This window comes from Abrus precatorius, unplaced genomic scaffold (genome assembly GCF_003935025.1).
Source record: "Abrus precatorius isolate BTA unplaced genomic scaffold, Abrus_2018 Scaffold10, whole genome shotgun sequence".
Lineage (NCBI taxonomy): Eukaryota > Viridiplantae > Streptophyta > Magnoliopsida > Fabales > Fabaceae > Abrus > Abrus precatorius.
In genome coordinates, this window is record NW_020874292.1 from 7,674,002 (window position 1) to 7,745,089 (window position 71,088).

General features: G+C 31.5%; 7 protein-coding genes, 1 non-coding gene and 1 pseudogene across 19 annotated transcripts; 4 read left to right on the forward strand and 5 right to left on the reverse strand.

Annotated features, from left to right (window-relative positions):
* Nucleotides 1–3,500: 3,500 nt before the first annotated feature.
* Nucleotides 3,501–9,291, forward strand: LOC113872035 (U-box domain-containing protein 43-like). 8 transcript variants are annotated; one of them, XM_027509256.1, is made up of 7 exons: nt 3,501–3,665; nt 3,833–3,867; nt 3,982–4,082; nt 4,218–5,513; nt 5,632–5,935; nt 6,586–7,076; nt 7,749–9,003. In XM_027509256.1, exons 4-7 carry the CDS (start codon nt 4,281–4,283, stop codon nt 8,745–8,747), a joined length of 3,027 nt encoding a protein of 1,008 aa, XP_027365057.1. In that variant the 5' UTR covers nt 3,501–3,665; nt 3,833–3,867; nt 3,982–4,082; nt 4,218–4,280; the 3' UTR covers nt 8,748–9,003. The 8 variants fall into 8 exon arrangements, with proteins under 8 accessions (XP_027365057.1, XP_027365067.1, XP_027365047.1 ...); XM_027509266.1 differs by having other exon boundaries at nt 4,000–4,082; XM_027509246.1 differs by lacking the exon at nt 3,982–4,082.
* A 409-nt stretch (nt 9,292–9,700) lies between these two features.
* LOC113850041 (malignant T-cell-amplified sequence 1 homolog) lies at nt 9,701–14,871 on the forward strand. The gene is made up of 8 exons (XM_027480363.1): nt 9,701–9,886; nt 10,230–10,311; nt 10,407–10,474; nt 10,563–10,660; nt 11,896–12,032; nt 12,134–12,201; nt 14,125–14,188; nt 14,487–14,871. The coding sequence occupies exons 1-8, from the start codon at nt 9,876–9,878 to the stop codon at nt 14,502–14,504; spliced, it is 546 nt and encodes a 181-aa protein (XP_027336164.1). The 5' UTR covers nt 9,701–9,875; the 3' UTR covers nt 14,505–14,871.
* A 1,039-nt stretch (nt 14,872–15,910) lies between these two features.
* On the reverse strand, nt 15,911–19,557 carry LOC113850784 (oligopeptide transporter 6-like). Its single transcript, XM_027481328.1, has 6 exons — nt 19,069–19,557; nt 18,263–18,360; nt 17,615–18,184; nt 16,875–17,133; nt 16,602–16,784; nt 15,911–16,510 (listed from the first exon to the last, which is right to left on the reverse strand). Exons 1-6 carry the CDS (start codon nt 19,555–19,557, stop codon nt 15,911–15,913), a joined length of 2,199 nt encoding a protein of 732 aa, XP_027337129.1.
* On the reverse strand, nt 17,328–39,746 carry LOC113865272 (RNA-binding protein 2-like). Of its 4 annotated transcripts, XM_027499726.1 has the most exons (7): nt 39,454–39,746; nt 37,449–37,570; nt 36,706–36,943; nt 36,570–36,631; nt 36,418–36,499; nt 35,043–35,162; nt 34,571–34,923 (listed from the first exon to the last, which is right to left on the reverse strand). In XM_027499726.1, the coding sequence occupies exons 1-6, from the start codon at nt 39,533–39,535 to the stop codon at nt 35,059–35,061; spliced, it is 690 nt and encodes a 229-aa protein (XP_027355527.1). In that variant the 5' UTR covers nt 39,536–39,746; the 3' UTR covers nt 34,571–34,923; nt 35,043–35,058. The 4 variants fall into 4 exon arrangements, 3 of the variants coding, with proteins under 3 accessions (XP_027355537.1, XP_027355527.1, XP_027355515.1); XR_003504979.1 differs by lacking the exons at nt 34,571–34,923; nt 35,043–35,162 and adding an exon at nt 17,328–17,338 and having other exon boundaries at nt 35,386–36,499; nt 39,454–39,683; XM_027499736.1 differs by lacking the exons at nt 34,571–34,923; nt 35,043–35,162 and adding an exon at nt 33,601–34,067 and having other exon boundaries at nt 39,454–39,683.
* LOC113850793 lies at nt 21,193–24,420 on the reverse strand (annotated as a pseudogene).
* On the reverse strand, nt 26,135–30,248 carry LOC113865263 (oligopeptide transporter 6-like). Its single transcript, XM_027499701.1, has 6 exons — nt 29,635–30,248; nt 28,742–28,839; nt 28,091–28,660; nt 27,431–27,689; nt 27,159–27,341; nt 26,135–27,052 (listed from the first exon to the last, which is right to left on the reverse strand). The coding sequence occupies exons 1-6, from the start codon at nt 30,127–30,129 to the stop codon at nt 26,438–26,440; spliced, it is 2,220 nt and encodes a 739-aa protein (XP_027355502.1). The 5' UTR covers nt 30,130–30,248; the 3' UTR covers nt 26,135–26,437.
* Nucleotides 39,747–42,502: 2,756 nt separating the features above from the next.
* On the forward strand, nt 42,503–45,079 carry LOC113848321 (protein yippee-like At4g27745). 2 transcript variants are annotated; one of them, XM_027477786.1, is made up of 4 exons: nt 42,503–42,622; nt 42,929–42,958; nt 43,068–43,197; nt 44,595–45,079. In XM_027477786.1, the coding sequence occupies exons 3-4, from the start codon at nt 43,105–43,107 to the stop codon at nt 44,820–44,822; spliced, it is 321 nt and encodes a 106-aa protein (XP_027333587.1). In that variant the 5' UTR covers nt 42,503–42,622; nt 42,929–42,958; nt 43,068–43,104; the 3' UTR covers nt 44,823–45,079. The 2 variants fall into 2 exon arrangements, with proteins under 2 accessions (XP_027333587.1, XP_027333592.1); XM_027477791.1 differs by lacking the exon at nt 42,503–42,622 and adding an exon at nt 42,732–42,810.
* An 8,069-nt stretch (nt 45,080–53,148) lies between these two features.
* Nucleotides 53,149–54,740, reverse strand: LOC113852581 (dof zinc finger protein DOF4.6-like). Its single transcript, XM_027482894.1, has 2 exons — nt 54,604–54,740; nt 53,149–54,094 (listed from the first exon to the last, which is right to left on the reverse strand). The coding sequence occupies exons 1-2, from the start codon at nt 54,625–54,627 to the stop codon at nt 53,252–53,254; spliced, it is 867 nt and encodes a 288-aa protein (XP_027338695.1). The 5' UTR covers nt 54,628–54,740; the 3' UTR covers nt 53,149–53,251.
* A 7,508-nt stretch (nt 54,741–62,248) lies between these two features.
* TRNAW-CCA lies at nt 62,249–62,320 on the forward strand. Its single transcript has one exon. It is a non-coding gene; the product is annotated as a tRNA-Trp (tRNA).
* Nucleotides 62,321–71,088: the final 8,768 nt, after the last annotated feature.

Consider the following 71,088-nt stretch of genomic DNA (forward strand, 5'->3'; position numbering starts at 1 on the left):
CCTGTGTTGCCGGAACGGTTGGGGCCAGTAGCTCCTCAATTTCTATAATCCCTTCAGGGGTACTATGCGACTCCTTCTTAGCCGAAGGGGTTCATGTTGGACGAGTGGCGGCCCCTGACATATTTTCTGATGCGGAGAAAGACATTATCAATAACCTGGATCACAAGTCTTTGTGGCTATGTTATGTAGAGCTGCAAGCTCGATCCATAGGGATGCTCTGAAGGTTAGCTTTGGAACCTTTACTAGAGTTGGAGAAGGTTCAAAAAGCTAAGCAAGAGAGTGAGGCGGCCATATCTGCCCTTGCCGAGACCATCAAGGCTCTGGAGACCGAGGTTGTCCAAATTAAAGAAAGTTACAGCATGACGGAGCATCGGTTACAGAACACTGAGGAGGCTCTAAGGGCCAAGAATGTAGAAGTAGAAGTTTTAAGGGCAAAGTCTTTGGAGACGGAGGAGTGCTTAAAAAACAAATCTCTTGAAATGGAGGAGGCCCTAACTCGGGAAAGCCAAAAAGTTAAGGCCGAGATGAAGGCATTTTCAGACCATTGTTCTGACAAGATTTTTGTCTAGCATGAAGCTGGCTTTAATCATGTCGTGCGCCAATGCTACGAATTTTGCCAAGTACCAACCGATTTCTATTTTGATTTAACCAAAGACTTTTTCGGTAAAAAGTTTCTACCATATAATGACGTGGACGATGATGTAGAACCTGATGCTGAAGCCCCCAGCCGAGCTCCAACAACTGACAATGCCCCTAGTCCTGATGCCAGGGTTGAGGGAAATTATTCTTCATTTTGTAATTTTTCTTTCTTTGTTCTTGGGCCAATAATGCCTAGATTTTTGTAATGTCTTGGTAAATGAATACTAAATTTTTCCTTTTATGCTTTGTCTCGCTCTTAACTGATTACTATTGTATCCTTCTATAAAATGATGGCTTCACTTTTAACAAGTGCATCGTTCTTGACTGAGTAGGGGTACTCAGAAGGAATTAGTTCAACCTTGACCAAGTTAGGAGACTTGGGAGGGAATTTAATAGTAGTCATTCTTGACCGAGTAGAGGATACTCGGGAGGGAATTAATTCAACCTTAGCCTAGTACTTGGGAGGAAATTTTTAATAAATCATCTTTGACCAAGTAGGGGGGTACTTGGGAGGAAATTAATTAATTCAACCTTAGCCAAGTACTTAGGAGGGAATTGTAATAATGATTCATCCTTGGCCAAGTAGGGGTACTTGGGAGGGAATTAATTAATTCAACCTTAGCCAAGTAAAAGTACTTGGGAGGGAATTGTAAATGATTTGTCCTTGGCCGAGTAGGGGTACTCGGGAGGAAATTAATTAATTCAACCTTAGCCAAGTAAAAGTACTTGGGAGGAAATTGTAAATGATTCATCCTTGGCCGAGTAGGGGTACTCCGGAGGGAATTAATTAATTTAACCTTAGCCAAGTAAAAGTACTTAGGAGGGAATTGTAAATGATTCATCCTTGGCCGAGTAGGGGTACTCGAAAGGAGTTAATTAATTCAACCTTAGTCAAGTAAAAGTACTTGGGAGGGAATTGTAAATGATTCGTCCTTGGCCAAGTAGGAGTACTCGAGAGAGAGTTAATTAATTCAACCTTAGCCAAGTAAAAGTACTTGAGAGAGAATTGTAAATGATTCGTCCTTGGCTGAGTAGAGGTACTTGGGAGGGAATTAGATTTAAAATCCAGATAAACCAAATAGCTGCAAAATGTGCTTTATTGATAATGTGTCTCATTAAAAACTTTCCAGGAAAACCTCTTTTCACTTTCTTTTAAGAGGACAAAACCTGGGTAAAGAAACATGTACACTGATTACATATTACATGTATTTAACTGAAATAATGCTTTAAATGTGTACAATTCCATGTTCTCAGTATTGTCTTCCCTCCGAGTGTGTCTAGCTTGTATGCCCCATTGTCTAGTCGAGCCGTTATCCGAAAGGCAGTTCGATGTTCCTGTTAGGGAAACATTAGTCTTCAAGTCTCTGCTCTGAAGCAGTGATGTCCCTCTTACTATCGCTAACATGAGAAGGGTACCTGCAAAAGGCATTCCGATGCTGAAGTCAGGATTCGGTTCTAAACAATAAATGCTATTTAATAATAAAAAATTAACTCTTTACTTGTATTTCCTACCTTTCTTTTATAGGCATTGTTATGGGCTAATGAGCTTGCTGAGTTAGCCTTGCTTTGGCCCTTTACTTTAAAGTAGATAATGTCTTGATTATTATCCTTAATTGAGTTAATTACCTTCTAATCCTGACAAAAAATATTTGACCAAACTGAGCCGAATAAGTATTTAGTTTTCTTTTTCTATATGTGGGACCAAACAGTTCCCTGTCCAGTAAAATAATATATGTTCATTTTCTATATCAATAAAATTATATCTATTAGTATGATATGTGATAATATTATTATAACTAAGACTGGTAAATAAAAATAGCACGATTGAAAATACTCGTTCCACGTACATCATATACATCGATCAATTGATGCAGAGCGAGATTTTACTATTACATTATGCGATATACTTATATAAATTTAAAATTTATTGATTAAAATGGATTTAATTATTTATTATATAAGACAATCGTTTGCTGAATATTTTTTAAAAGAATATTGGAAGTTAAAAAGAACGTCATATTTTCACATATTCTTGACATATGTATTACAAAATTTTATATTTTTCAAAGATTTTATATTAATAATAACTAATTCATCGTTAAAGTGTTAATAAACGACAAATTTGTCTTCAATAGGAATTTCTTTGCCTCGTTTTGTATTAGCTTGATGGGGCTTAGACCCCCTTTTAAATTAAAAAAAAAAAAAAAACAATTTTCAAACTATATAGTTGATTCCAAGTTAGGACCTTATAACAACAAATTCTACATAACTTGATGAAAAGGGCAACTCAGTGTTTACCAATTGGTGCTAGAAATTGATATCAGCTTGAATTGAGAGTGCATGATCTGATGTTTGGATATCATTAAACTTAAATAATCTTTTGAGTTGCTCAAGGTTGAGTCAAATTGCTTGGATATCATTAAGTTGGACATCATGTTCGCAATGAGTTTATAAACTTATTGCCTAGATGCCGAAATATTTTTTAATTTATATGTTGATAAATTACTTTAATTTTTACTTCACTAAGCCGGCATGAAGAAAAGAAAAAGTGGGGTTTCACCGTTACATTTGGCGCCACTGTCACAGAAGGCCACGTAACTTTAAAGTAATCTCCACTGCAACGATGTATGGTCACTTCTCACCATCCAAAACTAGCCACGACACCACATCTTATATCAACAAACCATGTCGTACGATGTGGCAAAACCTTATAGGTTGGTCTTAGATACGACGAATAAAAGGTTTTGACTGGTTGGGTTGAAATTAGAGCCCACGAATTAGACCTGTTCAACCCACACGACCCAAATTTTAAATTTTAAGTTAAAAGTAAATTTAGACATTTTTAATTCGAAGGAATTGAACTTTATTGAATTTGGACATTTTTTACAAAGCCAAATTAGACTTGTGTTTTCTACTCGTAATGAGCCGATTCGAATACGTCAGCTTCTAGTTTAAAGTTGAAACTTGTAAGAATGAAGCACTACAGCACAAGTCAACCAAAACCGAGTGAAGACCCAACGATACAGGTCTCTCTCTCAAGAACCAAACAGAAAAGAAACACAACTGTTTCAACTTTCTACTTTCCTTTCTCTTTTCCGATAACATGCTTGTCCGATGACAAATGAGTAGAATCTTATATGATCTCACCCAATTGTTATTTTACTTTTCTCTTCTATTCCATCTAATTTTCCAGGGAATTCTGCTAACACTTGATTCTTGAACACTCAGGTTGGTTCTTGCATTTCTCTGCTATAGCATGTATATTATATTATAGTATTATTTGAATTTATTAAATTAAATGGTTGAAGGAAATATTTATTTTCTTGTTTTTGGACTTGTGAGTTCTGTTCTGCTATTCAGCTCACCCCAGTACAGCAGTTTGTGTCAATTGAGCATATTTCTCAGCTCACCAATGTCTTTGTTTCACTCATACATGGGTCAAGGTAGTTGTGAACTTGAGCTCCTTTAGATCTGAATCATTATATCAGATGAAAATTTATTTCATTATGCTTATATTGTGATACAAATATTAGAATAATTAATTAGATATTTGTTAATTTCACCACTGTTCTGGTCAGGTTTCTAGTTTTTATGCTTGATGGGAAAATGAGTTTTGGTTTTGAACAAACCTGAGTAATGAAATGGCGAGTGAATTATTAGTTCCTGCCTCAATTACCCCAGCATCTGAGTTACTTTCCCAGCCCATCTTAACTTTAGTTGATACTGTCAAAGCGGCCAATGAGGTTGTGATTCATAAGGAAAATTTTAAGAGATTTTCTATTCACTTGGACAATATCTCTTTTCTATTGAGGTCTTTATCAAAGGAAGATATACACAATCCCAAGAGCTTGGAAAATGCTACGGATGTTCTCAACCGTGAGGTTGGAGTTGCTAAGCACCTTGTTTTTGAGTGCAACAGTAGAAATAAACTTTATCTTTTAATCAATTCAAGAAAGATAGTTACACGCTTGAACTGTTGTACCAAAGATATAAGCCGAGCAGTGAGTCTCATCCCTTTGGCCTCATTGGACATTAACTCTGGTTTAAATCAACAGATAAGTGAGTTATGCCAGAAAATGTTAGGTGCTGATTATCAAATAGCAGAATTAGATGAGGAAATCTTGGAAAAAATTGAGATAGCAATACAAGAGGGAAATGTTGATAGGTCATATGCAAATCAGTTGCTAGCTTGTGTTGCAGATGCTATAGGGGTCCCTATGGAGCATGGTGCTTTGAAGAGAGAGTTTGAAGAGCTGAAAAATGAAATGGAAAATGCTAAGTCAAGGATAGATGTGGCTGAAGCTCTACATATGGAGCAGGTTATTGCAGTGTTTGGAAAGGCTGATTTAATAACTTCAGCACAAGAGAAGGAAAGCCAATATTTTGAAAAGAGAAATTCCTTGGGAAGGAGACCCTTGATGGCTCTTCAGTCTTTTTACTGTCCAATCTCTCTTGATATTATGGTGGACCCTGTGGAGACATCCTCTGGGAAGACATTTGAGAGAAGTGCAATAGAGAAGTGGATTGCTGAAGGGAAAAATCACTGTCCCTTGACCATGTTGCCTCTGGATACTTCAATCCTGAGGCCAAACAAAACTTTAAAACAGTCTATTCAAGAATGGAAGGACAGGAACACAATAATTACCATTTCTACCATCAAATCTGAACTTGAAACAAATGAAGACGAGGGAGTGCTTCAATCATTAGACAAATTGCAGGACCTATTCTTAGAAAGAGAGGTGCACCGAGAATGGTTTAAAATGGAGAATTACATTGCTGTTCTTATTGGACTTCTTGCTTCTAAAAATAGAGAAATAAGGAAGCGTGTTTTACTCATCCTCTCTTTATTTGCAATTGATAATGCAGAGAACAAGGTACCTCATAAATCCTTCTCATTTTTAACTATGCACAAGTTTGAATAGCTCTATGCAAAACTAAGAGAACAATATTGAGTTTGCATAATAAAGATACTGATATACTACTTTCTGGCAGGAGGATATTGCTAAAGTGGATAATGCACTTGGATCAATAGTTCGCTCACTTGCGCGTCAAATTGAGGAAAGCAAGTTAGCATTGGAGTTGCTGTTGGAGTTATCTAAATGTAAGATGGTGTGCAATCTCATAGGAAACATTCAAGGAAGCATACTTCTCCTGGTAACAATGTTAAAGAGTGATGATGTTGAAGCAACCAAAAATGCACATGAGCTGCTGGAGAACCTCTCTTTCCTTGATCAGAATGTTATAGAGATGGCAAAAGCAAATTATCTTAAGCCTTTACTGCTAAAACTTTCTACAGGTATTCCATAAATGAGACACACCCTCTGAATTTACAGTGATTTATGTCTTGATCACCAAAATTGTGTTTACTGCTTTTTTCCTTTTTCGGAGAAGGGGAAAGAGACTTGAATTTTAGTAGTTGACATTGATCTCGATACGGCTCTATGAAGTAAGATATAAATACAACATTTTTGGAACATACTTTAGAAAAAATGTTTTGTAACAAATATGAATTCACCCATCTCATTTATAGAATTATATATGCTTAATTGCTTGTGCTTATAGACAAAACTCTCTGAAATTGACAATGGTTACAAATGAAACTAAGTTTCCTATTATATTTCTTGTTTTGCTTCCTTTCTTAATGTGTATAAATTATCACGTCTGTTAAAAAAAGAAACTAGTGTGTGTAGAAATGTGCATTTGTCTACTGCACATAGATGTACAAAAAGAAGCGAAGACACATAAAAGCCAATGAAGTAAAGGTGGAAATACAACGGAGGTTTAACCTTTTGGTATAACTTTGATGCTGAAAATTGAACTATAAAACATGGAATTTATTCCTAAAATGAACAAAATTTGATTTTTCATTGAAAGGGAACTTTTCTGAAGTATGAATCTGACATGCAACCATAGTACTCACTGATTGTTAATAATTCTTTGATGTAGGACCCGAAAATATGAAGATAGTCATGACTAAAACTTTGTCAGAAATTACGTTGACTGATCAGAATAAATTGTTCTTGGTCAAAGATGGGGCACTGCAGCCTCTTCTTCAGCTGCTCTTAAACAATGATGTGGAAATGAAGAAAGTGGCTGTTAAAGCTCTACTACAGCTCTCAAGCTTGCCAGAGAATGGCCTGCAGATGATAAAGGAAGGTGTTGCTCAACCATTATTTGAACTGCTATACTATCACAGTTTACAGACACCGACTTTACTTGAACATGTTGTTGCTACAATAATGCATCTTGCCATATCAACCACTCATCAACAAGCTGAAGCAGACCAAGTTTCATTGTTAGATTCTGAGGAAGACATATTCAAATTCTTCTCTCTAATTTCTTTGACTGAACCTGATATACAAAACAAGATTCTCAAAGCTTTTCAGTCATTGTGCCAATCTTTCTCTGGCTTCCGAATCAGAAAGAGGTTGAGACAGGTCTGCATTTTTCTACAAGTTTCAAAATTTAAGAAGTAAAAATTACATTTGAAGAAAATTGTTTAAGGCGACAAAGAGCTATATTTCTAGTCCTTGTTGGATATATATACTGAATATTTAGAACAAAATGAAGCTGTAATGTTAGATGATTAGGAAATTAGAGAGGAAAAGCAAGTGGAAAGAGATGAGAGGAGGAGAATAAAATAGGAAATATTTTAGTCCTCGAGTACATTAAAAATTCCTCTGTACTGAATTTCACTTATTAACTATGCTCATAATTTCAATGACTGTAACTATCTGAATTCTATCCCCTAAAAATATATAGTTAAGGTTAACAGTTAAGCATAACCCAAACATCCGTGTCTAAGATTTATTATTGCATTATTATAACAGATTATTTCATTCAAGGAAAATACTAAGGCACTAGTTAAGGAATAAAAATAAAAAATATTTTGTTGGAAAAGATATAAATGCACCTACCTCCATGTTTGGTAATGCATTTGAACATGAAATCCAAGAAAAATTAACTATTTATTGATTCATTAACTAGTGCCCTTAGGACACTGGTTAGCAAGACCCCACTTTCAAAATAGCAATCTCAAATAATAACAATAATATATGTATTATTATCATCCAATACATACAAATGATTTCATTGTTATAATTTTGCAGATCTCAGCTGCTAAAGTATTGGTCCACTACTTGGAGCTTAATACCCAAACACTGCGGGTCAATGCCTTGAAGCTTTTCTATTGCTTAACAGAAGATAGTGATTATGACAACATCTCATCGCACATAACTGAAAGATTCATTAAAGTATTGCTTACGATCATTGAGGTTTCGGATGATGCAGAAGAGATGGTTACGGCTATGGGTATCATCTCTAAACTACCGCAGGAGTCTTACATGACTCAATGGCTTCTAGATTCAGGAGCACTTAAAATTATTTTAACATGTCTTACTGATCAACATAAGCATGCCTTACACAAAAAGCAAGTCATAGAGAATTCTGTTCAAGCTCTTTGTCGTTTCACTGTCTCAACCAATCTGGAGTGGCAAAAGAGAGTAGCTGAAGAAGGGATAATTCCAGTGCTGGTGCAATTGCTGTCTTCTGGAACACCCTTTTCAAAACAAAATGCAGCCATTTCAATCAAACAGTTTTCAGAAAATTCATATGGCTTGAGCAAGCCAATAAAGAAGAAACCAAGTATTTTCAAATGCTGCCTTATAACCCAAGAAACTGGCTGCCCAGCACACCTAGGAACGTGCACAGTTGAGTCTTCATTCTGCATTGTACAAGCTAATGCCTTGGAGCCCCTTGTAAGAATGCTAGCAGAGCAAGATGTTGGAACATGTGAAGCTTCCTTAGATGCACTATTAACTTTGCTTGACAATGAAGCACCACAGAGTGGAAGTAAGGTACTTGCAGATGCAAATGCTATTACACCAATGATAAAACAACTGATTCTTCCAGCTCCCAGGTTGCAGGAAAAGATTCTAATAGCTATAGAACGAATTTTTCAACTAGATGAAGTGAGAAATAAGTATAAAGCTTTCGCCACAATGCCTTTGGTAGAAATAACTCAAGGAAAAGATGGCCGTTTGAGAAGTCTTGCTGCCAAAGGTCTTGCTCAATTGGGTGTACTTGATAAACAGTCTTCTTATTTTTAGTCACTGTCCCACAATTATTTGGTTGTTTGTGTTTTTTGGAGTCACTGTGGTCCTAATATGTGAAAGGCTTGTAAGAACTGAACTTAGTCATAAGATTTCTTCCTCTATACGGTTTCTAAACATTGATTCGTGACCAGCACCATGCATTAGATTGAAGAGAGTCAATTGGCTTTCGGAGTTACGTCACAACAATAGGATGTCAATCCTTGATCTAAAAATATTGCATCCAATGCAATAATTTAACATAAGAATTTATTTAAAATTTTTATTAGATATTGTAACACATCAACACATTAAATTTCATTGAATTTTATAATTTTTAATAAAAAATGATTATATAAAAAAAATATTATCATGTGATTTTTTTTTTTTGTTCACTAATGTAAGAAATTTTGTTTTTATTTATTTTTATATTTAAAATATTAAAATAATATTGATTATGATAATTTTATTTTTGTTTTATTAAAATATTAATATTTTACACACTTATCATAAATAAATAAAAATGAATGTCATATTAGAAAGTCAAAGATATTTTAATGTAAACATTGTATATTATTCTGCAAAATATACAAAATAAAAAGGGAATAAATCTTATTTCATATTTAATGAGTCACATTAATTTTTTAGTGAACCTTGCACGAATTTTTTTCAATAATAAAAAAATAATAAATATCAAAATATGTATTGTTTATTACGTTGTTGCTAATTGAATACAAATAACTAATATAACGGGAGATTGAATCTAGGAGAGAAGGTAGATTCTATTCTATAAAGTGATGAATCAGAGTTTATCCTATACCCTACTTAATGATTACAAGTAATAACATCATTAATACTATTTTATGTATATATATTTAAGAATTTTAAAAAATAAACCACAGCGGTATATACAGAAATCGTAGGTCTTAGCTCACACACTCTTTTTTTGTCATTAGCCCACAAAAGCTAATTGTCTTGAAAATGTATATTGGGCCAAGCGTGGATGGTCCATATGCAGAAACACCTGCGAGAGCTGTGCTACTCCTTTGCGTATGCATCTTTCATCTCTCTCTCTCTCTCTCTCTCTCTCTCTACAATTTCACTGTCACACACACAGATTTACTCCGAAGCTGAACGCTGCAGAAAATGTTCAAAAAGTAAGCTCACTCACTCTAAATACACATCTGCAAAATCTCACTTTCGTAGATTATGATGTGATTCACCAGTTACTTTTTTTTTTTGTTTAAATATATTGTCAGAATTTTGTTAACAATTGCACCATTGCTGGTGTTGACGATGCTGAAACCCTAAAACATTCATTTCATTTCGTATCGGATTCCCATGCCCTCTTTTTCTTGCACTACTTTCCCTAACTACTCGATATTTCTATGAACAAATGTGTTGCATGCTCTATTTCATTGATACGAATATGATATTATTGATAATGTTGTTTTTTCAATATGTATGTTTAGATTTACAATGTTAATTTTTTTTCGCCAGATTTTCATCTGAAGATGTGTCTGCACAGAACCAAGTGAAGGCTTCTGTTCAACGAAAAATACGGCAAAGTATTGCAGAAGAGGTGACTTCACTTTTGGGTTTGGCTAAATTTCAAAGCTTAAATTACAAAATTGATTTTTGATGCGTGTGACACTAACCTCACTCACTCTGTTGCAGTATCCAGGTCTTGAGCCAGTGTTGGATGATATACTTCCTAAGAAGTCCCCTCTTATAGTTGCTAAATGGTTTGATTGTGATCCTTTTTGCTGTGCTTTTTGTCGCGTCATGACTCTTATGGTTGCTAACTGGTTGCTTTTTCCCTTGTTCTTGTAGTCAGAACCATCTCAATCTGGTTCTAGTGAACAACGTGCCTTTGTTTTTTAGTGTCCGTGATGGACCATACATGCCCACTTTGCGGCTTCTCCATCAATGTAAAGTTTATGTTTGTTGCAGTTTTTAACTTGTCTAATGAATTATAACTGTTTCACCGGATTTTTGGCTGTAATTTGAACACATACCTTTAATAGTCCAATGATGCATATGTACCGAATAAACTGCTATACGATGCAGCTGATTTGGGGTTCAACTTATGATAATAAGGATATCTAAATGCATTATAAGGAAAAATTATAGTTGAAATACATTTTGCTTGGTGCAACCAATGATTGGATGAGATAGATGAACTTTTCTAGATACTGGTGCACAGAGCTTAAATAAACATTTTGATTAATTGGATTATAATTCTTCATCTATATAGTTTCCTTCCAAAGGCTATGAAGTGGGGGGGAACCAAAGTTTTGATTGCTATGATTATCATGACTCATAGGCAATTGACCTTGGAATTTTTCTTTCCATCTTTCTCTCGAGCTTGGTGATGGATATTTGATGGTGAGGTCAGTGGTGGACGTTCTATTACAACAATAAGTCAGGAACTTATTCATTGATGTGGTTTATTGACTCATTTAATGCTTATGATGTTGTATTGTTCCACAATTCAGATCATGTTGAGTGGTAGGGGCTGTAGGATGCTTAGAATTACACTAACAGTTTAGCTAGTTATCTTGGACAAGAGAATGTAAAGAATAAATGGTTCTTCATCTTTTGATGATCTGATAATCACTTGTTATATTCTACTGATCCCTTGAGAATTGAGAAAAATTTCCTTGAACTTGTCCTCCTATTTTTACCTACAGTATGGAGGTTATTGATATGGAATAGAATAGATGAAGGAGAAAAAGTGTAAATTTGGAGAAAGGGAGTGATGGAACTTAGAGGGAGGGTTGTAACCCGTCTCTCGCTTTTCTCACATCTCTCCTCATATTGAAATGCAGGGAGTGATTAATAATTTATTAATGATTTTTCTAATGTGTATTCAACGGCACAAAATGAGAAATCAATAAATAATAATTTTTGTTTGAAAATTGTAGATTTAATGTATCAATGCATTGGATCCTATGATTTCGAATAAAAACTTACTATATATAAGTTCTTAGTATGTGCCTAAGGCATACATTAGAAAAAAAAAGTTATCAATTATCACTCACTCCTAATACTTTGACCAACAAAAAATAAAGCTTATTTGGAGTTTCTAACAAGACAACATGCAAATTGCAATTGGTTGTTTTTTATATTGCATGTGAAACATATTGTTTTTTTAATTTTACAGATCCAAATATAATGAAGAAGTTACAAGTTGACCGTGGTGCAATAAAGTTTGTCTTGGCGGGTGCAAACATAATGTGTCCTGGTCTTACATCTCCTGGGGGTGCTTTAGATGAGGAAGTAGGAGCAGAAAGTCCTGTGGTACTGCCATTATATTCTGTATATTGATTGTAATGCACAATGTTAGCGATTTTAGTGAAGTTATAATAACTTTCATCACATCATTATTTATCTGATTTCAGGCCATCATGGCTGAAGGAAAACAGCACGCCCTTGCTATTGGCTTTACAAAAATGTCAGCAAAAGACATGTAAGAAACTTATCTTATTGTTTGACTGGACAAAGAATGTTGAATGAAATAAATATGAATTCTTTCACTTTCATATAGAGACTCTGTCTGATATTCCCTTTTTTATTATTTAATTCTCTGCTTACATTCAAGTAGGGATGTGATTGGGTTTGGTTGGGTTGAGGGGAAAATAGGACAAACTGATTAAAAAGCTTTAGTTTGAGTCAGTTCAGACTTGATAAAATTTTTAGGAGAACCCAACTCAAACCAACCAGATCAAATTCAGGTTAGTTTGTGTCTGGACATTGGGTTGGAATATTTTAGTATTTATAAATTTCAGAAATATAAGAAAAGAAGAAAGAAACAAGATCTGCAGATTGGAAAATACAGCAAACTCACCCTCACATGAACACAATACCCCATCGTCCCATCGGCTGTACTCTGATACCAGTTCACATTGCTTCACCCCTTGCACTGTGCCAAACAAGACAGGTGCACTCCATTGCAAGCCTAAGACAGGTGCTTCTAAAGCTCCCCACACCTAGCACCATCAAGCCAGTAACTTTGCAAAACAACTCAGCAATGCTGCTCCCTTGTCTAATAGCAATCACTCATTTTAACATACTACTCAAACCCCTTCTATTTGCTACCTCTGCAGCTGACCATATAGCCACCAACATCAGCTCATTCATATGAACTGCTTATCATCAATGTGAGGTGTGAGCTACGGTGGTTGATTGGCAAAGGCAATCAGATCATCAATGAGAAAGTAGAATAATCAGATTGGGAATACATTCAATTTGAGTGAGACAGGCATATTTAGATATCAGGCTTTACAAGTTTCAAGTTGATTAATTAACCTGACCTAAGTGGGGTTTATATTCTTGTTAATGTTAACAAACTGAATACCCAATCTAGTCTGACTTTTTAATATAGGTTTGGTTTGGGTCCCCTGAGTTCACAGGTCAACGGGAACCTGCTCATACCATCCTCTTAAGAGAAAAATTGATATAAATCATTTGTCTTTGTCATATCTCTCATTATCAGCCCACAACCTCTCATGTGCAATCCGGAGGAGACCTACATGTTAAAGTGGGGGTGCTACCACATCCCCAAACAATTTTTTAGTTGGTTGCTATGTATAAATTTTAGCAGGCCCCCTCAAATAATGTTTACGTGAGAATGTATTTAGCACCTCCCACATTTAGTTCTGCCCATGTGCAATAGTGGATATAGCATTAGCATGTCAACTAGTGAGTACATAATGAATTCCTTTTTACTTACCAAAATTGATGAGTCTTCTATTTGTTGGCACATGATAAAACTTCCTCTTGTTATTAGAATTAAGCAAATTACAGGGATGATCCCCAAGTACAAGTAGCGAAAAGAAAACAATAGCAAGCAATCAACACAAATGATGATCCTATCCTGTGACAGCAGCCACCCTGATTACTTCCAAAAATCCTCCTATCCCCTCTCCTCCTTTCAGCCCCTCTAATATCCCTTCCCGGGCTAGATTCTCGAATCTTTCTCCTCTCTCTTTTCTTGACACGTATGCAGTTTGTTAAGGCCCTGCTTAACCGTTTTCATTCCAACATTCCCTGTTTTGCTTCCTTTGCTGATATGTCTTCAGTGGAGGCCCTTTTTGTCCAGGCCCATCAGCACGTTACACAACTTTCCCATTAATGATATTTAGAATTAGGACAGAATGTTACGACATGAAGGACAAACTTATATATATATACGGTGTGTAACTAGCCCTAGCTCAACTAAAAATTACTGCCTCTAATATCAATGCTGCTTGCATCAATGCTATAGCCTGTTTTTCTATCAAAGGATAAAATTTAAGACTATTGCTAAATAAGAAAAGTCATCACTTGCCTAGTTTAATTTTCTTTGGTTGATTCTTGTACTCATGAAGTTCAATTACTTTTGTGGTTTCAGAAAAGCAATCAACAAGGGAATTGGAGTTGACAACTTACATTATCTCAATGATGGTCTTTGGAAGGTATTGTTGATAGATGCTTTCCTTATTATTCATATCATTGTTAGTAAATAAATATATATGGTGCTCATAGAATCATATGTACGTTCTTTGATGTAGTACCTGCGACATTACTTTGACATTTCTTCTTTCTTTCTTTTGTTGATACTATATCACATGTTGGTCTTTAACTTAGAAGACCAAATCTAGTTTCTAAGGCAAAACTTTTTTCCACCTGAATTCTGCACCCTTCACCGACTGCTTGATATATTTTCCACTGATTTCTAGTATATTACCATTATCTTTCTATACCTCATTGCAGATGGAGCGACTTGATTGAAGATATTGCAAGAGTTGCAACCTGATAATGATTGATGAATTCCTGTTTTCTGGACCTTGATCCAGATTTTAGAGATCATATTCGAACTTGCTGATCTATTATACCCATGTAAACAGTAAAGAAATGAATTTTCTTGCACAGAGTGCTCTCTTTTAGTAACTATGTAGATTTCATGTAACTTGTGGAATACATTGTGCGTGTCAACAAATACAAAGTTTTGTTTATTTCCGGACTCCAATTGAATGTTGGAACCATGCACGTTAGTTTATTCAAACTTTGGTGTGCCATTTGATCATTTTGGCCTATTACAGAATTGTCTGAAGACCCTCAAACGATTGGAACTGATTTAAAGTACCTGTTTGATTGGATTAAAAATTGGCCGGTTGGAAAATTATAGACTTAATTGCATTTATGCAGAGTCATTTTCAATTTCTTGTTTTCCGCTTTTTTCACTCCAATCTAGCGTTTCCTACATGGCTCTGTCTAGAAGCAACCGTAATCTTCCATGATTGTTCAAAGGGTATAGAAAACACATCAGTCTTATCATCCTACGCTTTTGATAGTGCTATAATTAGGTTTAAATATATTTTTAATTTCCCTAAGTTTTGTAATTGTTTTGGTCCCTCTTTTTCAGAATTGTATCAGTTCGTAAAAATTTTATTTTATCATCACGAATGATCCTGGAGTTACACTATCGTTAGATGTTGCTGTTAACTACTTGAGTTGATGTTGACATGGAGCAAAATTTTCTGTATGCCATTGAAGGTGGCCAGTCCAACAGGTCCACTTGGATCATTAACATGATGTGGAATTTTTGTTAGTGACGAGTCAGCATTTCTCACATGCCAGCCATATTACGGTTTGTCACACTTTTTATCACAATAGTGTTGATGCCAGCCACTAACCCCATCCATCCTTAATTAAATCCCCATCTACGACCCATTGCAACTCCAATTTTATTCCCATTCTAATAATGCCATATCAATTTCAGCTATGATAAGGCCACCTAATTGACAAAAGGCAAGATCAAATTACAATACAAGAGAAGAATCTGGGAAGAATAAAATATTGGAAGGTTGATTCATAAAATGTCAAAAATGCTACTCAAACAAGGAAATCCTGAAAGGAAACATTCTCCTATTGACAATATACAGCATCGATGACAATGCAATAACTGAAAAACCAGCAGTTGAAAAACCTCTCCATTGATCTCATTGCCGCAGAGATGGCAAAGGCCAATTATCTGAAAACAAGGCTTTTCCACAAATTCTAAACCTCCATTCCAAGCCTAGCAATTACTTATCATCATGAGCATATAATTACAGTAATGGATGCATTTGGTTGTCTTAAAACCACGTACACAAAACAAAATACTTAATGTAGCTAAATGAAGAATCTTTTGGTGATTATTGAACAGGGCAACCCTTAGCAGTAGGGCAAGAAGCCAAGGGGCACCCTTCAATATTATTTCCCCACCAGTTGAGACTAATGTTGTTGGCACCCAAAGTAAGAAAGAGTAAGATTGTCATGAAGGCAGTTCCAGCATCAAGACCACCAGACAATACATAATTGTACCGTTTCCACCATTCTTGTCTATATCTATATACAACAAACCCTGAGACAAAACCAACAGTTATACAACTGGTGAAGTTTACTGCTGTTGCTGGGGGCATAGTTGCCGTAGCACCCAACAAGATAGGCATGTGAATTAGAGCTATCCATTTTTGGCCTGGGAATGCCTTGTGAGCAAGCCAAACCAGAATGGGTGCAATGGCTCCACAAAGGAAGAACAAATTCACATTGGCATATTCACCAAGGTCTCCAAAGATTCTGCGTGGTCCAAGAAGACCCCATATTACAGATGCATCATAGAACACATTGTCCATTGGGCAAGTCCAAGGGCTATCAGATGCAAGTTTGGTAGTATCACAAAGGTGAGGGATAGTCCCCATCAACCACCATGCAGTTAATGTGTATACAAGTACTGATATGATTGTTCCTACCACCTACATATAATGCAGCCACATTTAGTTTCATTATAAATAACTGCTAATATGTGTTCTAATCTTATAGTTCAATAAAGGAATCATAACTGACCTGTGCCATGAACATTGTTCTTGGTGGAATTTTCATGTAGTGTCCAAGTTTAAAGTCTTGCAAAAAGGTTAGTGCTTGAGTTATGCTGATGTATCCATACACTTTAAAGCACATATTAGCCACAGGGCGCTCTGGATACATGTAACCAATTATGTATTCTGTTATAATGTTTAAACCGGGTGGCTGTTACAAAGAAATAGATGAGATCTTAGAGAATTCTCCTCAGCACCAATGTAAAATTAGAAAACTCTTTTAAGTGAATTGTTAGTATACCTGATTTGTAGTGGCTGCTATTATACCAATAGGAAGAGTGAAAGAAATGGAAATTGCACTAGCTAGCAATACACCCCACCATGGTAACTGAAGCGATTCCTTGTAGTACTCACAAATAAATATAACAAGAGCAAGGTTCAGCACGAGAATAATGTGAAACCACCACATGGGGACTGATCTGTACCTCTGCATTAGTCTTGTGTGTATGTCAGTTTTTTTACCGTCTCCAAAGGCCCTTTTACTTTGATTCCATATTTCACTGCAAAGTGCATTAGTGTAAACAAAAATAAAAATTTGAAGGACATAACAAATTTTCAAAAATAAAATTTGGAATATTATGACGACTATGCTAGACATCCATGTTACATAATAAGAATAACATTTTCCCATAGTTGAATATAAGAAGTTGTAGTTGCAGGATGTAAGAGTATGGCAATTTAATGCAATCTTCAATAAAAGAAGAACTGAATAAGGTCACTGATAATATGAGTATATGGAAATTCAGTTTAGAGCAGAACAAGTTTCTGCTGGAAAGAGAATACAGCTTGTACAAGTTCAACCATGTATCTGAACGAAAAAATGCTTGAAGTTGAAAATGTTCGAGAAATTCAGAATGAAGTTTATTCAAGGGCCACAGAAAATAAAACTTAAAAAGGGGAAGGGGGGAAATATAATATTTAATTTCCTAAAACATGTCACATTGATGACAAAATCAGATGATTCACATAGTGGCTAGCTACCTTCCATGAAAAAGCACAACATGCACAATAGTAGCAGACAATGTTGCAAATCCGAGGCCATAAGTCATTGCAAAGAATGTACTGAGATGTACAGGCCCGTTCTTATTGTAAGCATTCCGATCAAGATGAAAATTAGAGTCAACAATGGTTGAAATGTCATAAAGTGAACCATTTCCCATAAACAGCTTACTTGAAAATATGGGAAAATTCTTGGCACCATAGACATTTAACCAGTAAGCAGTTGGTGTCATCACATACATAACAAGAACAAATCCAACAGCAACATTAGCAGTTGCAAACCATGGACTGGCTAGTGGACTGCCGAGGTATGAAGAAATTGTAGACCAATCAAATCCAAATGCAGCAATGCCAAGACCCTTCATGCCAGAACCAAGTTGTTGAACTAGGATAGACTTGGGGGCAATCCAACATAGCGAAGAAAAAGATGTCAACATTGAAAACAGGTAGCTTGGAAAGACATGGTAAGCCAACCCAGTGATCAAGACAAGGAGAAAAAATTGAGCACGTGTTGTGCCTCCTTTAGGCTTTTTGTCTTTCTCATGTAAAGCACTGCATTAATATATTTACTTAGCATAGTTACAATCTTGAAGAAGCTACTAATTAACAAATCAAAAAAATAGAAATGACCTGAATAATGAGACCTGGACCAGATTAGATGGCCACCACATTTCCCCTGGCTCAACCAGAAATTTCCTGAACATTCCTGCCCATCCAAATCCCAGCACCTAAAATTGAATAATGAAGCACAACTTAAGATAATATTCTACATTTTACTTAAGCTATTTATGATAGTCATTTCTGAATAGTCTTTGGGGAGTTGAAATAAATGACTCTATCAAAATTTAGACGGATAAGAATAAAGATAATCCATTCTGACCTGCCTTATGAATATCCCACTAAAAAGCCCACCTCATTAGTGGATCATCCCTTGAACCAACAAAGACAAAATTCTGGAAGAGTAACAAATCCCTTATTACATGGACCTTATGACTGAATAGAAACACAATTATTTCGGATTTGATTTCTTTAAAATGGAAGTACATTTTAGCAGCTATTAAAATGTCAAGTTATAATCATTGATTAGAAAACCAAGGGTTAAAATTTTAAACAATTTCATAACTCTTGATTTTTCATTCAGGCAGTTAAAACTTCACATTCACTGTATACTTTACCCTTTAAACTATAACTCCCACTTTAAATGAGAAAATCTAAGTTTTTAATCATTTTGTTAACAAATGTCAGATTTTCAAATTTCTCCTCGAAGTTTTTGCAATTTTAGCAAGATTAGCTAGACTTGTTTTCTTCCCCTGATTCATGATTCTTTAATCCCATGGATTCTGATTACATTACCATTCAGCTAAGAATATGAAAGATTCTTGAAGCACGAGTCAACAAGCTTCGAGGCTAAACAAGAAATGGAGATAGAAGATAACCTGAGTAGTTAACATGAGTAATAAGGCAGGAAGAAAACTCAATTCTCTTTTATACATGAGCTTCACTGCACTCAAAATATGAGTAGCAGAAACAGTTCCAGCACCAGAATTGGCAAAAATGGTAATCAAAACATGCTCTTTGATATTGAATGGCCCCCTATTGAGTGAGAATTCAAGGTTTGTATCCTTGAAAAAGACACGAGTTGGCAACATTCTTGCCATGAAATGACCAATAGGAACCACAGCAATCTGAGCAGAAATAGAGGTGACAAACAAAGGTTGTGTTCTGTACCAAAAGAACTGATTAACAAAGGACAACAACACACATGAAACAATGCCCAAAACCCACATTCTGAATGTCAGAATATGCATTGTGGGGTCATCTGTTTTAGGCACTGTGAGTTCCACTTGTTTCACTATGCACTCTTCATTCTCATTCTCATTCTCTGAGGCACTCTTGCATCCCTCAACTTCAAAAATGGAAGCCATGGTAAAAGTATCCTTTGTTGCACAAAACAATGTCAAATAAAGAACATGTCATTGTCAGATCTTAGCATTGTCGTGCATGCATGGACGAAAGCAAAGAAAGAGACCGATATGAATTCATGTGTATTAATTATTATTATTATATTTTGCTACACACCAAAAGACAGTACGAGGAATTACTATGATTTTGAGAACAAATGAATGGCTACAAACTCAGCAAAAGAAGTTTGCTCTATTAAATCAATAACCTTTTTAATTTGCGGATGGTTGAGAGATACAAAAAATTAATTTGAAATTATTTCATAACATTTCTACCAAATTAATTTATTTTTAAATTAATTTGAAATATTTCATAACACTTTCTTCTCCTTCAAATTCATTTATTTTTAAATTTAATGACTAATACTATCCAATTTTTTAATACTTAATAAAAATATTTCATTATACTTTAATTCTCGTACTTTGTATGTTTTTTTTTTAACTTTTAATTGCTCAGAATTAGTCTTCTTAATTTTTTAATTATTTAAATTAAAAGTTTTTCCTTAAACTATTTAATAATTAATAAAAATAACAGAGGTGATAATATATTATTTATCTCTATAAATTAATAAAAAAATATGTACAATATTTATATAGAAATAATAAATAAAATAATGAAAGTTATCTTTTATTTTTATTTAATTTTATATATTTTTTCTTTCAAAATTTGTACAAGGTAATGATATATTATATTTATTATAATTATTAGATAAAACATTGAGATAAGAGACTTGATTTAAATAATTTAAAATTATTAAAAAATTAAGAAATTAAAATTAAAAAAATTATATTACTATAAAGTAAAGTATAAGACTAAAAATATAATTAAGCTTAAAAAATAATTTCCATTGCAAGTGTATTAAGAAGCCAAAAAAAGGTGAATCGGCAACAAGGTAGGTAAGGTTGAAATCATTTAATACTATTGTTAGCAATTTTTAATTTTTACTCAATTCCTAATTGTCAGTCCTTCGAATATTTATTATCTTGACTCAATTACGAATGGTCTTCCCGATTACTCTCACTTAGAGCAAGTATGATTCATTTTGAGTTTTATAAGAACATCTTTATTAGTATTACTTAAAAATTTAAGAAATTATTGCTAAAATAAACAATTATTAAAGACATCTCTTTCCTTCAATTTAAACAATTATTACTTATATAAGTATAACTGATATTTAAACAACAATATTTTTTGTATTATTGGGAGAGAATATTTTGAGATGTTTCTTTTATATTTGAGGTATTTTTTTAAAATGCACACACAAGTATTTCCTTACGAGAGCTCAACCAAAACAACTCTTGAATGAGAGCATACACCTTTTGACAATATGCATCGTTGATGACATTCAAACAAACCTGTTTCCTTAATCACATTGCTATAGAAATGGCGAAGGCTAATCCAAGGGGATAGATTTGTCATAAATTTGAAGTCCACCATTCGAAGGGTAGCAATTTATTTATCTTGATGAGCATAACTAGAGTAATTGATGCATTCATTTTATTGTCTTAGAAGCATAACCAAACAAACAAAACATAACATAGCTAAAAAAAGAAGCCAAGGGACATAACATAACATAACATGCATTCATTTTGAGGAAATTATTGAACTGGGCAACCTTTAACTACAATACCCTTAGCAGTAGGGCAAGAAGCCAAGGGACAGCCTTCAAGGTTATTTTCCCACCAATTAAGACTAATGTTGTGGGAACCCAAAGTAAGAAACAGCAAGATAGTCATGAATGCAGTCCCAGCATCAATACCACCAGACAACACATAATTGTAGCGTTTCCACCATTCTTGTCTATATCTGTATACAACAAACCCTGAGAGAAACCCAACAATTATTCAACTGTTGTAGTTCACTGCTGTTACTGGTGGCATCATTGCAGCAGCATCCAATAAAATAGGCATGTGAATTAGACGTATCCATGGTTGGCTTGGGAATGCTTTGTGACAAAGCCAAACTAGAAATGGTGCAATTGCTCCACCAAGGAACATCCAATTCACATTGCCATATTCACCAAGGTTTCCAAAGATTCTGCGTGGTCCAAGAAGACCCCATATAACAGATGCACCATAGAAGACATTGTCCATTGGGCAAGTCCAATGGCTATTAGGTGGCAGTTTGGAAATATCACAAAGGTCAGGAATTGTCCCTATCAACCACCATGCAGTTATTTTGTGTACTACAATACATATTATTGTTCCTACCACCTACATAAAACATAGTCAAGCCAATATTTTATGTTAATTTTATATGTAGTACTTCAAATTCGAGATGATAGAGGGATCATAAGTCATAACTGACCTGTGCCATGAACATTATTTTTGGTGGAATCTTCATATAGTGACCCAGTTTGAAGTCTTCCAAAAAGGACAACGCTTGAATCATGCTCACTGCCCCATATACCTTAAAGCACATGTTAGCCACAGGGCGTTCTGGATACATGAACCAATTATGTATTCTGTTATAATGTTTAAACCTGATGGCTGTTAAGAAAAAAGAGAGAAGCACTTAGAGAATTCTACTTAGAACTAATATAAAATTAGCAAGCTCTGTTAATAAATTGTTAAGCTACCCTATTTGTGGTGGCTGCTATTATACCGATTGGAAGAGTGAAGAAAAAGGAAATTGCACAGGCTAGCAATACACCCCACCATGGTAATTGAAGTGATTCCTTGTAGTACTCACAAGCAAAAACAGCAAGAGCTATGTTCACCACTAGAAGTACATGGAACCACCACATGGGAACTGGGTTGTCCTTCCTCATGAGTCTTGTGTGTATGTCTTTTTTTTTATTGTCTCCAAATGTCCCTTTACTTCGCATCCATATTTCCCTGCATAATAGTACATATAATAAGTGTAAATGAAATTAACATAATATATTTTTCAAAAAATTTATATTTGGAATATGGTAGCGAGGTGCAGACTGCGGTTTCTATATTAAATAATAAAACAAAGTCACTTATTTGGTTGGACCAATTAGATTAAAGACATACATATGATGTGAAATAATGCCAATTTAATGCAATCTTCGCTACAAGCGTAATTCATTATAGTAACTGATTACATGAATGTGTAGAGAAATCCTGTTTAGAGATGAACATACTTCAGATACAAAGAGTATTGCACATATAATTTTAGAATAATGTCTATCCAAGAGCCACATAAAAAAGGGGGAATAAAATTCAAAAATCCTAGAATATGGCATATTAATGATAAATATTAAGATGATTCATGCAGTGGCTAGCTACCTTCCATGAAAAAGCACAACATGCACAACTGTAGCAGAAAGTGCCGCGAATCCAAGGCCATATGCCATTGTAAAGAATGTGCTAAGATGTACAGGTCCATTCTTCGAATAAGCATTGCGATCAAGATGGAAATTAGAATCCACAATGGTTGAAATGTCATACAGTGAACCGTTTCCCATAAAAAGCCGAGTTGAATATATTGGAAAATTCTTGGCATCATAGACATTTAACCAATAAAGAATTGGTGTCTTCACATACATAACAAGAAAGAATCCAACGGCAACGTTAGCAGTAGCAAACCATGGACTGGCTAGTGGACTACCAAGGAATGAAGATATTGTAGACCAATCAAATCCAAATGCAGCAATGCCAAGACCCTTTAAGCCAGAACCAAGTTGTTGGACTAGGATAGACTTGGGGGCAAGCCAACATAGCCAAGAGAAAGATGTCAACATTGAAAACAAATAGCCAGGAAAAACATAGTAAGCCATGCCAGAGATCAAGACAAGGATAAAAAATTGAGTACTTGTTGTGCTCCTTTTGGTCTTTTGTTTTTCTCATGTAAAGCACTGCATCAACACATTGGCTTAGCATACATGCATTCTTGAAAAAGCTACTGAGGGAGTAACACATTAATTTAATAGAACTTACCTGAATAGTGTAACCTGGACCAGATTAGAAGGCCACCACATTTTCCCTGGCTCAACCAGAAATTTCCGAAATAATCCTGCCCAACCAAACCCCATCACCTAAAATTGAATAAAGGAGAATAACTTAGGCCAATATTCTATAAGACAAAACATATATATGTAATAATATTTAGGTGTTGTTAGTGTTATTTAATAATTAAATTAAAATTATAAATTCATTTTAGTAAAATATTTGTATTTAATACTATCGCAAATTACTTATGTAAAAATTAAATTTTGATTAATAAATAAAACTAATATTACTTAAGGAAATGCACCTAAGTTTTGACACATAGAATATGATACTTCTTGTATGATTTAACATGAAGCACAAGTCTACTAGCTTTTCAGCTAAACTAAAAATGAAAAAGAAATCCTTATAGAGAACCTGTGTAGTGAGCATAAGAAGTAAGGCTGGAACAAAACTAAAATTTCTTTTATACATGAGCTTCACTGCACTCAAAATATGAGAAGCACGGACTGTTCCAGCACCAGCATTGGCACAGATGGTTATAAGAACATGCTCTTTGATATTGAATGGCCCCCTATTGAGTGAGAATTCAAAGTGTGTATCTTTGAAGAAGACACGAGTTGGCAAGGTCCTTGCCATGAAGTGGCCAATGGGAACAACAGCAATCTGAGCAGAAATTGAGGTGACATTCAAAGGTTGTGGTCTGTACCAGAAGAACTGATTAACAAAGGACAGTAACATATATGAAACAATGCCCAAAACCCACATTCTGAATGTCAAAATAGGCATTGTGGGATCATCGGTTTTAGGCACTGTGAGTTCCACTTGTTTCACTATGGACTCTTCATTCTCGTTCTCATTCTCATTCTCTGACGCTCTCTTGCTTCCCTCAACCTCAAAAATTGAAGCCATAGTAAAAATATATATTTTTTGTACAAAAGTAACGTAAAAAGAATGTGAACGTCAAATATAATGCATGTAATTATGATCTAATGAAACAAAACAACATGGTCATACGCGGAGAAAAGCAGGGTTAGAGGCCAATATTTTTATGATAGTTATTTTAAGATTTAAAATTATAGAAATAATTATTAAAACAACTTTTATTTAATCATTTTAAATATTAAAATAACGGTTTTGTAATTTCAAGAATTAAATTGACTTATACATATAATTTCAGATATATATTTGGTCTATTATACGTGCATGAAAGACTATGAAGATTTCGCTACACACCAAAAGACAATACGAAGAAAATTACTATATTTTTGGAAGAAATGAATCAGCGAAAGACCTTTTGAATCTGCGAAAGGCTGAAAGTGTAGAAAATTTTAGTTTGAAATATTCATGCTGTTTCTACCTAATTACTGATTTTTAAAATTTTCTTTTCCCTCAAATTCGTTTATTTCTTTCTTTCTTTCTTCTAATGAATAGTCCATTCCCAATTGTTTATAAGCACTCTTGATAAGTATTAAAATTTATACATTATTTATGTGTATAAAATATTTTTTATCAAAATTTTGTAGAAAATTAACTCATTTTACGAATTGTAGAGAATCAACATTCATGTTGTTGAGAAGTTCAATTATAAAATATGTTGAGTGAATCGTAGTGACATTACGAGAAAATATTTGTTTCAGATTTTGATAGAATTGACATTAAAATAATTAATTTTTAAAAATTATTTTGTATTTGGGTTTTTTTGTTAAATTACTCGCAGGTTTTTGAATTCTTCAGAAAGTTATAAATAAATCTTTATACTTTAGAATTTTTTAATTAAACTCGTGAGTTAATTTTTAAATTATTTAAAATTTTTAATTGAGTCTCTACATTTAACCAAATTCTAATAAAAATGTGACTACAATCCAATTAAAAATAATTTAAAAATTCAAGACTTACAAATTTTTAACATTATTCTTTAAAGAAACCCAAGGATTATTAATTTTATTATATTGGTACAGTAGAATCATTTTTAATACAAATAAAATATATTTTATGAGTCTCAAACCTAAAAGAAAATTCTACCCAAAGCACTGAGTTAACAACTTTTACTTCTTAAATCAATCTTGCTGCAACAAAACTTATTTTGAAATCCTAAAATTTATCCAAACGCACACTATGCAACTGAATTTTGATCAACACCAATAAAAGAGGCTTTGGAACGCATGTCCAAAATGATAAATAATAGATGAAAATAAAAAAATGATTTTATTAATATCAGTCTAAAGGTTTATTTTAAGTATAAATAAGTAATAAATTTTTATTAAAAAGTATATTATTTATAATTTTGTATTTTAAAATATTTATTTTTTAATGAAACTCTAATACTCTTAAATATTTAAAACCAGTCTAAAGGAATAATATTAATATTTTCTTTAATTAAAATGTACAATTGGTAGATGGGTATTCTGAACAAGATATTTACATATCCTTCAAAGCTAAAGGTGATACTGAGCATCATCAATCATCACTTTCAATCTCATCATGTCCCGACAATAAGTAAATTGAAAGGTTTAGTGGTGATAACGCTCCGCGATGGAAAACACTTGCCAATTATTGTAGGCAAACGATGCCTTTTCTACGAATCGATGATTAATTATACAATAGTATACCAAAGACTAATAGGAGAGCCAAAGTTCTGATTGATACGATTACAATGATTCATATACAATTGACCTATGCTTTTTCTCAATCCATTGTGTTCATCTTTCTCCAAAACATGGTGGTCCAAGTTTGGTTGTATGTTAAAAAGACATGACCATCAACAATGACATGGTTCAAAAGCTACTTTTATGCTTATACTGTTAAACGTTCAAAAATACAGACCAAATGTTCAACTTAAATTGAAATATTAAGCTAATGGCATCCAAGTGATGAGTGCTAGAGGCCAAGGGGCACCCTTCATCTAAAAAAGGAAATTTTGCAATGATCATTGAAAAGGGCAACCTTCAGCCATAATGCCCTTTGCGGTAGGACAAGAGGCCAAGGGGCACCCTTCAGGATTATTTCCCCACCAATTAAGTGCAATGTTTTTATTACCCAAAGTAAGAAAGAGTAAGATTGTCATGAAGGCAGTTCCAGCATCAAGACCACCAGACAATACATAATTGTAGCGTTTCCACCAATCTTGTCTATATCTGTATGCAATGTACCCTGAGAGAAACCCAACAATTATCCAACTGGTGAAGTTAATTGCTGTTGCAGGAGGCATCATTGATGTTGCACCTAACAAGATAGGCATGTGAATTAGAGCTATCCATTTTTGGCCTGGGAATGCCTTGTGAGCAAGCCAAACCAGAAGGGGTGCAACGGCTCCACCAAGGAAGAACCAATTCACATTGGCATATTCACCAAGGTCTCCAAAGATTCTGCGTGGTCCAAGAAGACCCCATATAACAGATGCATCATAGAACACATTGTCCATTGGGCAAGTCCAAGGGCTATCAGGTGCAAGTTTGGTAGTGTCACAAAGGTGAGGGATAGTCCCCATCAACCACCATGCAGTTATTGTGTATATAAGCACTGATATGACTGTTCCTACCACCTACATACAATGCAGCCACATTTTGTTTTATCATAAATAACTCCTAATATGTGCTCGCTCTAATCTTGTAGTTCAAATTTAAAATGATAAAGGAATCATAACTGACCTGTGCCATGAACATTGTTCTTGGTGGAATTTTCATATAGTGTCCAAGTTTAAAGTCTTGCAAAAAGGTTAGTGCTTGAGTCATGCTAATGTACCCATATACCTTAAAGCACATGTTAGCCACAGGGCGTTCTGGATACATGTAACCAATTATGTATTCTGTTATAATGTTTAAACCAGGTGGCTGTTACAAAGAAAGAGATGTGATCTTAGTGAATTCTCCTTAGTACCAACGTAAAATTAGCAAGCTATGTAAGTGAATTGTTAAGATACCTGATTTGTAGTGGCTGCTATTATACCGATTGGAAGAGTGAAGGAAATGGAAATTGTACAGGCTAGCAATACACCCCACCAAGGCAACTGAAGTGATTCGTTGTAGTACTCACAAATAAACATAATAACAGCTATGTTCACCAGTAGAATGATGAGAAACCACCACATGGGGACTGATTTGTACCTCCTCATAAGTCTTGTGTGTACGTCAATTTTTTTACTGTCTCCAAAGGCCATTTTGCTTTGCATCCATATTTCCCTGCATAGGGCACATGGTGAGAGTAAATGAAAATATGTTTTGAAAAACACAACATATTTTCAAAAATAAAATTTGGAATGAGGTTGGGGGGGACTGGGAAGACTTTCATATGAAATAATACTTCAAATATTTTCATATTAAAGTATGCCAATAAATGATATCTTCACGCATGCAAATTCAGTTTAGAGCATAAAAAGTTTAGCTTCGAAAGGGAACATATAACATGTTTCTGGACAAAAAAAGATCTTGAAGTTGAAGGCGTTTGATATAAAATGTTCAGAATGTTGTATATTCAAGAGCTACATAGATAAAATTTATAGAAGGGGAGGGGGAGCATAATACTAAAATCTTAAAACATGTCATATTGATGATATAAATCAGATGATCCATGAAGTGGCTACCTTCCATGGAAGAGGATAACATGCACCACTGTAGCAGAAAGTGCTGCAAATCCGAGGCCGTAAGTCATTGCAAAGAATGTGCTAAGATGTACAGGCCCATTCTTCGAATAAGCATTCCGATCAAGATGGAAATTAGAGTCAACAATGGTTGAAATGTCATACAGTGAACCATTTCCCATAAACAGCTTACTTGAAAATATTGGAAAAGTCTTGGCATCATACACATTTAACCAGTAAGCAGTTGGTGTCATCACATACATAACAAGAAAGAATCCAACGGCAACATTAGCAGTAGCAAACCATGGACTGGCTAGTGGACTACCAAGGTATGAAGAAATTGTAGACCAATCAAAACCAAATGCAGCAATGCCAAGACCCTTCAAGCCAGAACCAAGTTGTTGGACTAGGATAGACTTGGGGGCAAGCCAACATAACCAAGAGAAAGATGTCAACATTGAAAACAAATAGCCGGGAAAAACATAGTAAGCCATGCCAGAGATCAAGACAAGGATAAAAAATTGAGTGCGTGTTGTGCCTCCTTTTGGTCTTTTACCTTTCTCATGTAAAGCACTGCATTAAAAATATACTGACTCAATATTGTTGCATTCTTGAAAAAGCCATTGATTAACACATTAACTAAATAGAATTTACCTGAATAATGAAACCTGAACCAGATTAGAAGGCCACCACATTTCCCCTGGCTCAACCAGAAATTTCCTGAACAGTCCTGCCCAACCAAACCCCAGCACCTAAAATTGAATAAGGAAGCGGCATAACTCAAGACAATATTACGAGTTAACTACAGCAATTAATATCATGTAAAAAAAGCAACTTTAGCTGACTACGACAATCATTTTCTCAACCTAGGACTAAGAATATGAGTATCCCTGACTAAATAAAACCTGGTCAAAGATGAAACAGTAGATCTATTGGAACAGAACTGAGTATTGATTAAAAGTTCAACTATTTATTCTAATAAAAGTATCAGAATCATATAATCTAGATTAATGGTTTTTTTTATCATAGTTATAAAAAATCAATATGACCCTGTAAAACCAACCTACATCTTTCAAACTTGATTTGTTAAGATGTAAATGATTTCTGATTAAGGCTTTTGATTTTTTAGTTACACCTTCCAGGAAGAGGGTTTATTTCATCCAATTTTCTGCATTGCAAAAATGCCCCGGACAAAATTCAGCTAGTAGAACTCTCACACATGCAAGGAGGGTGTGAGGATCCAAACTTCACAGTATATTCTGCCTCTTTTTCGGTGTCCACCTCCCTCCAACCAAAAATAAACTACGAAAGTTATAAGGTAATAAAATTCCTTAAAAGTTAAAGCATAGACCTTGTGCCTTGAAGCACAGAATATATGTGTTTTTGTTATCATAATTTCCACAAGATTGGTTATACTTCCTTCATGAGACTCATGTCCTGATTCTGAGTATGTTTACATCAATTCATAAATATCAAAGTTATTGAATCACAAGTCTATTATTAGCCATAAATGAAAAGAAGATATAGGGTTGTGGGTAGAATAAAACCTGAGTAGTTAACATGAGTAATAATGCAGGAAGAAAACCCAATTTTCTTTTATACATGAGCTTCACTGCACTCAAAATATGAGTAGCATAAACAGTTCCAGCACCAGAATTAGCAAAGATAGTTATAAGAACATGCTCTTTGATACTGAATGGCCCCCTATTGAGTGAGAATTCAAAGCATGTATCTTTGAAGAAGACACGAGTTGGCAAGGTCCTTGCCATGAAGTGGCCAATTGGAACAACAGCAATCTGAGCAGAAATTGAGGTGACACTCAAAGGTTGTGTTCTGTACCAAAAGAATTGATTGACAAAGGACAACACCACACACGAAACAATGCCCAAAATCCACATTCTGAATGTCAGAATAGGCATTGTTGGGTCATCAGTTTTGGGCACAGTGAGTTCAACTTGTTTCACTGGGCACTCCTCATTTTCATATTCATCTTCTGAGGCTGAAACACTATTGCTTCGCTCTACTTCAAAAGTGGAAGACATGGCAAAAGTAGTATCCTTTTCTTACAAACTGAAACACAAAGATGTGAATGTCAAATTTCATGCATGTGATTATGAACTAATGAACAAAAGAACATCATGACCATGTGTGTACTTAAGGGCTGATATCAAGATCATGAGTGTCTATATACATTTAGAAGACTGAGAAATTACACACCAAAAGACAGTGTTATGCGTTTCTATTCTTTGGGAGGAAACGTATTACTTCAGCCACTAAAAGTTTTCTGTATCACATCCATACTATTTTCAGTTCAAGTTTTTTAACATTTTAAAATTAGCACTAGGTAAAAAATTGTTAATATTAATTTTTAAGTTTAATTTTAAGTAATAGAAAGTGATTTTTTTATTAAAAATTATTTATTATATAATAATATAAGAATGTAATAAAAAATTATTTTTTAATAAAAAATATATTTTAGATATTTAAAATTAATTTTAAAGACTGAAGTCAATAAAATTGCCATTATTTTTTTCTCTTTTATCTTTTTTTTTGTCCACAAATGGAAAAAAAATCTAAAATAAAATCCTTTACCAAAAGGTAGCATACTTTAAATATAAAAAAAAACATTTTTTACATAAATACAAGAAATTAATAAAAAAATATATTTATTATATTAAATTAGGTTTTGCTTTCCAAAACTTTAAGCGTATTACTTTAAAAAAATAATAAATAAAAAGGATTTATTAAAAATATAAGAAACAACATCAGTAATACATTTTGTTTAAAAAAAATATTTTTAATTCTTTAATTAATACAACCATAAAGACAGTGCTTAATAGCTGTTTTCTAATATATATTTTTTTCGTAAAGTTTTATTTTTTAGGTGTTTTCTAAATTTAACTCGCGACACATTAATTCTTAAAAGTCATAAATACGAGTTATTTTTTAGTTACACACGCTAGTCTTTAATAGACATTAATATAATCTATATTTTTATAAAATTAAAATATAACTTTTACATTTTTAAATGTTGATGTTTCTGTATATTAATTTTTAGCAATCAAATTGAGTATTTGTGTTTTTTCTAAGTGGCCAGAAAGACTTAGAAATGATGGCAAAAGGGTATAATTTTTTTATTAATTTGGAATTACTATTAAATTAATAACTTTGAATTTTCTTTCATTTTATTTTTATTTTTATTTTAGTTCAATGATTAATTTCTATATTTTTCAATTCTAATTTTTACCCTTTTAGTTACTCTTTTCCCACGAAACGTGTACTAAAAGTGCTACTTTTAATAATATGAGAAATTTTCTGTCATTGTCACATTTATAACATCGTCTAGGTTACAAATGACTGAATGCATTTAAAACTTTATAGCCAAAATGATTAATATTACTAAAAGACTAAATATATGACAAAAGTGCCTGCAAAGTGTCATAAATGTTAAAAATGAATTACAGGGCTTCAATATTTTCCTTAAAATGAAAATTTTAAATTATATATTAATTTATTAAAAAAACTAAAAACATGTAATGACCCAGTTGACAATGGGATGGTAAAAAAATTAAAATAAAGAATAGTACTTTTTCGTGTATTATACTGGAACCTTTAAACATCAATGGATTTGCTACCATTGATATTCCTTGCAGTTGGTGTAGTCATTCAATGTACATGGTTCGATCAAAATTGAACGGCTGTGATTTTGATATCACCCAATTCAATTTCTCGCATGCAATTAAATTCTGGCCATTCAGTCTTGATGAAACAGCATCAACTGTTCTGACCGCAGGAATTCTTGACTACAATAAATTTGAGTTAGTTTTATTAATATGAGCCTTTAAATCTAAGTGAAATTTATAAATAAAAGAAATTAAACAAAATAGTTACCAGTTTCATTATTAATATATAATTCGAATTTTGATTTGATTTTTGTTTTCAAATCAAGTTAATATGCTAAGTTATTTTTTGTGGCAAAAAATTCCTTAACCTTGCAATTATGTCTAAGATTTAAATTTGTTAAAAAAGTGATTAGTACAAGTAATGAGGATAGAGTTTGCACAACTACACAAAATTAAGAGTCAAAGAAGAATAAAAACATTGGAAGGCAAGACAGAAGCCAATGAAAAGGATATAAAAATAAAACAAACAAAGCATGGACTAACCCAATAACCACGAAGCCATGAAAATGATGGGAACGTAAACTAAGAATACAATCACAGGATAATATAAAGAGAGGGTCCAAGTTGACGTCGACAACCACATTACCTTCAAATCCATAACTATCACCTCTCCTTCAATACTTCTCTAATTATTTATTTTCTTCCATGGTTATCTTACACACATTTAGTGTGTTTAAATCGGCATCAAATTTATTAAAACGTAGATCTATTTGAATACGATAAGTTATAACTTTCACATTAAATCATGATTTAACATAATTTTGATTGATTTTTAAACCCAAACACTAAGCATATTATTCATGTAGCTGGTACGTCTCTCATACAATAAATAATAAAAGATGAATAAATGATTAAAGTCATATCAGAGTTATAATGAAATACCAACCCGCCAATTTCACAACGTTATGTTTAAATTTCCAAAAAATTAAGAACCAATGAAAGGTTAATCCGACGGAAGGTTACACCTCAGCTGAGCCAATCCAACATACTAACACCTGGCTTGATGTATTTCCAATTACCAGAAGCCCAAGATGAACTCATACAAGATTGGGAAAGTTCAAAAGAAAGGAGCCCCAAGCCCACATTACCTGTTCTAAATGAGCATACGATTTTACCGTTCTAAGTAATAATTATCAAAGAGCATATGTACGTAATTGTTGATAAGTAATATTTCGAATTACCACTGCTCCAAATGAACATACGATAAATAATAATTATCAAAGACTACATGATAAGTAATATTCTCACTCTTATTTTACCGTTCCAAGCTAATATCCTGCATATTCTTGATAATTAACGTACGTAATTGCAGTGGAAAAGGAGATCCGAACCAATTTCCGGGCAGAACTTACAAATAAGCAAGCCCCAAGGGAATCGCCAATTCACCCACTTGCCAACAGCATTGCATTCCATGTCACAGACGGCAAAAGCACTGATTCTTGTTCTCAGAGGACGTTGGTAACCAGAAGAAATTATGTATTCTATACCACCTCTTATCAGGGACTTCCAGAGCAGCATGAAAACATAGCACTATATATCCGTTGCAAACTAACCATTTTTTACGCCTCGCTTGATGTCTTGGCATGGCAAGGACAACGAAAACCATGGAGACATTTGTTGTTTTTTTGGTTTTATTTTCAGTCTATATATTTTTATTTATACTTGTAAAAAGATAATCACATTTTCACGCTTTTTTCTGTTTTTTAAGAAATTAGAAAAATGAAATAAAAAGACTTATTTATTCTTTAAACGAAACTTTTAAAAAAAAAATGAAATGCAAATAAGTTAAGATTTTGATAATTATTAATTAAAGCATATCAATCAAAGTTAAAAAAGAAAAACATGCACCGCCTAAAATATTATAATTACTCGTGGCTTAGATACATTGATAATGTCAAAAGTTCATAGCAAGTACCAGTGAAAAATGAGAAATGAAACAGATTTAACAAACGCAGTCTCCTCACACCACGGGGAGCTCATCCACAGACTCATCATTCATTGTCTTACAAGCACTCAATTTCTCTGCCGTGAGAATTTTAGGAGGATAAAGATCTGCATATACCCATTTTAAAAGTTTTCTCCAAGTGAAAATTGGCGCCAATGACATCAAATCAATGGCTAAAATCCCAAAACGATCAAATTCAAAGAACAATGTCTTCACGCTACATGGCATAGGCAGCATCCTTCAATATTTTATCATCCTCTTCAAATTTGGCAGCATAACTTATGTTGGACTGGACGCTCAGGATAAAATATACGTATTTACCAATCGTTCAGATCATATTATCACTTCTAATCTGATACAATTCGCAGGTTATTATAACTATAGACAGAGACTAACCTTTATCGACTTTTCTAATATCTCATAGTCCAATTTGGATAGTCTTATAGAGAAAGGAAATCAACTTAAAAAATTAATAGAACTTTTCTTATAAATTAAAAGCAACTTATATTCCTAAGCTATAAAAAAATTAAATAAAAGAGATTCTAAAAAACAGAAAAAATTTAATTACTTTTAACTTATAAAAATAGTTTTACTCATTTTATTTCTTAATTTTTTATTAGTATAAACACATAGAGAAGTTTATCCAAACTATATGAGCACAATCATGGGTATAAACCCAACACTAAATGTCCACTTGGAACATAAAAATCTACGAATCAAAATCCTTATATCATAATATGAGAAACGCTTTCATGAATGACGGGAAAACACCTACAAACTATAAAAAGGAAAAAAAAAATCACATAAAGCTGAAAAATATGTAATGTCGGAAGATTGCAGATATGTTGGTTTTAGGGAAAAGCATGAACGAGAGTAATTTAATAAAATTAACTAAAATATTTGACATATGAAAGGCTCACTAGAAGCATGCATGGAAAACATGCTTCTTATTCCCACATATATTGGCAAGAGCAGTGAAACACCTTCAAAAACATAAGTTGTAACAAGCGACAATTTGAAGCAATCTATACTTAATAAATTAGACAAATTTTCTCAAACAAATGCACGATCTGAATCTCTAGCGAGCACTCCGCAGGTACGAATATCACAAGGTTTGATTTGGTTCTAAAGAAAGCAACTGTAATTCTCAACTGCAAGGCTGATCGCTTGACTCTCAAAACCATAACCTCCCCAATAATGAGTGAATCCTACATAGAATTGTCGTATCATGATTCAGCACGATTAACCGTTCATATTGAAGCTTTTATTCAGCACCCAACGACCATTAATAATAGCGTAAACGTATCGTAATAATAGCAATAATCACCTGTAGATTGCATAATTCAACGCTTGCCACGATGCACGCCACCTGACCTCGCACCAGGATAGCGAGCAAATTGGAACCTTAAATTGACCGAGTTGCGGTCAAGCTCATCAAATTTGTAACCTGCAAAATTAACGTTTATTGTTTTACGCTGAACAACAGGCCACGTTCGGAACGGCGGATTAAGGTGTCAATAGGTAGATGATATGAGACGTGTGCTATATCTTACCTCAGCTTAAGACATAATAAACCTGAAATACATCTGTGAAAACGTTCAAACCCAATTATCCAACATAGGTGAAAATGCGAGTCCCTCACTCATTACCAAAGGGATCAAACTTGCTACTTAAAAGAAGGAAGGGTGAGTGACCTTCAGTAAATGTCTAATGTTGGACACTCTCCGCCATTGGGTTTTCAGTGAAAGAATATTTCAAACATATATCCTATTCTAGCTTAATTATCTATGCAGCAGGAACAAACAATAAACAGTGACATGAAAGCGTGTTTTTGACGAAATAATCCTTACTGTGCTTATAGTTGGAAGGACAAACGAAAATGACAGACTGCTACAGCGGATTTCGTTAAACATGCCCTTAGCCATCAGCATTCAATGCAACCAATGAGCGACCCGGATAGATTACTCAAAACCAGGAAGGGAGCTGCCTCCCATAATATGGAAATGTCAAACGGATGGTATTCATAATCTAGCCCCCACAATCTTTCAACCAGAAATGATAAGATATCGGTGTCAGGTTCATCATTCAGCTCGACAAAGAAAGCGAGGAGTGGATAAAATTCATTGTCATGATTTTAGTTTAATGTAAAGCATACTGCCACCCTTCTAAAGTTGATTGCCATTTTCATCTGAGCCAAACCAGCTCCATCCCCCAAAAATGTGGTAGATAAGAAATCTTTAGCGTAAGGTTAAATATAATGCTGGTTTTTAATTTATCATAAACGCCACCAAGTAGTACTCCCCACTCTTATCCAGATGCTTACTTAATGCCCTCGCAATAATTTCTTCATTCATGTCCACTGAGCATGTTTCTGGCAGTAGTCAAATCCTAAACCCTGCCCTACCCTATATCAGGCAAGTGGTTTTATCTATTACCCAAATCCAATCCTGCATATATTATCTAGAAGCAGCACACTCGCTTGAGACACTGACGTGAGAAGAACACGAACAACAAAGAAATCAAAACATATAGATCGGTTTTCCCACACAATGTACGTAATGTTCCAGAAAATTGTTCTGCTGCAATTTTTTTAAATTTGTCACACTGAAGGAAATAAAGAAATGGAAGATACGGGATTGGCCAAGACATGCATGAGCAGCATGAGGATGTCATTACAAGACCAAAGGACAAAGAGTTCTTACCCTGTAATGCATCCATTGCACTTGCTGCATGAGCTGGACTCATAAAATCGACAAAACAAAGTACCAGTGGATCACCTCCAGGCTGCACAAAATCCAAGTAAAAAATCCATCCATGCAAATATTATAAGTTTTTACTTTTTACTTAAACTTACTTGTCTCGATTCCTTGCTGACAAGTCTGACTTCTTTGTATCCAACCAAAGGACGAAAAATATCTATGTCTTGAAGTTAAGGAGGACGAATGTACAATGAAAAGCATTAAACTAATGGTAATCACATGAAAGGATACGAGCTACTTCCCGTCTTGTACAGTTGGAAGGTAAACCCTCCACAAACAGTGTACTGGTAGCATCAGGTGGAAGAGAAAGGTCCGCCCTTCCACTACTTAATCCCAAGATTTTGTCTTTTGGATTTGTTCCCCTGTCTATACCCCCAATGCTTGTGACATGTGAATCATCAATAGCATGACTGGGAATTCGCCCACCAATGGTTCTAGTAGACTGTCCCGCACCATAAGACGAAACTTGCTGAAAAATGTACAATAAGTTAGCCCAGCCCTTAAGCAAAAAGGCCTGATTGATTCACAAAATGTGTTTTGTCATAAAATGAGATTGAATAAGATGTAGAACCCAGCGATATAAGTTATCCAACCATCTGCTCAGTATGGCTGGATAGGATGTCAGAGCAAGATAGAGTTTACAATTTTGCGTTCATTACATATAATTGCGCAGAATAATACACTATTTGTCTTAAGAATTTATCTAAGAAAAAGACATTTTATTTTTTTCCCCTACCCCTCCAAATCTCCCCATGAGAAATTTGTAGCTGAAACAGAATTTATTTGGATCTTTTAACCATTAGTTGAAGCCTTGAAAATCCACTTGACCAAAATTCCTATCCTATCCATATCTATATGCATAACAAACACAAGTAAATAGATCCGGTTGCCTATAAATTTAACACGCCCATTAGGATCATAAAAGAACAAGAAAAAAATAACTATCCATTTAAGAACAGAAAAATAGCTAATACCGCACTACGTAGGTAACGCTCATAGGATGCATCAAGGGATTCAGTATCTCTAATTGCGCGTAGCCCTGCTCTATCGTCATCTTGGGGAAAGTAACTGGGCAAGTCATGAACGCCAGAGACATCTTCAAAATTAAATATTTTAAATTAATGAGAATGTAAAGACAGAAAGAACAAGGTAGAAAAGAATCATTTGCGTAATGATTATGAAACAAAGATTTAAATCACATGGTTGAGGAAAATTAGAATATCAAGATGTAATAAGTCTAATATTAAGACAATAGGAATTTGAAACAGTATGTCTTGGTTATTGGAAATTCTTACATATCTCTCAATAATATAGATTCACCGAAATTAGACACAGCCACATAAGAAATATGTTATGTTGATGTTTAATTATGAAATATGTTGAAAGTTCATGATGGCACCTTATAACAATGTCATCATAGGTGAAAATAAATAATAAGAAAAATTAATTATAAATAGTATGTAAAAATCCTAAAAGTTTGTTTGCTAACCATTAACATAGGTGCCAAAGCTTGATTTCAACATAGTTAAAGTGATACCAACGATGGCACAGTTTGGATAAAGTTGTTGATAAGTACTCTTAGGAGTACAAAATTAAGTAACAAAATGAATCTCATAAGTTAAAATTAACTTATGTTTTCTATATTTTTAAAAAGTTCTTTTATTTAACTTCTCTAAAATTTGAAAAGTATAAATTATTTTTGACTTATAGAGAAGCTTTATTCATTTTTCATATTGATTTGATTTTGGAATTATCTCCAAGCTTACTCAAACTTGACCTATGTCACTTTCAATCACATCATGACAATAAGAAAATTGAAAATTAGCTTGTGAGTAGTGATCTAAAGTCTAAACTGTTCAATTTCCAACTCCTCGTCTGCCTCAAATTAAGTATCATATGAATGAACTTGAAATCTTCACACCAGTTTGTGCACCAGATCATCAATACAAAAATCAACCGAAATATATTGATCAAATACCTTCCAAGATTTTCATTTCTTGAAAATTTGATACCACAACCGGTTTTCAACTTTCCAAACCTATCATACTTCCCAAAATGCAACAAAAAAAAAAAAAAAAGCAAATGAAAACAGAAATAAAAGATAAGAAAACATTTCTTAAGGTAAACAGTCCCAAAGATTGCCCAAGTCAGTTCCTATTTATTTAATAGCTATGAAGCATGCACTATGTAAAGTGTAATACAGAGAAATCGAGTAGTTCAAGATCCATCACTGTTTTACACTGGTCAGATTCGTCAGAACTGAATATTCTTTTCATTCTCTCTACTCACTAAGTAGTAATTAGGGATGTCCCCTTACAGACTACCATGTAAAGTTAACGGGATTGATCTTCAAAATACATCTTATAAAGATGTCAAACTACAAATTATTCAATTGCCAGATAATGTCATTCTACAGTAAGATTTTAATTGATAAAACAGATCGAGCATAAAGCTACATAAAGTGTGTAACTTACAAACCAACTTTGTAACACACAATTAGCATTCTCTTTATTTACTTGTCACAATCCTCTGCTACATCAATGCACAACCCAACAAGATAATAATGAGGAAGATAATCATGACATTGACACGTGACCTACAAATACCTATATCCAAATTAAAACGAACAAACAACACAAAAGGAACACATACACTCGTGATTAGTCACAAGAACCAGCCTTGTGTTGGACATGTCACGCGAGAAAACTCAATTCTCGGATGATGTATACATTGCAACCAGAATTCAAAAAAAAAAGGAAAAAAATTATGAAATGAAATCCTCAATCCCCAAAGATAAAAGAAAATTTGTGTAAAACTAAATGGCTTGAATTAAGATTTGGTCAATTAGCTAATGAATATAGCCCGAGTGGTCGATTAATCCCTTATAGTGGAAAATTTGGAGATGAAAAGGAGAAGTGATGAATAAAAGAGGTAGCGGGCGAGGAAACCCTAAATTGAAGGGGGGGGGAAACGGCATACCGTAATCGGAACGAGAGCGCTTGCCGGCGACGGAAGAAGGGGCGTGGCGTGATTCGGGGTATCTCCAATAAGCGTCGGACATGGAGACAATTTGATAATTGAAGTTGAAATTGAAATTGAAAAGTATGGAAGAGTTTGAGAAAGAGATTATGGTTATTGTAGAAGACACTTAATTCCCAGAAACACCACACAACACAACTTCCACTTCTGTTTCTGGATTTTTAATTTTGTCCCCTTCTACACACCGAATGCAGTTATGGATACTCCTTTCTTACTTTCATTCTTTTTTCTTTAATAAAATATTAAGATTTTTGTCCTTATGATTTAGAGTCTAAAGTAATTTCTGTTTACTTTTTTTAATTTATTTTTTACTTGTATAATAATTATTTTTTAAAACTCTCGTAACAACGTTAATGATCATTTCTTTAAAATAAATTAATTATTGCACGCACTATATTTCTATATTTTACTAAATTTGATTTTGGCCAGTATAATTAAGAATCATTCCTTCTACATTTTATGTATTCAAATTTCAATTGTCTAAATATTCTGTTCTCGTAATTTTTACTTCTACCCGTTTTTTCACTTCAGGGTTTGATTGGTTACCCCTTAGTCATTCAAAGTTTTCTACAAGTTCATACTCACGTAAAAATAATCACTAAGTTTTTATTTGTAAACTTTATTTTTCTTGAACATCAGAAAAACAAACGGATACTTCACAATTATTACTTCTTATGCACGTTACATTGCAGACATTGCTTCTTGGTGTTGTGTTAGAAGGGTTTGGGATTTGACTTACTTGCCCAGGGGAAGGAGCAGTTGAACGGAAACATTTTAGATGCAACTGCCACTAGCTTGGAAGGGTTTTTTTTTTTTTATATATATATGTTAATATGTTGGTATTTTTTTAATCCCTGTTTCTAAAAAACATTTCTAATTTTTTCGTTTAGATTATTATTATTTTTTTATGTAAGAAATACCTGTCTTAGTATAAAAATGTTTTTGAATGTGAGACATACATGTCTTAATATAAAAAATATCACTTTTTATTTTCACTTTCTTTCATATTTCTTTTATACCAAAAAGTTTTAAAAAATTACTTATTTTTTTAGGGTTTTCTTTCTACTCGCATTTTTATTTTATTTATAAAACCAAACAAAACACAAATCTTCTATATCGGTTAAAATATGTTATTTATAAAATATTGCATAATTTTATGAATTTATAAATATATTTTTTAAATATTTTAAGCTTTTAATTTTATTAATATTATTTTTAGTTAGAAATTATTTATATTTTTTTATTTTGTTATTGTTTAACTAAAATTTTTATTTGATTAGAATTGTGTGTGTTTTTGCTAGAGAATTACAAGTCTTCTTGTCTCTTATAGTTTGAGATGACGTTTTTTCTATTGCTGACTCTATTTGATCTTATGCAGGGAGTGTACTTACAAAAGATACTTCAATGATGAAGTCAGGTTTTGATTTAGACAATAAATGTTATTTTATATTCAGAAGTCAACCACTTACATATACCTTCTACCTTCTTTTTATAGGCATTATTATGAGCTAATGGACTTTACGAATCAGTCCTGATTTTCATCATTTAATTAAAGTAGATAATAGTCTAATTATTACCTTTAATTAAGTTATTTACTTTTTAATCTGATAGAGAGGGTATTTAGCTATTTAGGCTGAAAGGGTATTTAATTTCTTTTTTCTATAAGTAGGACCGAATAATGTTATATCCATTACAATATGTTTCATTAAGTAACATTAATATTTTGTTTATTATTTTAAATTACATTTGAACACTTTTTTATATTTTGGATTTTTATCTCTTTTCTGTTTCAAGTTAATCCTTTGCACCGTTATTGATTTGAATGAAACTAAAAAAACAAAATTATTAAAAGAAAAAATCAAAATAAATATATCAAGCTGTAATTTTGTATATTTATTAATACAAATGTTATCTCATCTTTACCTTTCTTATCCTCCGAGATTTTTATACTAAATAATAATAAACATTATTATTTTTTCATAAACACTTGAAGATTAAAAGAATAAAGTGAATTAGGAAAGTACTTTACCCTATGAAAAGCGTATTAGCAGATTCTCTTATGAAAAGGAACACTCCTGATTTACTTATTCAAAAGAGGACTCTTTAATCGTCTCGTGTCAAAGTTTTTTCTTTTTCTTTTTCAGATGAATGGACCATTACAGAGAACAGACAGTGGTTGCTGTTTATGCACATTAAATTGAAGCAATAGCATGTGACAAAGGAACAGTTGATAGAGAGTGAAATTTTCTGCCACTAAGAAGAATTACTTTCAAAAAGTTACTTTCAATTTGTCCCAAAATTTTCTATATCCGGTACTAACTGTGTTGCCACCAGACCAATTTACGACGCGTTTAGCCAAAAAGGTGTAATGAAAGAACCAAGTAAGTGAATCAAACTTGGACTTTTTTTTATCCACAACAAATTTATATCCTAGTTTTTCCGATAATTTTTCCCTTATTTGGCCCCAAAGCAACTATTTAATCTAAAATAATAATTGTTTTTCGTATTTTAGTTTAGACAAAATAATAAGAAACTGTGTCAAGTGTTAGAGAATCACCGATGTTCGAAACACCGAGATTCGCCGCTTTTCCACCGTTACTTTCGGTTTCCGCTAGGTTTGTAAACCAGACATCGCCCAATCCATACAAATCGCGCACGTGGTTACTTGCTGGTTCGTGTCGCGCGTGTGGAATCTCATGTCTCCACTCACCCCCACCTGACACCCAAATAAAAGTAAAAAGAAAAATGTCTATATTTTATTTATTTATTAATTTTTTAAAATTTTAAAATAATATATAATAATAATGTTAAACGGATATGTAAAAAGGCGTGACAAAATTAAATATTAAATTGAATGATTGATCACCCCTTCAATAAAATGTTTACCATTATAATATTATTTGAGTTCCATTTTTAACCGTGGAAACCGAACTCACACTCGGAGTCGGACTCCTTCAAGGTGACTGAGTCATCGAAGAAATCCATCACAACTTGCTTCTTCTCTTATTCTATTCTCTATTTAATGCTTTCTTATGCACATCATTTGCTCAAGTAACATTCAATCAATTATTGCAGAAACTCTTCCTTTTTTTACCTTCTTACAATCAAAGTTAGGTTTTTCACAGCTCAGACCCTAATTGACCTCCATTTTCCCTCTTTTGTAGAAGGCCTGTCGCAGTAAATTTATTTTATTCGTTATTATTATTATTATTATATTTGTGATGATTCTGTGCATAGTGTTGGCGTATTTTTACTCATAAACGTGGCGGCTCTGTCTTTATCTGATTACCATATAATGTATAGTATTTTGTTATGAAGCCCCCAATTGGGAATCTTCACTCAACTTTGTGATCAATTAATTCTAGCCTATTCTTGCACGCTAACCCCCTATTTTCTTCTTATCTTTTTGTTGCAGACTTTTGGGTCACCATTGAGATTGCTGTAGGTAAAGAAATTTCATCACTTTTCCTATACCCTTTTCTTCATCTGATTCATTTTGTCAAGACCCTTGTTCTGCTCTTTTGAGTAACTGGTTTTTGGTTTATTTGGAGCAGTGAAGTGCTTAATCTGAAAAAAAATTTTAACCAATTCATGGCGGAACTGGTAGGGCCTCGCTTGTACAGCTGCTGTAATTGTAGAAACCATGTCTCACTCCATGATGATATAATATCCAAGGCTTTTCATGTAAAGCATCTCTCTCTTCTTCTCTCTGTTTTACTTTTTTTTGTGTGATTTTGGAGACCGCACTTTTTTATGAGAATGGTTCTTATTCTTACATTTTTATATGCAAATTAAGTTGATTTTACTGCTTGCCTCTTTGCTGTATGATGGTTTGCATCAGTATACATGCCACTTGAAAAATTTCCATCTCCTTTGATGGGAATGGTTCTTATTCTTACATTTTTATGTGCAAATGATGTTGATTTTTACTGCTTGCTTCTTTGCTGTATGATGGTTTGGCATCAGTGTACATGCCACTTGAAAATTTCCCTCTTCAGTTATTGAAATGGTAAGCTGGTTCAATTTGATGATTTGTAGGTGCCATTGTTATTATGAGAGGGATAGTAAAGAAATTTTAGGGTGATTTCTGGAGAGGAAGAAATTTGATCTCGTGTTTTGTAAATGAGGTGAAGCACAGGAAGTCTGTGGCTCATCAACAATGTGACTAGACTTACTAGAGCCAAGTTTTAAAACCAAACTTGTATATCTCTTAATACTATTATGGCCTAGAATGAATTCAAGTATTTGTTCAAAGCTGAAAAAGAAATAAGTGGCTTTTTCACTTCGATCTTAGCTTCAAATTTGGATAATTCCTTATTCTGTTTCTTTGTTAACAGGAAATGAAAGAATGTATTCTGAACTATATACTAACACTGATGAATTTCCAATGCATTATGGGTCGTCTAGCTTTATTGTAATGATTACATGCTTAGTAGTTAGTGAAGTAAATAAAACACCTAGCTCCCAACTTCTAACGAGCAGTGAGTTATACAGACACCAGATAGTTTGTGTAAGTGCCAGAGTGAGACTGATGGCAGTCGTGGCAATTTAGGTTGTGAATAAGTGAAAGCTGAAGACATCTTTTTTATCAGTTATTTGCGTACACAAAGTGATAGTCACTATATATATCTGTTGGCATTTAGTAGTGGCCGTTGCAGTGATTTCCATGTATGGTTCTCCTCATATTGAGGATGTTTTTGGTTGAAAGCAGCATTTGAATATGGTGGGAAGCTAATGGCAGTGTCAAAAAGATGGAATATTGTTGAGAAAAGTAGGCAGTTTAGAATTTCAATCTCTTACGTTTTTTATTTATTTAAAAAACTGCTTTTACTGACATAACAGTCAATTATCACCTAGATTGCCAACATGTTTTATTTTGTTCATTCGTCATTAAATGTTTTCTAGACGGAAATATTTCCAAGGGTCTTTGTTTTCTCATTTGGACTTCACATATTCTCCGACTAAAGGCATGTGGTTGTTATTCTTGGTATTTAAACTTGCACAATAGTTTTATGATTTTTCCTCTTAAAAACGCTTTTCCAGATCATTTTCTGATATTGTTGTCATAATTTTATAACTAGGGAAGAAACGGCCGAGCTTTTCTGTTTTCTCATGCTATGAATGTTATCACGGGGCCAAAAGAAGACAGGCATCTCTTGACTGGCCTCCACACTGTTGCTGATGTTTATTGTGGTGATTGTCGTGAAGTGCTGGGTTGGAAGTATGAAAAAGCTTATGAAGCATCGCAGAAGTACAAGGAAGGAAAGTTCATACTTGAAAAGTCAAAAATTGTTAAGGAGAACTGGTAGCATTTCTTTCTGCTCCCCAATCCATTTGTTCCCGTCTTCACATCGGTTCGTTCATGGTTTGTGATGCTCATCTTGTACAGGAAGTTCTTACCTTCACCCATTTGACATCTGTCATTGTTTCCCCAGCTTCAATGTATTTCCTCATGTTGTGGCCAGTAGTGAAATTGTAAGATAAACTGTTTATTCCTTGTTAATAAAATTGTGTATTCATTGTCTGGTCTATGAGAATATCAAGGTTGAAATCTATGAAGAACACTGGTCCAAACTTCAATGTGTGTGTATATATATTGCTATTTCAATAAAATAAGATTAATACATATAAACATGTTAGTAGACTACACGTATGTAGCAACCAATTTTATGATTGAATGTAATGATTGGTATTAACACAAGGTGGTCAATATTTGGCTATTGGATGGTCCCTTTCTTCTATGGATGATGTAGTTTTAGTTCAGCTTCCATTTGTGAATAAACGTAAGCTGCTCATGAATAACAGAATACTATGTAGCCGAAGCCTGGAGTGTCTGAGCTGATCCATGCTAGTGTGAATAAAAAAAGGAAATATGAGAATCACATATAAGAAAGAATTGCTTATTCTAGTTTTATTGAATAATCTATCTTTTACAAAATTCATCCTAATTTATATAAGCTCATACAATGAGCTTAATTCCATTAATAACTAACTAAAATAAATAACATAACTGACTCAGCTTACATTCCATCCCCCCTCCTCACAGGTTGGAGTATATATTGATTACTCTCTATTTGCATGATGATTTTGACTTGAAATAGGGAGTAAATGGAAAAGTTTTGCTTGAAGCTTCTCATGAATAAAGTGACAATGTCAATATATTTGACAATGTCAATATATTTAGTTTTTTTATGGAAGATAGCATTTGTTGTTATGTTTGTAGCATATTCACTATCACAATAAAGTAAAGAAGGATGGAGAAAGGGAACTTATAAATCTTCAAGCAAGTAAGCTACTGAAGCTCACAAACCATACTAGCCAAGGCTCAAAATTCAACCTCTGAAAAAGATCTAGAAACGGTAGTTTATTTCTTGAACTTCCATGAAACAATTGAATCACTTAAGTAAATGTAATACCCAATAATAGATTAACCAACTAATTTTGTAAAAGTAGACAATTTGACAAACTATTGTCGTCCAGCCTATTTGAGATCATGTAAAGATTTATGAAACTTATTGACTAAATTAGGATTATCACACTCAACACCATTTGAAATTTTGATACATACTTGATTAGTTAAGTCTCCACGAAGAAATGTCTTGTTAATGTTCAATTGATTGAAATATTAATTTTGAAAAGTTGCTATAGGAAGCAGAAATCTAATGATAGTCAACTTATTTATGTCTTTTACAAAATCTTCAATATATATATACACGCGCGCCCGTATAATTAACTTAATTGATAAGAGAAATTTTAACATATTCTTAAACTAACATCGTTAGTAAGTTTCTATAAATTCAATTTAGTAGTAAAAAGTATGCTAAAAAGTGTGCCTTAAAGAAAAGAATTTTAAAGAGTGTGTTAACATTTTTTATTGAAGTAATTACCCATGACAGTGAAGGTTGCCTCTACTAACTGGTAGAAGTCTATAAATGTTTATTGTTAGGTTATACGTAACTATCATGCTAAGCATTAGGCATATACATGTCCGAACTTTGGATTGGGCTACCTCTCCTTTTACCAAGCCTTAGGTTTGTAGCATGTCTGACCTTAGAATAGGACAACCTCTTATTTTCTTTGATCTTCTAGGACTAAAAAATTAAAATTAATAATGTACACATTTTTTTCACAAATACGAGTGTTTGCTTTCTTGGTTGATAATACCAATTTTGGCAACCTTTCATCATAATTCATGGCTAATTTCTGAACCCTGATCAGGGTCAGGCCCATTAGAACCTGATGGGGCTTAAGGAATGTACTAATTACTATATGGTGTTTATAAAGTATTCATTAGAAGACTTGGAATGGGAAAGCAGTGAAGAATAGGAAAAAGAAAGTATCCCATTAGGTGTCAAAAATCTTCATCGAAATTTTGTAATAAATATTCTAACAGAGATAAGTTGGTTATACAAATAATTTAATTACCTAAGGACCATTCGGCTTAGAAAATTGGAAGAAAATTAATGAAAGGAGAAAAAGTGAGGACGAAAAGGAAAACAAAGTTATATTTATAATATAATGGTCTTTTTCTTTTATTTTTCTCCAATTAAACAAACAAAAATATTTTTTTCCTGTTTCTTTTCTCTCTATTTTCATTTTTCTCTCATCCAAAGAAAGCAACACGATAGAATAAAGGTGTCAACAAACTCATGCTTAACATCCCATAAATCCTAGGTGACAGTAAAGCATTTTTATAAATTCACTCCTATATTATAAAATTAAATTTTATGTTTTAAAATTTTAAAAAAATCACATCAATTTTATTCATATTAAAAAACATTTGACCTTCTAAATCATTATTTTAATCGCACTTTTTATCCTCATACATAGTACACTTTAATTTAACAAAATTTTTATAATTTCCTTTTCTCAAACTAATTTAATAGTTAATTTCAACGTAATCAAACTAAAAGACAAAAAGTATTTTATATTTTCTGGTTGGCGTTGGAAGAGATAGGATAATTCCTGGAACTCCATTTTACCGTAAGAAAAGAAAAATATTTTGACTCCATTTAAAGGAATAACTAAATTGTCAATTTTACTCTCTCTCTTTATACGTATAAACTTAAATCTAATGACCAATAAAGTAATAAATTATAACGCGTTAAAATTATATTAAATAAAATGTTCAGACTGAATTTAAGAATTTTTAGACTTACACTTATATAAAAGGACCCTCTCCCTATATATATGTACATGTATATGTTCTAATTGATTTTAATCGTTTGTTTCTTAAAATTTATTACTAACTTATTTATTTAAACATTAAAAACTCCGTTTTAAAAAATATAAAAAAAAATGATGAACCATCCGTCTAATTATCTCGTAATTTGAGATTTTTACATGTAATTTAAAAGAAGTTCTACGTCAAGACAGAACCTTAAGAACCAATTGTCACACTCCACTCAACACCATCAGGTCATACAAGTTCTAAAAATAAAGGGTTATTTTGTCTTTTCATTGGATAGAAAAAAGAAACACAATAACTTGTGTTGAAGTAAGGTATATTACTTAATTTTGCATATGAAGATGGAAAGTGTAATTAGAGAAACAATACTATAAGGGTAAACTACTTTCTTTATATCCTATCACTGTATATATTTTGTCCAACACGTCTCTCATGGCTTTTTTTTTTTTTTCTCAAATTAATTAGATCACTGTGTTTCTCCTTTTTTCATTCTTTAACAATATATTTTCAGTGTTTTACCTATTCCAATCAATACTTGTATTTAATTAATTAATATGTGTATAATTAAATATTAATTTAAATATAATTTTAGTCTGTATATTTTTAAATGATTTTAACTTCTCAATTTTTAAATTCAACACTTTTAGTTCCCCTAGCCATACTTTAATTTATTTCTTTTTTCTTTTTTTCTCTTATTTAATTTATTTCTTTACCTAAGACAATGGCTAATGTTTGATATAAAATTAATAGAGGAATAGATCTAAAAAAAATCTACAATACATTATTCTTCTCACATTTTTAATTATTAAGTAAGGAAATTTTAAATAAATTTCATTAAACAGAGTAAGACTACTCGTGCAATTATATTTTTTTAAAAATTTTATGTTATTTAATATATTGAAAATTCTTTTTTTATATTTGTTTAGCAAAAATATAGGTTAAAGTGTTAACATATCCTGCAGTATTTTTTTAAAAATAATGAATGAATTAAAATAACACTAAAAGAAAATAAGCTATATATTATCACGAATTATTGATACTAAACATTTTCAGAATGCCAATAGACCCCACCACAAATTGGAATTATATTTTTTTGAAAAAAAAAAACTGGAAAATGTTTGCAGATCCAAATTAAAATTGATGATACATATAGCCTAACTCTTTTATGCTAAATGCCAATGATGTCATTCTAACTTCTAAGGTATGACAAAAAATTAAGCGTGCAAGCTACTAAACTAGCGATGGGGCCATTTGAATAGTCCAAAGGGTAAAATGTATGTGCACAACTGCTCTGTACATTTGTCTCTTAATTCATATGTATGCAACCTTTGGTCGTGGGACTATGAAAAATGTGTTTGAAAAATAAAATTGAAAAGCTGACTCATAAATATAAAATGACGAATAAAATCACCACAACTAAGTAAATTAACAATTGAATTTAGTAATTATATTTTAAAATATTTAAATTTATTTATTATTTTCAAATCAAGATAATCAATTTTAATTTCATTCTCTCTTTTATAAACATTTTATTATAAAAAAAATATTTAATATCTTTGTTAACTCTTTCTCGAGACATTAATAATTTTTTATTTTGTAAAATAATTAATATTGTGATATTTATTTTTATTATTATTATTTGTGACTTGTTTTTTCCTTTTTAATGTAATAAAAGTAAAGAAAGTAGGATTTAAAATAATTAAATGATTAAAGAATTAATTAGTTAAAAATAATAGTATAAAAATGACATCACTTTCAACTAATAACTAAAAATAAAAAATACTAGTATAAGCAGCATTCAAAAAATCTAACAACTGCCCATTTCAATTGATTAAATATTGATCCCTAATTTTATGAAAGATTATTTTTTATAAGTGATAAGTGAAAGAAAATATAGTGGCTAATATATCCAAAAATAAACTAAATTGATCAAAACCCAAATGAATTTAGGGAGCTTTATTCAGACACAATCATATTTGCAGTTTTTCTTTCTTTTCTACATATAAAGTAGGTGGTTTGACCCATATTTAAAAGAGCCACTGCTATTAATCTTGTATGTGTTTGTATAAACAAAACTAACGTAAGTATTCACCAACCACTTTATCTTTTATGATTATTTAATGAGCTTTATAAGACTGAGTTGATTATGTTCTTATGTTGTCACCCGTAACTGTTGAGGAAGGAAAAATCGTGCCCGCACAATTTGGTAATTAAAACTAAATTCATATACATGTCGTACGTTCGATAACTGGCCAAACTGGTCAAATTAAAAGTGTTGCATGAGTTTATTAATCACAAAGAAGGGATTGAGAAATTATGATACACGAAAGAACCATATTGACAAATTAAAAGAGTCTTGAGTGTGATATATTAGGGGGGGAAATCCAATTATAGGGATACGAGTTGGAATAGTGTATAAGGCAAGTTTAAGAAGGATTTCTTCATCAAAGGTCAAAGATGGGAATGCAAAGCCAATCCCAATGCGTAGTAATTTATGTTGGGTTTCATACATTAGTCCAAAATGGAGACACTGTGCGCAGAGTTGAGATTCTATCCCCGGATCTTCGAAGTGCAAACAATTAGCAACTAAATTTCAAACCACTAGTGGGGCAATGCTCCTTCAAAATTCAAACATCTGCTGAAGAAATTTTATATATTCTCAAAAGTGCCATTCTATTCATTCAAGTTTCAAATGAACTTGTTGCTTCATCAGGTTTAAAGATGAAGCTGGACATCTTAGGTAGTCCCTTGGCGGATTAGACTGTAAATTTGTCATGTTATAATATCTTTTAATTAAATGTGTCTTATAAAAAAATTAGATAAATTATAAATTCACAGTGGGAATTAATTTTGACACACATTTGAGTCATGCTCGACTGTTTAAAATTAATATTATTAAAGTAAATTTTATCTAACTTTAAAACAAATAGATCCTTAAAGCACCCATGCAAAATCTATATACATAAAAAAAAGGTGAATGCATAGCAATATTTTCAACTTTAATGTTGATAAAAAAACTCCCAACGCAAGCATACAATTGGTTCAATAAAAAAAATGACACTTGACATACATGATCTTTTGTATTTTGAATTTTAGAAAAAAATATATCAATGTGAATACGAACTGTGAAAGGAGAAGTCCTACTATAAAAGTAGCAGAAAATGGGTCTTAAGGGCGAGTCTCATCATGGGTAATAAACACGACGGTTATAGGCATCTATAAGGCTACAAGAAGCTAGCTACCATTGTTGATATATATGAAGTAACATCGTGAATCGGCCCAACATTACAATATATCTTCACAAGCATCTTTCAGAGAGTTAATTTGGGAAACAAGGATGTAATAATTATATTTTATTTTTCGATGGAGGGAATTAATTCGATTTGCAACATAAAATTTATACAAAGCAGCTAGCTAGCCCATTCTTTCTTGTGTCTTGACTTAAAATTACTGCCATATGTAGCCAAACAAATTGCTTCGAGGTGATCCCAAAGGTGTACATTTCTTAACATGATTCCGTTAGAAAAATGAATGATCACCTGCTTGCACATATATGGTCCCGCAGCTACGTGAATAATTACCCTTTCTGTCCTTAATGTTAGGACCTATCTAGTACGTAGAAACCCTAATGTTAAAAGGTCATGATTGGAGAGAAGCCAAAGGTTGAAAGAATCGTCCTCTAGGTTTTGATATCCAATGCCTACATACATCAATTCTCTCCATATGATTTTGTCATGAGGAATGAGAATTTCCTTGGTAGATAAATACACCATTGAATCATGCTTTTACCAAACCCTAAAAATAGGAGACTCTTTCTTCTAGGATCTCAAAATATAGTACCCCCGCAAATCAAAATGAATGATATAGTACATTCCTACAGATATTTTTATACCCAAAAAATAACTGTTGAGTTCAATTGCTAGTGGGTGTTTTGTGGAGTTGAGATCATAAATGGCTGAGTTTGGCATGAAAGAGATTCCCCCATGACCATAATGCGAAGTTGTAAAACTTGATTTAATAATATTCATATTCATATATGCTTAACACGTTAGACCCGAGCTAAGGCACCATCAATTAATATTTACCAAGTGTACATTATTATATTATTATTCGATAAAGTGAATAAGGTCTATCTCTATATGGAGGAGGACTCGCAGTGGAGGATAATATTCTTGCACGGTTACCAAGAGGAATGTTTGTAGGACCCTCCACTGGAAAAGCAATTAGAGACCACAGTCAAGCTCCAGCTTCTTTGGCTTTCAATACAAGAAAGGGCAAAGAAACCCCATGTGGGCATATATAAATGAAATAATAATGTTCATAAATTAGACCAAAGTGACCAAACGAGCCTTCAACTGAAGGGAACCGTTAGTAAGATCATGGAAGACATAGGAACCCACTTTGCATGAAATTTCTACATTGCAATTAGCTCAAATAACTAATGAGAAGAAGCTATATATTTATACCTAGTAAGGTTTTCTTACTCCTTTCTATAAAGTGTAGAAATCCAAACGTACAAAGAAACATTTTGAAATTAAACAAAATTAATATAAATCATATTTTGACATTAAAATTATATTTATAAAATTAAAATAACCCACGTTTAAATAAATCTGACAGCGCGAAATTTGCCGTATGCCTTATACGTAGTTTATAATCTATTATTATTATTACACAAAGGACTAGTTACCTCAGGTTTAATTTATGGATCATGTCAATATATTATTACTGTCATGTTATTAAGATCCTATTTGGTTGCTTCGTGAAAACTGAATGGATGGAAGAATCAGAAATACGAAGAGGGTACTGTTAAGATCTGACACTTCTGATCGGTTGGCAAGCAAAAAGAAAGGAAAAGAGAAAGGAAAAAGATAGGGAGACCACTTTTGCTTTAAAGGATTTGACAGCCATCATTCCAACTCACTTTATGTCCCAGGACTCTATATATATAATCAACCAAAATCCCAGTTTATAATTTTACAAAAAGAGAGACTAAAAACTAGTTATTTGGTGCACTAACCTGTAATGTGGCTTTATTAACCTAAATCAATTATAGTTAGCACAACCATTAAATCTCAAGGTTATGTACCGACCAATCTCTCTTGGTACTTGGCATTCAATAGTATCCTTGCTGTGGTGGCAGCAAACCGTGCGCGAATATCCTGCTAAAACCCCCCCAAGAACATTGTTATTGGCACGGGAAAGCCAAAAATGAAAAATCGGTCTAATTATGACATGGGTTATGGACTCGAAACTTCCTTGTGCTTAACCTGATGAAATGAAAGGTAGCTTCAAAATACAGCCACATTCTTCGGGACCAAAAGCCAAAAATCAAAGTGGGACTAGGGAAAGGAAAAGAAGACCAAAAATTGAAAATGGATTAAAGAAACAAAATAGAAGGCATGTACCCTATTTTGTTAGTGGTTCTGATCACTCCAAAGTCCAAACACAACCACACTCCCCACATTAAGGAAAAAGAAAATAAAAAAAGGCTAAAACATCAACCCCTTTGTTTGCCCTTTTCATTTTTTCCTCTCTAATATCTATTATCTACCATGATCCTCCACCTAACATGCCATTCCAATACCCAGTTGAATCCCCTTGACTTCTATTTTGCTGATCAAACTCATTTGTGCTCGGAACCTGCTGCTTCAAATCCTCCACAGGGAACAAGATCCTTGCACCAGTAGGACCCTCTTGAATTCCCTGAAGAGCCCCATAACCATTTTCAAACCCCTCTAAATTGAAGTTAAGTCCAGCTGGCTTGAAGTCTTGCAAAGGAAACCCAGTTGAATTATACATTGTATTGGAATCAGACAACGACATGGGCATGAAAGAATTTAGACTCCTTGATGAAGCAATCCCAGTTTTGAGAAGCTCCATAGCGGTCAAATGAGAAGAACATGTTGAGGAAGTGGGGTTTTGAAGACCCTTGTCTAATTCAGTGGTGTAAGGAACCTCAATAAACTTAGATACACTGTTGTAGTCCTCAGCTGGTGGATATGCTAAGTTAAGATCTTGGCCTTGGTGGATCTTTGGGTTCTGAGAAGCAGATTGAGGGAAATTTGGCGTTGTCAGATCAGGAAGCTTCTTTGTTGATGATGGAAATTGTGAAGGTGCAGGTGCCGATGCTGATGGAGTTGATCTCTTGTTCTTTCTTGAGCCACCACCCACAGGAACATTTCTCAAAGAGCCACCCTCAGTCCAATACCTTCTACAAGTCTTGCAAAAGTACCTTGGTTGAGAGAGGCTATAGTTATTGTAGTAGCAGAATTTGGTGTTAGTTGAATTGCACCTTGGGCAGTTCAAAGCTTGATCCTTCTGAGGCCTTGCCCTTCTCTCTAACATAGGAGGAGGCTTTGAACCTTCCATAGGTTTAACCACTCCAATCCCCTGAAAAAATATCCAAAATTCAAAATAATAAAAACAAAAAGAAGACAGGAAAAGGCCATAACTGAATTCAAAATATTTAAGGAGAGGAAGATGGTATGAGGAGCTAGGAAGGAAACAAACAAAGCAGGTGTTTTTATTACACTTTGAGGGATTACAACAGCAGCAATACAAACAAATATATTAACTTTTTCTTTGGTCCTTTATCAGCAGATGGTGGAAAGGGAAAAATATGGGAAAAAGAAAGGTGCAGTCCTTTCAACAGCAAGGAAAAAAAACAAATGAGGGAAGGATCTTAAAAAGATAGCAACAAAAACTGAATTTAGTGGGGAGCTGAGCTGAACATCAGAAAAGTTGGAGATAAAGTAAAACTTTCCCTTAGAACAAACAATAATCAAGATAATTTTGGAAACCCAAAACTTAATAAATCAAAATTATGGTTGAAAATCACAACCCCCAGCAGAGATTTTCATGATTATATGGAAAGAAAACAGAAAAAGTTATCTGTATACCTGTGCCCACTGAGCCGTGTCCATGGATTTAAGAAGAATGGAAAAGGGGAAAAGCTAGGAGTCCTCGGAGAAAGAAAAACAACCACCTTTTTCTAGAGGAGAGTTAAAAGCAGTGTGTAAAGCTTTGAGAGTTGGGATGTAGTGGTGGTTCCATCCATGTGTTGGCCAACTTGCTAGCTATATTACACATGAAGAAGGGGCATCATAGTCTTTTGAAACACTTTTATTTAATCACTATGTCTAATGTGTCATCTATGATGACACGTACATGGCATGTAAGCCTACTCATAAAGTATGCTACATAAGTCAACAATATTCTTCTTCCCTGTCTTTTTGTACAAGCACTCCCAAGTCGGTTCGTATACACTTTTATCTTCTCCTTTTTTCACAGCTAAGAAAATTCTAATCTAAATCCAAATTATTAAATTAAATACAATTTTTCTTCTTAAACCAACTGTGTAACCTTCATTAACATCTATTATTATGTGACGGGTTCTTCTGAAATATAAAAGTTTCAACAGTTCAAATTAAATTCTGAACAATAAAATATCAATGGCAAATATTAGATTGGGTATGAATGCTTGGATTAGGATAAACTCTGCCCCCTACTTACCGCAAAGATTCCGTACCAATGTCTGTACGCACAAAAGCATATAAGTGTCTATTACAGTTTGACAAATGGAAGATGAGTTTAATTATTTAATTAAATTTAGGTAAACATGTTTTCAGTAATTATGATTGAAGTTGTAATTTCCTCAGACATTTTTTTTTTATTTTCTCCCACAATTTAAAGTGTACTTTATTTATATAATCATTTAAATCAGAAATCATGGAGAGATTACTGCATAACTGTTTTTAAAATTTTTAAAATTATGTTTAAAAAATTAATTAATTAATCTAAATACATACATATATATATATATATATATATATATAACCTTTTAAGTTTGTAAATAATGATTATAAAATTTTAATTTGTCGTCAAAACACATCTTTTACTTTAATAAAGGAATCAAAATCTTTATTATTGTGTTAGAAAATCGTATTATTTTATTTGTTTTATATATTTTATCAAGTTTTTTATTTTTTTGAAAAAGTAGATTTGAGCCTTTGACAAAGAGTGTAGGTCTTCTAATAAAATATATGCAGTATTTGATTTAACAAAAAAAATTTGTTGAACACGTCAAATTGCATAAACTATTGGAGAATTTTACTGAGAAAACCGAATTTAGTATGACAAATATACATACTGTATAAACTATAAATGGCCAATGACTAAAGCATCTCACTGTATTAAAGTATTACACACTGTAGCTCCTTGAAGGAAAATAAATGGACTGGTTCTTCTCTATTATGTATTCATTGTCCAATAATTTATCATTTTATTAACTTCATCACATTTTAAAAGTAAAACAATCAATAAAAAAATAATATATATATATATATATGGTTTTAAGATTTAAAATTTATATAAATTTTTTTAAATTTATACTAATATAAAGTTATATATATATATATATATATATATATATAAAAGACAGAATTTTTTATATCGAAATAAATATAAAAATTCTTGTCTTCAATTTAAATTTTTTTAATTTAAATTAATAAGTTGTAATTTATTATTTTATTAATTATTAAATTTAAAATAATTAAAGGTACTAATTACATTATATTAGTCTAAAAAATTATATATATATATATATATATATATTTTATTTTTTATTTTTTTTTTTGTTAGTTATGAAATGTAGCAAAGGTTAAAAATATCGTATTGATAATTTAAAAAGTAAAGAGTAATAAAAAAAGAGTAGCAGTGTTATAGTGTAGAGGCCTGCAGGAATGGGACAATACAACAGAAGCAGCAGAGAGTGACGATCGACGGCGGCGGCGGCGGCGGCTCGAAGTTCAAGGTTGAGCTCCGGGAAGGAGGAAACAAGAGGACACGTGTGAGAAGGTTAAGGAGAGTGCGGTTGTTTGGGGAATGTTATTGTTTAAAGCCGAAAGAGGTTAAAAATACTCACTCACTCATCTCCTACCCAAACGTGTCGGTGACGTTAGAATCTGCCCCTCTCAATCACTTCATCCACAGGTGGGTTCTCATCCACCGTCCGATCGCCTCTAATCCTATAACATAATCTACCCTCGCCGTCTGATCAATACACGTGTGGTTCTTGCTTCTTCCTCACGACTACATACCATCTTGTTTACAAATTTAAAACTAGTTCATATATTTTTAAAAATTATTTACAAAACTCTCGTTTGAGAAAGTTAATTTCAACTGTTAAGAATATCTAGTGTTTGTGAAGACTAAATACAAAAAGAGTAATAAATATTATATTAAAGACCACAATACGTCTTTCAAATTATCTTGTAAAAATATAAAAACAAAGTAATTAAAATATATTTTTTATTTATACCCTTTGTCTAAATAAAAATTAAATAAACCAATTAATTTAATCAGTTTAGAATATTAATTTCATAAATTTCCAAGTAAATATTTTTAAATTATTCTTTATTTAATTTTTAGATAGCTCAACTAATGTAAATGCTTAATATTTTTATACAGGAAAAAGAGTATTGATAAAAAAAATATATTAGTATAAACTTTCACATTAGTGTTTTTTTTTTTTGCAAATTAAGTAAACAAATTAGTGGAAAGTTAAAAAAATATTTGATAAAATACAATTTTTGAGTATCTGATAAATATCAGATAAATACTTATTAAATAAATTGTTGTTATATGACAATGACTTAAATCTTAGTTTTGGTCTTACAATTTTTTATAATAAACTAAAGAAAAAATTCAATATGTGAATTAAAATACATTAATAATATTTTTTATATCATCATTTAATTACGAACTTCTATATAACAAATATTACTATTATTTATTATAATTAACATAAATTTTACAATTTATTTTAAATGTTTGACATAATAAAAAATTTTACAATAATAATTATTTTATTTTAAAATTAAAATATCAACAACATATTCTTTTTTTTTTTGGTTATAACAACATATTCCTTTAACATGTTACTTATTATTTATTAAATTTTATTTAAATATTAAAAATAACCTCACTACTAATTTAATAACTAGCACTCATACTTTTATATATTTTTTAATAAATTTTAATAATTAATAAAAATGTATTAAAAAATTATATTTTATAGTATATTCTTAGAACTCAAAATTTTTAATCATAATTGTGTTACTTTATTATCGAACACACAAATTTACATAAGTTATTGTAACTTAAATTTTAAGTTTCAGTTTTAACAAATGTAATTGTATTAAATATTTAAAAAATATTAATAATTTTTTATTATATTTTATCTTTTTTTAGTTAGAAGTGATATAATTTAAAATAATTATTTAAAGTATGTTTGATTTCTATTGAAAATAATTTTCTGTTTTTTAAAATAAAATATAATATAAATTTATATTGTATTTTATTTTTAAAAATAGAAAACTATTTTCAAAATAAAATCAAACATGCCCTTGTTATTAGAGATTTTATTATTCTTTACTTACATACAGCTTTGCGTTTTAATATAACTCAAACATTTAGGGCTTAGATTTCGAAAATAAGTTTTGTTTCTCTCATGATTTTAAAATTAAAGTTAAGTGTAACAATAGTGAAGAATTTAAGCCCAGATATTTTGGTTCATAGGCCCAGTTAATCTGTGTCAGACTTGAATTGAGAGTTTAAATTTAGGCCAGCCCTTTTTTCATATATATTTTATATTTTCTAAAGACGGAATGTTGAATTTTGTTGTAATATCATAATTTAGATAATATTTTATATTATTAATTAATTAAAATGTATTATATATAATTTAAAAAAATTTAAAAGTTAATAATTTAATTATAAAAACTTATCCTATTAATACATTCCAATTAAGTTCATTCACTTATACATGAAATGTGATTTTTTAACACGAGCATTTAAACACATTTTTATAAATTAAAATAAAATTTACCTTAATTTTTTTTTACAACATTATCTCTAGGAATACAATACAAAATCATATTAATTAATATAATTATACAAGTATCTATGTATACTAGCTAAATTTAGGGTGCAAAGTTACGTAGGTTTCTTATAATTTTAAATATATATATTTTCACTTTAATATTATATTATATATAATTTCTAAAAAATATGCATAAAACTATACACGGTTGTTTTGTTTTATCTTGAGAATATTTGCACACTTTCATGTTTATATATAATTTATAATTATTTACATATAGATTGGATAACTCTATTTACTAATTCAATGTCTATAACATGAAATTATATGTATAGTTGCGTTCACTCTTTTGCATTCACAGCTTTATCAATAACTTTTAATTAAAGCTTAATTATATATTGGATTCCATGCCATTGGGAAGCTTTTCATTAGTTTTGCAGTGATGAGAACATGGAGTCATATTACAAAATTTTCAATTTCGTTATCAAATGGGGCAATGTCCCTGTCATTTTTGGTACAGTTCTATTAACAAGTTATTTTATTTAATGAATGAGAAACAACCTCATACTCTTATAATCAGGATGAAATTTCCCTCTCAAAAGGTGCATAAGAAATTTACAAGCAGTGTGATCAAACACAAAGTCATTCCATATACGGTTCCTAACTATCTTTGGCAGCTGCCCCATTAGGTGGAACCCACTAAGCAGATTAACATACTGACCCAATTTAATTAAAAAAAAAAAACTTCTTTTGCATGTAATAATAGTTTATATATAATAATTTTTATAAAAATATATAAAATACAATAAATTTTAATATATTAATAAAAAAATTTATTATGCATTCTTCAACCCGCATTTAAAAAATTGATAATGGAAAGATTTTTTAAAAATCATTGGGATACAAAAGTAGTAAAAAATCTACAGTGTCTTATCTACTAAGCTTTACTTGGTAGGTTCTTACTTAGCCACTCCTTGCTCCACCTACTTTTCCTAACAACAATTATATCAAATCCTTCACTGATTATTTAATTGCAACACCAATTATATCCAAACTTTGTGCTTTAGGAAGACCCAAACCGACCTCCATTTTATGTTTTATATTGCATCGAAGACAGAAGGGAAGCGCCTAAAGTGTTCACACACAAAAAGAGTTTAAAATAAATAAAAAGAGAGAGACAAGTTATTGGCATATGCAAAGGTAAATAAGAAAAATGAAAATTTAAGATATGGTTCTAGTTGCATGAAAAATGGGCATCATTCAGCAACATCTTTTAAAGTCAAACTCGTGATCTCCTTTAAGCATTCCTTTCCTAAGGATAATTATATACTTCCACCATCAAAGCCGTTTACCCGGTTCTTTTGTCTCCTGATTCCGTACAATAAATTCCATTGTTCATATTGGTGCTGTTTTTTAAGAAAATGAAATGGAAAAGCATGCAAAACCATTCCACTCCCTCCTTTTATTTTGCTTCACTAATAATAGTTTATTGTTATTCCATATTTTTGGAGAGGGTGTGGAAGGAGCAGTGGAGGCAAAGCTACTTGGTAGTTTTGAATCAGTGAGAAGCATATTCAATGGAAAAGAAGACACTAAAAAAATTGCATTGCCCCTCTATTCATTCAGTCACATGAAGCTCACAATGTGTGAGTGGCGTTGGTTCATCTTCCATCAACTGAGCTTTCAAGGAATCAGTTCATGAATAATATATAAGACTATTAATTTACGCCAAGTCAGCACAATTGCCTTAAAATGAACATTTTCTGAATTACACAAGTTTTCAACCTTAAACAGACACGAGAGAACGCATGCGAACTCTCTCACATTTTTTAAGATTTTCAGCTTTGGCATACAGCTTTAGTCCATTCAAACCGAATTAAAGGGTCCACTCAGTCGAATACACAGCAACAAGAGTGGGCTCACAAACTTTGTCACCGTCAACTTAATGTGTACAATATATATATATATATCCATACATACACGTTAAAATAAAGAGTGGTAGATTATAAAAACAATCTAAGACTCGTATAAATTTTCTTAAATAAGTTTTTGAGTATACTTTATTAAAAATAAGTTATTTTTAGTTTAACTAATAAATTATATAATTGAATTTATAGTATAGATATTTAATAAAATTGTGTATCTAGATGAATTTATACATTAGAATGAAGTGAAAACGAACAATTTTCTTCATGATGAACTATGCGATGTCACCATCACTGTCACTCAAGTGCACATATAGTGAGTTCAAATTAGTCACTCAACTAGCAAACGTCAATGAACTTCTGTACTGCATTATGGTATTGGGTTCCCTGTGTAAATGACAGACAGAGAACGTGCATGTTATAAAATTGCCTTAGACGTCATTCACCTTTGCACTATTATGCTTAACAATAACTTACTAGAAACAATTTTTAAAGAAATTATATTAAACGGTTAGAATTGTTTTGGTTGAATTTTTATGTTAATATTTATTGGTATTGTAATTTACTGTTGGATGGATGACTAATCCATATTCCTCAATTTGTTTTGCTGAAAAGAGGAAAAGGATTGGCTACTCTGAATTGAAGTGCCATCAAATTGGTCTTTCCGTGGACCAGAACGTTAACGATATTTTTGATTATGTACCTGATAAGATACTATTCACTCTTAACTACAAAACAAAAAAAAAATTGAGTATTCTTTTAGTTATATAAGATAATTAACTCAATTAACGTTAATAATTAAATTATTATCTACTTTAATCAAATGATCAAAATTAAAGCTGACTCAATAAGTCCATAATATTTTTTATAAAAGGAAAGTAAAAGGTATAAATAAAAGTTAATTTTTAATTATTAAATAGTTTTTTTCTCAGAATCGATACCTGACTTCAGCATTGGAGTGCCTTTTTCAGGTACTCTCTCTATATTAGCAACTTACGTCATCCTATCTAACTAGAGATAAGAAAATTAGTGTTTCCTTGAGAGGAACACATTGTAAGACTAATTCAATTGACACCAATAAATTAAAATTATGATTTGACATTATACCTTTTACTCTTTTAGTGCTAATTATACTACACAAAGAAGAACATCGTGCTGGGATTGAAATTGAACCTTAGACTTAAACATATGTTTCTTTCACGAGTATCTGTAAGCAGAAACTGAACCAAAGAAATAATTATATCTTCAATCCACCATCTTCATTTGCTTCCTTTATCATATGCTCACTTTTTCTTTTTCTTTTTCTGAACAGAAATTGGCAAGGTCTTTTCTCTTAGGGTCCTATAAATTGATAAGGTCTTTTTTTTGTCAAGTAGAAATTGACAAGGTCTCGAATATGGAGTTTAACCCCGTTTTTTGTTCGGGCCTTTATATTTCGGCCCTCGTTTTTTCGTCCAAGAAAAAAGAGAGCATCTCTAGAAACATGAAATTTATTTGGACCAAAAATAATTGAATCTATAAATGTTTGGGCAGACAAAGTGTGGGTACATATAAGAAAACACTTATCGGGTGCTAAGTTTTGGCCCAACTCGACCTGACTCAACATGTAAACAACAAAACACTAATCAATTCTTGTTTGATGCAAAATTGAAGGTGCAAGAAAAATTATTATGAAAAAGTTCAATAAATTCTAAATTTAAGAATAATTATCTACAGACTGGGATAGTCATCATCACCGGATCCGTGGCGCAATGGTAGCGCGTCTGACTCCAGATCAGAAGGTTGCGTGTTCGATTCACGTCGGGTTCAAAATCCCGATCCGTAAGCTACCAACGGGTCATTTTTTAACGCTGCAACCAAAGACTTTACTTTTTGGTCAACGATAAAATGAGATTCATGTTATCTTATGACACGTATTAGAAGATTATATATACATTTTTTTTTTCTTTTTCTTTTTGGTGAAAGCAGGAAAATAATTGTTTTTGGTCCATAGATTAACAATGAGAAGTACAGAAAACCCAAAACCAAGGCCCAATTCAATTATTATCAACTCCATTGTGCCTGAATAATTGAGATATCATAGGCCCACAAAGTCTCATCTAATCTTTATTTGAAGGAGGCTGTGGCTATATGACGAGGATTTAATTCTTGAAATAAAAAGGAAAAACAAATAATAGATCTAATTGTCTGCTTTTTTTGTTTACAATAAATTAATCTTTAGAAGTTAAATAGATCAAATTGTCTTTTATTAAAACACACTAATCAGAACATCAAATTTCATTAAAAATATTCAAACTTAATCTCACATCTTATAAAATTTTTCAATTTTTATTTAATTTTTACTAAATTTAATACCCACTAAAATTATTTTATATTACAAAACCATAATGAACTCTCGAGTACTTCATTTAAAACAATAACTTGAGTGTTTTAAAGACAGACAAAATTATTAGAAAGACTAAATTTACTTAATTTTAAAATAGAACATAATTGAACATAAAGAGAAAAAACTTTAAAAGACTACATTGCTCATAATTTAAACCTGAGCGATTAAAATAATAATTAAGTAAAATTGTATACGAAATTTCACAAACTGATGTGTAAGTTTTTGGCAAATATTATCCTTTCAATTCTTGCTCCATCATGTATGGTTAATAGGAACTTGATTGATCAGATGACTAATGTGACTTTTGTTCAATTTTTTATAACCAAATAGGAAAAGTGCACTATTAAATTCTTGATTTAACTGAATTAAAAGCTATATTAAGGGAGTGTTGGCTATAACAGATAACACGAATGATATCATATATTTTAATTAATTCTTCTTGGATTACATTTTAAAATATAAAATACAAATTTATAATTCTCTGTTGAAAAAAATTTGATATCATAGTAATTTTAAACATTTATTATACACATATATATTTCATAACCATGTTAACCATTAAATTTTCAATTGACAATTAGAACTTCATTCTTCTACTCTTCAACATATACCGCGTACTTTGAAAATACCCAAATCCAACCTTTTAACACCGAAACAACTTATACAAAACCAATTAAAATGATTCCTCATCAAAGCTTTAACATATACAAACAGGTCTTGGATGCCATTCTCGCAAGCACACTTGGGGGATAGTTTGTCTGTGCATTTTCTAAGATTCAAAATACAAGGACTCAAAAGAAATTTTCATACTGTGTTCGGATTATGTTATAACGAGGGAAGCACTAAAAATAACAAACAAATACAAAAAATATGGCGATAAATAAATAAATAGTCAAATCCAAGGAATTTTATATTTGAATTTGATCATTCTGATAAAATTTAATGGTCAAAATTTGATCACTTGGCTCTCAATTAACAATAACCTTCTCATCACTTGATATAAATATATATCTTATGTATCCATTTCATCTTTAGTGTGTCTCCTCCCAAAACAGGGTTCCTTGTTATTATTTTCTTATTTATTTATCATTAAACATCAAAATAGTAGAAGAAGAAACATGGTTTCCTTTTCATTTTATTCTCTCCTCTCAGATATTACATAAGTAAATTCTGAGCTGTTGAAAGGTATATCCCATCAACTTTGTAAAACGAAGCTATCCTTTTTGCCTTTTATGGTTGGATATATACACGTAAAGAAGCTCTTTTCCACACAGTGATAAAATAAAAATGATGGGAGGGAGAAAATGAAGAAGGGGTGAACACATGACAAGTTTTGAGAGAAAAGTAGAAAGATCATGCTGTTGAAAAGAGGTGAGTGGGACGGTGGGTACCCATTGGAATTAACTCTAATGCAAAGGAATGCAACTATCAAAGTCGCACAACCACGGCCTTTGTCACTGCCCCACACACCCTTCTCGCACCATACTCGCTTGTTTGGTGGAAACTTGTCTACACCACCAAAACACAAGCCTTTCCTCCCTCTCACACTCACTTTTCACCAAGATTTATCCAATTCCGTGGTACTTTGGATTTGTGCAAACATAATTTGATTGCTTATATTAAAAGAGTTTAAATAACTAATCAATATAGTTAAAAAGTCATGCATGCATGCATAAATGCATTTACAAAACTAATTTAGACTTAAAAATTTACTTTCTTAATTTATTAATGGACATATTTAATAAAAGTTATATTTTTACAGAAGGCATAATTCCTCCTACTACTATGATCGATCCCATTATTTAGCATGCACATGTTTCAATATGCATCACCGTCTCTGTGAAAGGAAAATATCCCACTTGTAGTTTTCTGGATACACAGTCCTCCACATATATATTTTTTTTCTATTTTGATTCCTTGAGGCTTTCTTTTAGCAATGGCATGCATGTACTATGCTTTCTTCACCCTCATCTAGACCTTGTGTGTTTTAGGAAGCACCCTAATGCCTTACACTACTATCGAAATAGATATGAATGGATTTGGAAGTACCCTTTTTTAATCTCCATCAAGTCAACTCTTTCATGAGTCAATGGCACTCTTCGCTGTACTAAGTATTCCATATTTGATATTCAATGTATCCAATTATTATGAAAATGATATAAAACGAATTAAATTTAACCCATTCATGTTCTTTCAACAAAAAAAAGCACACTAATGGTGGTGTTCGTTAAGAGCCCACGACGTTATGAAAGATCTCTTACTTCCAACTCTCACCAGCGTCAACTACATTTATATTACAAAAAAATACACGTAAATTAATGTATTTCTATCCGAATTCAATATTTTTATATACTTTATAATTTTTAATAAATTTTATCAATAATTAAAAAGTATATTCCCAATACTTCTCTTAATAAGTTTTACAATTAGAATCTCAAGGACATCAATTAAAACACATATAATATGTAATAATAATTTTTAAAATTATTTTGTACATATATCGAATTTTGATAAATACCATTTTTAACGTTATCATCAACTAGTGCCTTACCCTCCGAACGGAATAAGAATCTTAGTAGAGTGTCTTCAAATGTTTCACCCAAAATCAACTCTTGATGTTTGGCAATTATAGAATTTGAATTCCAAAACCGTGCCTTTATTTTTTTTAAAATATCACTCTAGAGTTTGACTTAAAAGGGAAATCTTATAGGAAATAAATTTTATTGTTAAATGAGAAATTTCTTTAGAACATAATACTTTTCTTAATAAGTCGTATAGTCTCTCTTCCATTAAATATTTTTTATTTTTAATCTTTTAAATATTTATATAAATTTTAAATTTTGACATACCATCTTAAATCAATAAAAAATAAATAAAAATTGATAATAGTTTGACATTGATTATTTATTATAGGGCGATTTATGCATAAATGTGACAGGTGCCTCGAAAAAAGGAATTCACTGGCTGATAATACTTGCAGCATAGGAAGGTTTCTATTGTCTTATTTGTGGTAAAGAATTTTAATGATCCGCCTTAAGATTTGAACCCCAAAATATGCTAATGAGTGTGACATTCTGTTCCTTCACCCACATTTTTTATTCACTTTCTCTTCTATAACTCTGCTAGATGTGATTCTAGGAGAACTTATGTATTGTTGAGATGAACTCATTCTTTAATTTTAAATTTACTTTTATCAAATAATTATATTATAACTCAATCAACTAATTATAATTTTTTTAACTAACATATCAATTACAAATTATAAACTGATACTTTCGGTTCTATTTATAAAAAAACAATATTTTATAATCTTAAATATAAAAATAAATACCTTTTATATTATTAGTTTTAAAATTTTTTATACTTTTATTTATTTTAAGATTTTTGTTGATAAAATATTTATCCTTTGTCTGTAAAAAAAAAAAAAAAAGAAGGATCCGATTTTCTTCTGTTATGGTAAAAATTGTATGTCAAATTCTATTTTCTTTTTAAGTAAAACTGAAAAAAATGATAAATTTTATTTATAAGAATTTTGTTTCTTCTTCTTCCTATAACATTCTATACTCCCTCTCCTCCATACTTAATATTTTCTCTATAACTTTTAAATTAAACTTTCTTTCTTCTTTTTCTATATTTAGCTCATTTATTCTTCTTTTAACTCACTCTTTCTTTCACTTCACTCCATATTTAATTTTTCTTTTTCTCTTTCTACCTTCACCCTCATTCTCGTACATATCTTTTATTTTTTTTTCCATACTCAACTCTTCTTCCTCCACTCCTATCCCTATATCATCAACTCTTTCCATATTCAGTGATTCTCAATCCCTTCTTTTCTTTTTATCCAGCTTCCTTCTCCTTTTTCTTATGAGAAGTGCACAAAATTTATTTTGAGTAAAAAAAAAAAATTACTATTTTTTTTATTTTCACTTAAATTAGTCAACTTTTATTTAAAAAAGATAAAACTAAACGTCTAGTTTTCATCAATAGAAAAGGATCTAGATTTATTAAAATAAATATATTTACTTATCTAATACAAAATACAACAGGTCATCTAATATGATAAATATTTTAAAAATAAAATATAAATCTAATATATATATATATATAATCACTTTTTATAAATTTTAACAAATTAAATATTTATTTTTTATAAATATAGACTCACTCTATCTTTAAGAATAGTTGTTTAAAGTTGTGACATACAATTTAAAAATATAATTAATTGACTTATTTTTATTAAAAGTATCATGGAATATTTTATTTATATTTATTTTTAAAAAAATTATATATTAAATAAATGAATAGAATGAAAATAAAAATAAATTTTAAGATAATTATTATTTTAAAAATAAAATAAAAAAATTATTATTTTAAAAAAATAACAATAGTTAAAGTGACTATTTTTTTTAATCTCTAAATAGAATATCAAATAGTATAAGTTAATTTTGTCCGACAGCATGCTTAATCTTAAATTGAACGATTCAACTTAACTTGCATGGATGAATGACCTGAAATTCTATCCGTATAGTTAAAGATTGTGCGTTCTGATTTGGACATTGCTATTGCTATTGCTATTTAATATAATTGTGTTTACAAAGACAAAATACGAGTGGGGATAACTTTTTATTTTTAATAATAACCAACATTTTTATTTATTTTTATAAACATCACAAAATTTAATTATTTTAAAAATAAAATTTACTCTCTATTTTCTGTAATTACATTAAATTATAAATATTTTTAATTATTTAAAAAAATATTTATTTTTAAATAAAAGTCAAAGGTTACAATTTTTAACGCAAGTTGAAACTAATATATATATATATATATATATATATATATATATATATATATATATATTGTATTTTACTAGAATCGATTCCCATGTTTTTCTAATCAGGTCCCAAGACAATTTTATATGAAATCATAAGTTTCAATTTCATTATCATCATCATCGTATCAAAGATTGGAAATTTAAATTAACAATATAAAAATAGAATTAATGATAAAAACCTAACAACGAATCATCGTTCATCCACCGATTTTTATTTCCTGTCATTTAATTGAAAATACCTGCGAATTATTTGGTTGTTGTGCCCTAGGAGATTAATTAAGATTATTGCTGGTATTATTGGTTTCAATGATATCGAAGCACTGCAGTGTATGGAAACGACCCTTTTGTTTTGTATTTCAACCTTGAAAATATAATTAAGTATTAAGACTCGGTTAGTGATTGAATTGTCTTGTTACTTTTTTATCTGCTATTTTAAAATTTATTTAGCAGTTCATAAATAAATTTAATGTTTCCATTTTTATTAAAAATTATCATATAATTTTTTATTTTTTTAATGTGAAATTACTTTTTAAGACCGCTTTATGATTATTATTATTATTATTATATTTTAATATTTATTAAAAATAATATACAATAACTTATTTTATTGATTTATTTTATAATATTTAAAATTTTAAGAGTGTAATAAGTTCAACAATAATTGAGATAGAATAAGTTTTTTTTTATTCATACTTCATATTCTTGTTAATAATCTATAAAAATAATAATTTAAAAGATACAATTATAATATTCTTTATAATAATATTAATTTTAAAAAAACTTTATTTTTCACAATATATTTTTTTACTCACTTTTTGATGTATAGTTTTAGTTTTTCTCAACTACAATTAAAAAATAATTGTTAAAAAACAAAGAAAAATATTACAATTTAATGAAAAAATTAATTTTGTATATTTTTATATAATGCATTGAAGTAAAAGTAATTTTTATTTGAAACATTTTATTTCAAAAGTAAATAAATAATTGAATTTAATATTGAAATTTTAATTGAATATGTTTTTTTATCAATAATAAAATCAAATATACTTATAAATATAAACTTACTTTAATTTTACCACAATTAAGCTCTTCCTTCATTTTTTCCTAAGAATTTTGCACAAAAGTTAAGAAAAATATTGATATGTAAATTTTTATAAAAAATAATTATCTAACTTCGTATTATATACAGTATCATTAATCCATTGTTATTACTTTTTTTAGTCATTTATTGTCCTCTACCAAATAAAAAGTAATTATTAATAAAAATAATTTTTTATATATACAAAATAGAAAAGCACGTGTTTATGTGGCTGAAACAATTGTGTTTGGAAGGTCCGAATCGTGAAGACATGAACGAAGATGGTAGAATAATTAATAACATTTCATTACCGACAGATTATCCACATTAATTATTTCTTTTTAATTGTGTCGGCTTGCAATTTATTGAGCAGTTTATGTTGCTGTTCAACCCACTCGTGACTTCATACAGTCCTACAAAAATGATAAAGACAGAGCATATATATAACATGGTTAATGTGATTCCTAGGATGTTTAATCCCATGAAAATTTATTATTCATTGTCATTTCACCACATTTATACGAATACAGGCAAATCTTTTAAGCTTAAAGAATTCCTAGGATCATTAATCACTTTCACTTGAGATAAGAAAAAATATTTATTATATTTAAATAATTAAATTGTATCAGTTTTATATACATTATTTTTCTATTAATGTTATATTAATAAACTATTGAATGGATAAAATTGATTAAGAATATCATTTCATAAAATATAACATCATCCTTAGAATTATTAGATTGGAGGTAAGTGATGAGACAGTGATGTCGATTTCTCGAGAAAACATATTGACTTCTCTCTATAACATAACTACGTTTCAATTCAACTTACAAGTCTTGTTTAAGAGCTTTCTTCCTTTGGTAGTTCAGTTGGCAAGATTTTTAAGATGCCATGCATTCACTACAGTCGGTGCCGTCAATGGAATCAAATGTACGTATCCTTCTTTAAAGATTTTATTTTATACACTTTATTCTTCTCATTAATTGCTCTAAGATCATTATATGAATTAAAATGCATTATCATTTCTTACATATATAAAGTCCTTCAAAAAATTGTTTTAAAAATAGATCAATAAATATTTTTTAGATGATATATTCAGATGACATTTTATAATTATTTTATTTTCAATAAATACTTTAGGAAATTTATTACTTAACCGTTTTCATGTAAAAATATAACACTGATATATCATTTCACATATTAGACTATTATGCATAAATCAAAATGTTTTGTTATACTAATATGTTAAAAAATTAAATTAATTTACGATAATTATCATAAAGCAGCACACATAAAAGTATATCTTTTATTTAATTTTAAAAAATTAACCAAACCTTAAACTGCATATTATTAAAATAATTTTTTTATATGGTAACTAATAAAAATTTAAAGATATGTCATATAATTATTTTCAAATTTAATAATTTGTACCAAATAAAAAATAGGTAATATTTTTAGTAATGTTAATAACTATTTCATCATTATGTTAAGTGTAATTAAAATAAATCCATTTAAAACAACTCATAAAAATACATTTGCTTAAAAATAATAACCCACATATAATATATACAAGATAAATTAAAGTAGTTATACATGTTTTATTTAATCAATATGAAACACGAAATAAGACAAAGATTAAATTTGATTCTATCGATACGAAGCACAACACATGGATGAACAATGTTTATTCTAATTTAGTCTTTTCCATTTTATTACACTTTGTCAAACCTATTACACTACCCAGAGACGTTTTTAGGAATAAACTTGAATTAAAATTGATGTTGTAACTTTACTAAAATACAAACTAACACTTTCCCCTGTTTATAGTTAAAAACTTTATCTTCTTACATCATCAACCTGAATATTGATCCAACAGTGGTATAATATAAAGTAAAGGCATCTAAGCAAGTCCACCTAAGTTTTGAATTTATTTTGGGAAGAACAACCGAGGAGAGTGACCATTTTGAGAGAAATATCCGAAAGGGTCTTATAACCATTTTGAAAGAAACTTATCTGACGATATTGGGTGTTACACTTAATAAAGGGTATGAATGGAGGATTGGTAACCGGCCATCTCGCTTTCAAATTTTGTGCTATTCAAAGCTTTAACATGCCAAAGACCCAACAAACACTGGTTTCAAATTGCTGCCACACCAACTATTGCCCATTTTGTTGACACCAAAAGTCATATATAACCAGCTTCAGAGTCTTCTTATGCTAGCTGTGTCTCTCTGTGTGAGCCACATGCCACCCACATGTCCCATGCATATTTCAGTATG

What these genes read in the sequence shown, in the direction of transcription:
- LOC113872035 (XM_027509237.1), top strand. Translation starts at nt 4,281, where the DNA reads ATGGCGAGTGAATTATTAGTTCCTGCCTCAATTACCCCAGCATCTGAG. An exon ending in TTGATAATGCAGAGAACAAG is followed by an intron (nt 5,514 to 5,631) that starts GTACCTCATAAA and finishes ACTTTCTGGCAG; the next exon opens with GAGGATATTGCTAAAGTGGA. An exon ending in TCAGAAAGAGGTTGAGACAG is followed by an intron (nt 7,077 to 7,748) that starts GTCTGCATTTTT and finishes ATAATTTTGCAG; the next exon opens with ATCTCAGCTGCTAAAGTATT.
- LOC113850041 (XM_027480363.1), top strand. An exon ending in CCTCTTATAGTTGCTAAATG is followed by an intron (nt 10,475 to 10,562) that starts GTTTGATTGTGA and finishes TTGTTCTTGTAG; the next exon opens with TCAGAACCATCTCAATCTGG. An exon ending in AAAATGTCAGCAAAAGACAT is followed by an intron (nt 12,202 to 14,124) that starts GTAAGAAACTTA and finishes TTGTGGTTTCAG; the next exon opens with AAAAGCAATCAACAAGGGAA.
- LOC113850784 (XM_027481328.1), bottom strand. Translation starts at nt 19,557, where the DNA reads ATGGCTTCCATTTTTGAAGTTGAGGGATGCAAGAGTGCCTCAGAGAAT. An exon ending in TACTCATGTTAACTACTCAG is followed by an intron (nt 18,361 to 19,068) that starts GTTATCTTCTAT and finishes ATTCAATTTTAG; the next exon opens with GTGCTGGGATTTGGATGGGC. An exon ending in TAGCAGCCACTACAAATCAG is followed by an intron (nt 16,785 to 16,874) that starts GTATACTAACAA and finishes TCTTTGTAACAG; the next exon opens with CCACCCGGTTTAAACATTAT.
- LOC113865263 (XM_027499701.1), bottom strand. Translation starts at nt 30,129, where the DNA reads ATGTCTTCCACTTTTGAAGTAGAGCGAAGCAATAGTGTTTCAGCCTCA. An exon ending in GTTATCCTCTTCCATGGAAG is followed by an intron (nt 27,690 to 28,090) that starts GTAGCCACTTCA and finishes TGCCCTATGCAG; the next exon opens with GGAAATATGGATGCAAAGCA. An exon ending in GAACAATGTTCATGGCACAG is followed by an intron (nt 27,053 to 27,158) that starts GTCAGTTATGAT and finishes CATTGTATGTAG; the next exon opens with GTGGTAGGAACAGTCATATC.
- LOC113865272 (XM_027499714.1), bottom strand. Translation starts at nt 39,535, where the DNA reads ATGTCCGACGCTTATTGGAGATACCCCGAATCACGCCACGCCCCTTCT. An exon ending in GCGCTCTCGTTCCGATTACG is followed by an intron (nt 37,571 to 39,453) that starts GTATGCCGTTTC and finishes TTAATTTTGAAG; the next exon opens with ATGTCTCTGGCGTTCATGAC. An exon ending in TACAAGACGGGAAGTAGCTC is followed by an intron (nt 36,632 to 36,705) that starts GTATCCTTTCAT and finishes TTCAAGACATAG; the next exon opens with ATATTTTTCGTCCTTTGGTT.
- LOC113848321 (XM_027477786.1), top strand. Translation starts at nt 43,105, where the DNA reads ATGGCGGAACTGGTAGGGCCTCGCTTGTACAGCTGCTGTAATTGTAGA. An exon ending in TAATATCCAAGGCTTTTCAT is followed by an intron (nt 43,198 to 44,594) that starts GTAAAGCATCTC and finishes TTTTATAACTAG; the next exon opens with GGAAGAAACGGCCGAGCTTT.
- LOC113852581 (XM_027482894.1), bottom strand. Translation starts at nt 54,627, where the DNA reads ATGGACACGGCTCAGTGGGCACAG. An exon ending in ACACGGCTCAGTGGGCACAG is followed by an intron (nt 54,095 to 54,603) that starts GTATACAGATAA and finishes ATATTTTTTCAG; the next exon opens with GGGATTGGAGTGGTTAAACC.